Source organism: Tenrec ecaudatus, chromosome 2 (genome assembly GCF_050624435.1).
Source record: "Tenrec ecaudatus isolate mTenEca1 chromosome 2, mTenEca1.hap1, whole genome shotgun sequence".
NCBI classification, from domain to species: domain Eukaryota; kingdom Metazoa; phylum Chordata; class Mammalia; order Afrosoricida; family Tenrecidae; genus Tenrec; species Tenrec ecaudatus.
The window spans coordinates 8834786-8906657 of NC_134531.1; the positions used below are offsets into that span (position 1 = coordinate 8834786).

The window sequence follows — 71872 nt, forward strand, 5'->3', positions numbered from 1 at the left end:
GTGACCCGACAAGATGGGTTTGAACTGACCCTGTGGGTTTCCAAGACCTGAAATCTTTACAGGAGTAAACAGCCTCGTCTTTCTAGCTTGAAACCACTGGTGGGTTTGAACCACTGACCAGTGGTTTAGCAGCTCAACTCATAGCCCACTCTGCCACCAGAGTTCCTTTGGTAAAGCGAAGGGCCAGCATGAAAGGAGAAGATAGTTGATGAGGTGGACGGAGCCAGTGGCTGCATCAATGTGCTCAAACTTGGCGACAGTTGTGAGGATGGCGCAGGGCTGGGTGGTGTTTCCTTCTGTGCCTTACTTGCATTGGTGCGGCGCCTTTGGCACAATGGATGAAGTAATATTGAGATATTATTATCCACGGTTTATAGTTTACATTGGTGTTGGCTCTCTGTTGTACAGTCCCATGGCTTCTGACAAAAGTCTAATATCGTGTGCCCATCCTGTCAGTATCGTGTGTTTGTAAGGGCCAGGGAGTTGATTCTGACTCATGGTGACCCCATAAGACAGCGTGGAACTGCATCGAGGGTCTCCTGAGCTGTCTTGGAAGAAATGTAGTCACAAACCTCCCTGGAGGCAAGGATGGCGACACCTCATCTCACGTCCTTTGGACATGTCATCACGAGAGACCAGTCCCTGGAGAAGGACATCATGCTTGGTAGAGGGCCAGCAAAGAAGAGGAAAGCTCTCAACGAGATGGATGGACACAGTGGCTGTATCCATGGGCGCTAACATACGCACAATTGTGAGAATGGCACAGGATCTGGTGCGGTTTCGTTCTGTTGTGCCGCGGGCCGCAGTGGGTCAGGACTCATCAATAGCACCAAACAGCAGCAGTAACACTCTTCACGAAGCAGGTCACTGCCGAGCCACGGGGGAGCGTCCAGCTCCCGGTATTTTCCAAGCACCAATCTTTGGGTTCGAAGCTGCCGCCTGCCGTGGCATCCGAACTCCCTCACTCAGAGTCGACCTGCCCCATCCATTTCTGAGACTCTAATTTTGATTTGATTTGTTTACGTGATGGTTCACAGGACAGACTATCAGCTCAGCATTCAACAATTCCTAGGCAAGATGCTTCATAGCATTCATTGTGGTCCACTTCCCTCTGGCGTTTCCTGTTTGTCGTCTTCCTTCTCCCTGCCCCTTCTGCTCTATGTCCTGGAGTCCACGCTGCCCTTTGGAGCTCCGACAGGCTGATTATTCTAAGGCGGTGTGGAACAAACCTCAAAATCCTGAGCTAGAGCAGGCTGGTGGGAGCCCGGAGACTCTGGGCCGTAGTTTCCTTTCAGGCTTGGAACTGAGCTCCCCTCCTGTGACCCCATTCTCAGCCACACAGGAGCCCGGTCTTTCAGGGGAACACACGCCTTTGGGGCATCAACTATTTGAAGCTGGAAGTCTTTATGGAAAGCAGACGGCCTCATCTTTCTCGCACTGAGTGACTGGTGGATTTGAACTACCAACCATTTGGTTCGCAGCCCAACGATCAACCCACTGAGCCGCAAGGGCTCCTTCGCATAGGGTGATACAGAATAGCTTTACACTGCCGGAAGAATGCCCTCTGCATCACCCCCTTTTTCCATCCCCACTCACCCCACCCCTTCTGAAACAAGTACATAGGGCCCATCTCTTTTCATGAGGCAGTTTCCTAAGAGAGCTTCCCTCCCCACCACCCCCAACCGAGATCAACAATACGAGATTCGCACCTGTCAGAACGTTAGTGATGACAGGAGCACTCCACCTTGACAGATGTTTTGGAAGTATGGGAAGAAAGAATAGGAGAGCGGGGGCGGGGGGGCGCATTTGTAATTTCACACTGCAGGGAGGGGAGGGTTCAACTCTTCATTGGTCTCTTTCTTGCGATGTACCCGTCCATTTTCCTGTGTTGTGGCTGCCAAGCCACGACGGGGCATCACGCAGCCTGACTTGGCACCACCAATCACTAGCCCCATGGCTAGTGGCAGATCAGACTGTGGAGACTCCCAGGGTGGCAGAGTGGATTAAGCATTGACTGGGCTGCTAACCAGGAGGTCAGCACTTTGTAGGCACCAGCCACTCCGTGGGAGAAAGACAGGCTTTCTTACCCTGCAAAGATTCAGGGCACTTCTGCTCTGTCCAAGAGAGTCACTTTGAGAGGAATCAATCAATGGCAAGGAGTTGGGTTTTTTTTCGGGGGGGAGGTGGTGGGGTGGAGGGAGGTTGGGCTTTTGGGGATACAGATGTGTTCTGAATCTGTCTAAGTCTGGAAGCTCCCCTGAAACCATTCCCTGTCACAGCAACATGCAAACCTGCTCAGGCAGATGGCAGGGGCTAAGCCTGAGCTGCATTGGCTGGGACTGGAACCCAGGACTCCAGGAAGGATGGAAACGGTTCTACTGCAGACGCACCAATGTATGTAAGCAGGGACTTCAAAGAGCTTGTGGGGAAAGCAGGATGGAAGGACCATGGGATTTCCCCATGAATTGCTGAAACCCCCTTGCATGTTTCACCCATATGAGTGAGCCTGCATTGACTCGATGCACCTAACCACAACATATGTTCATATACATACTCATAATTTGTATCGTTCTGTACACTCATAGTCTGTGTCATTCTGCATTGCCTCAGTTTACACTGTTGGAGGGGACAGACTTCACTGCCTGTGAAGGCGCTCTGACTCGTAACACAGGGTGGAGCTGTCATGGGTGTTTTCTGAGACTGTCACTCTTTATGGTCCCGTAGAAAACCTCCTCTTTGTTCCTGTGGAGTGGCTGGTGGTTTCGAACGACTGAATTTGTGGTGAGCAGCCCACCTGGAGAATCTGCTATACCAGGGGACTCCGGAGGGGACAAATGAGACCCCCAAATCCAAACATAACTTTGAGAGTCACCTTTATTCAGTCTTAAGGCCATGTCTCCTCTGGGTCGCAGCCTGCACTGGTTGGGGACCTGGTTCCCACTCCCTGGAGTGGGCACCGTGCTGTCAGGCTCTGGGGCCATCTCTCTCCTTCCTGTGCACCCCACCTCCCAGAACACCCAACTGCAGCCCATGCCATTTGGGGAGAACTCTTTTCCTGAGGCAACCTTGTGATTTGATTAGCAACCCACCCAGAAAGTTAACCAGGAAACCTCCGCTCCCCTCAGCTGTCAGCAACCCGGGTGCTGAGATTTCTCTGGGGTCCCCTGATTCCGCTGCAGGGTCCCTTGTCTTAAAGGAAGGTTTGGGGTCTTCCACAGTGGAGGAGGGGGAGGAGGAACAGGAGAAGGAGGGATGGGGAGGGGCGGGAAAAGGGGGAGAGCAAGGAGGAAAAGGAGAAGGGGGAAGGGAAGGCTGGGAGGAGGAGGGATGAGATGGGTGCAGGAGGGGGAACTGAGTGAGAAGGAAGAGGAATGAGGAGGGGAAGGGAGAGGGGGAGGAGGATAGGCAGGTGGGGGAGATTGGGAAGGAGGGGCCAGCAAGGGGCTAGTGATGGGAGGAGGAGGAGGAGGAGGAGGAGGGCAGGCCCAGGGAGGTGACACTCCAGCTGAGGACACGTGGGGACTTCTGTAGGAGGGACAGCACCGGAAGACTCAGAGCCAGCCTAGGCACAGAGCACTCAATCCCAGTAGCCACTGATCTCCTGGCTCCACCTGGCTATTTTTAGAAACTTGTAGAATTGTTTTTAAGTGAAGGTCATTGATTAATCATCCACTCTACTAAACCGATTGTTATGCGGCACCCTCCTGTCCGTGGGCGTGGGCCCGTGGGCCCCGAGGGCACCTGGCCCTGGTGACAACCCAGATACTCTTTGTCCCTAGGGCCTCTCTGTCCGGACCCTGTCAGAGGACCAGGGGGCTCTGAAGACCTTCCATGCCAGGCCCTTCGCCCAATTCCCACTGTCCCTCTACCAAGAGCTCTCCTCTGCAGACCCCTCCCTCCGCCCCATCCTCTGTATCCCAAATGCCCTCCTTTCCACAATCCAGTAATACTGGATACACACACACACACACACACACACAAACACACACACACACACACACACACACACACACCAACTTCACAAAGCAAATCCCACCTCTCAGCAGCCTCAGCCCTGGAGACCTGCCAGAGCCACTCGCTGCTCCCCCACCCCCACCCTCCTCCTCTGTCCTAGACTCAGGTGTCTCTATGTGACCACAGTCTGTCCATTCAAGTTGCCTTAGGTGGACATGGATTAGACCAAGCAAAACTACTTCTCTGACCTCCCCCCCATTTCTCCCACCCCCATTAATCCCCCTCTGAGTTCTTTTCTCCTCCTACACCCCACCACCCCCCAAGGCCCTCTTTATTAAGCCCTGGCCTTCCAGTTTTCCATCTGCAAACCTTAGGGCTCTTAGGGGGACTGATGGGGTGGAGTGCAGGGGGGGCCAGATGGAGACTCTGGGCCTGCCCACTGCCTGGGCTCCCCAGGAGGGTCATGCACCCTGTGGGGTTCTCACGCCCAACACCCTGTGTACTTGCACCTGGGGTCCTGGCCTCAGCTCAGGGCTGACCAGCTGCACCAGCCTGGTAAGGACAACATCCCAACCATGACCTTGTCCTAAGGGAGTCTAAGTGGTGATTAGGGCCAGAGTTGCCCCGCCCCCCGCCCCCGGCACGCGCGCTGGCACCATCAAAAAAAGGGTATCTAGCTGCGCCCTGCGTTTTAGCTGCGTGCGCGCGCCCTGGGACGGGCAGGTGACTTCCTGAAGCCCAGCTCAAGCTGTGAACGCCCGGGGCCACAGTCTCGGTCCCTCCAGCCAGAGAGCCCCCCGGGGACCCTGGGACCGACCCCGCGGATGCCGGCCCAACCCTTCGCCCCCACGGCGGGCGTAATCGCGCACATTAAACACTAATCCTCAGTGATTTTCTTTCCTGGGCAGCACGCGGCGGGACAAAGGTTAGTGACTGTGGTCCTCTGGCCTGGCGTAGCCCGCTCCTTGGCCGGCGGGGCCTCCCCCACCCACCGAAGGTGCTGACCTGGGCAGGCCCGGACAACAAGAAGACGAGTTCGCTGACGCCCCCGCCGCGCCCCGGGAGGTTTCCTAGAAACTGGAGGTGAACGACAACCAACCCCCTGTGTCCTTGGACGGTGCCGAGCGCCTGGGAGGGGCTTGCAGGAGGACAGAAAATGTGTCTTTGCATTTCTTTGTTGTTGTGTCTGTTTTACGATTAAACTTTTTTTTTTTAACTTCACCAGTTTTTTTTTTTGTGAGTGTGACTTTTCATTATGACCTAGGTGTGGGGTGTGGGGGTGGGATTTACATTTCATACCATCAACTCTCCAGGCAAGGATTCACACCACTCATTCATTGACCTCTCCCCCATTCTCTCACCCCCAGGAGCATCCAATCCCCTCCCTCTCCCCCCCCCCACCCTGCCGGTTTTTCTTCTCCCTCTTCTGGAAATACCCAAGCCACGTGATTCTCAACTGCCTTGTACGCCTGTGAGAGTTGGACATTGATTAAGGAAGAAAGAAGCACACCAGCCTGGGCAATCACGAGGTGTCAAAGGGATCAGGTATCAGGCATCAAAGAACAAAAAATCATATCATTGTGAATGAGGGGGAGTGTAGATTGGGGACACAAGACCCATCTGTAGGCAACTTGACATCCCCTTACAGAAGGGTCTGGGGAGGAGATGAGCCAATCAGGGTTCAGTGTAGCAGTGATGAAACATACAACCTTCCTCTAGTTCCTAAATGTTTCCTCCTCCCCCGATATCATGATCCCAATTCTACCTTACTGGACAGACCAGAGGACGTACACTGGTACACATAGGAACTGGAAACACTGGGAATCCAGGACAGATGATCCCTTCAGGACCAGTGCTGAGAGTGGCGATACCAGGAGGGTGGGGTGGGAAGGGAGAACCAATTACAAGGATCTACATGTGACCTCCTCCCTGGGGGATGGACACCAGAAAAGTGAGTGAAGGGAGACGTCGGACAGTGTAAGATATGACACAGGCTCAGCTAGTGGAAGATGGGCGGTTTGAATCTAGCCAGAGGTACCTCGGAAGAAAGGACAGCAGATTCACTTGGGAGAAATCAGCCACTGCAAACCATTTGGAGTCTAGCTCCTATCTGACATTTGCACACACGCACATACACACAACACATACATAGATACACACATAAACAAATACACATGCACACACACATATGAGGTTGCCATGAGTTGGTGACCATGGGTGTGGCTTAGAGGTCAGCTTGGCTCTGGGCGGGGCAGGGTGGAGGGAAGGACCCCGAGTTCTAGGGAGTTGGGGGGTGGGAGAGGGAGGGCGTGTTTGGGACTAACGGATTCACCATTGACCCATGGAGCCGGGTGTACCCACTCTGGACTCTGAGCCGGGCACAGGAAGTGAAGACGAGGGTAGGGTGGGGGTGCAGGAGGAGTGCCACTCCCAGGTGTGCAGGCGGCTTGCTTCAAGGATCTGAAGAAGATGCTGCTGGGTAGTGACAAGGTCCAGGTCTAGGGTGACAGGAAAGCTCCTAGAGGCCAAGAGCCCAAGCGGGCAGGAGGGGGTGGGGGCTGGGTGCTCTGTGGGGATGAGTCACCTCTGGGGGTTCCTGGAGCCTCGGGGGCTGTGGGGGAGTGATGGGTCCAGGGTTAAAGTTCATGGTGGCAGAGGGAGTGGCCTTGGGTCCACACCTGAGGGCAGCAGGGCAGGGAGGAGGCCCGGCAGAGATGGGAAAGAGGGAGGCGGTAGCTGCCAGGAGAGGAGCAGCAGAGTGGACACCAGCCTGGCCTGGCCTGGTCCTCAGCCCCTGGGGGGTGGGAGGGAGGCTGCTCCCAGGTCCCAGGTCTCGGGCACTTGTATGGGAACTGGGCCTCTCTCCCTGTGCAAGTAGGACACTTTCTTGCTGGAAGACACACCAGACAGCTGCCTCCCATCTCCCCTCCCACACTTCTTTATCCCCCTTCTTCTTCTCCCCCTTCCACATCCCTCCCCTGCTTCTCCTCCTCTGACCTGCACTCCAGGGCCCAGTGGCTGGCCCTAGGTTGGGCCCTCAGAGTTGACCACTCCCAGCTCACCTTGGCCCCAGGTGAGAATCCATCCCCCCTGGACATCTGTCCCATCTTGCACTCCTGGCTAGCTCCATGGATGTGACCGACCTTGGGCAGCATCTGCCTCTGGCCCTCCTAGGTCTTTGGATGGTCCTGGGTGTGGGCCCTCTCTGCAGTGTCCTTATCCTGGCCACCCAGCTGGACAAGGACAGCCATCGGTGGTGCTGTAGGACAAGCCCCCTCCAGGTGCCTCCTATAAGGTGGCCCTCAACCCAGAGCAAGCAGGGACTCTGCGTGGCCCCAGCAGACAAGCAGGGGGTTGTCCCCACGCTGAGGCGGGGGTGCTGGGGAATGTCGAGGAGACTCCTGCTTGGCAACTCTGGCTCCTTGGGATCCTTCAAATGTGGGAGTCCCCGCAGCTTCCAACCAGCACCCCCAGGTCCCCAAGCCAGGAAAACCTGCCCCTCCTCTCAGAACTGGGCACACCCGGAACATTTGTTCAGTGCGGAGTATGAGCACCCCAGGTTTTGAGGGGCTGTGGTGGGGAGCAGGGAAGTATTGGATGCCTTTCCCAGACTCAGGTGGCAGGCAGGAGGTGTGGTCACCACACCGGGGAAAGGATATGTCCCTTCTGTTGCATCCTCAATGCTCTGGGCCATTGTCCCTGCTGGTTGGTGACCATGGAGGCCGGCCTCTCTGGGACCCTGGACCAGGCCGGAGCCAGAGGTGGGGTGGGAGGAAGCTTGGCCATTCGTCTGAGGGTCACCCACTCTCCCTCCACCTTTGGTTGCTGCTGACCTAGCTGGTCCTCACAGTCTCAATCAGTGGCCCCAGGTGAGGCCCCTGCTCCCAGCCCCACGCATGACCACAGCTCTCTGTCCTCAGTGTCCAGGCTCCCAACACAAGGCCTTGGATGGATCTGCACTGCCCCTGCCTGCCATCCTTCCCCCAGGGGCCAGGTGTCTCCATACCCTGGTGTGGACAGGAAGGGTGCCTTAGGGCAGTCCAGGAAAGAAGTGCTTCCCACTGGGGGCCCTCCCGCCAGTTTAATGGTCCAGGCCCTCATTTCTCCGGACTCTCTTTTCCTCAGTCGTTAGAGGGGGCAGTTGCTGAGAGCCAGTAGGCAGCTGGGTGGGGGTGGGGGAGTTCCAGTTCAATGGCCTCCTGGGGCATGTGGGACCCAGCCTCACATCCAGATGGGGCCTGAGGGGCGGTTGTGTAATTGAAGGGAAGAAATTAAGGGACAGACATTAAAGTCTTGGCTTCAGGAACCAGGTGCACACACAGAGAGAGAATGTAGTCCCAACATCAGCTTATATACTCTCAGGCCATACAAGTCCCTTAATTACAGGTAACCATGAAAGTGACAATGTGGGCTGTACCCTAACCCTAAAGGTCCCTGAGTCCATAGGAGGAGTAACCCAACACCAGTGCTGGGGCCAGGTAAGGGGGAGTGACTGTCCCCTGATAGATAAAGCTGCTGGCGACCAGATTTTAACGTTGGTAAAGCGGGACACCATTGATAAAACTCATATCCTGGAGAAATAGCCACACGGCAGCCGAAAACCGTATACCCTAGCTTGTCGTGCATTCTTTCCAAAAATTGGGACTTTTTAAAAAAATGCCGCAGGACTCGGGAAAACTTGTTTGAAGTCGGGACTGTCCCGCCCAAAGCAGGACGTCTGGTCACGTCATCATGTGCTCATAGGGGTAACTTAAAGGCAGCTCTATTATGGGAGGACATATTACTAATTATGAGAATGTAATTGGGATTTGTCTACCTCACAGTGTTTAGGCCTCCCTCCACCCCAGAATCCTGGCCTGTCAGGCTTCTTAAAATATGAAGATAACCAAGTGGCCATCTAGCTGAGAAGCAACAAAGTCCACATGGAAGAAGCATACCAGCCTGTGTGATCATGAGGTGTTGCTGGGATCAGGTATCAGGCATCAAAGGCCCAGAACAAAAAATCATATCGATGTGAATGAGGGGGAGGGCAGGAATGGAGCCCCAAAGCCCATCTGTAGACCATTGGACATCCCCTTACAGAAGGGTCACAAGGAAGAGAAGAGCCAGTCAGGGTGCAGTGTAGCACCGATGAAACATACAGCTTTCCTCTAGTTCTTTAGTGCTTTCCCATCCCCCACTATCATGACCCCAATTCTACCTTACAAATCTGGCTAGACGTACAAGGTCCAGATAAGAGTTGGTAACACAGGACAGAGAACCCCCTCCGGACCAATAATGAGAATAGCAATACTAGAAGGGGAAGGGGAAGGTGGCGGGGGATAAAGGAGGAACCGATCACAATGATCTATATATAACCCCCTCCCAGGGGGCATGGTCAACAGAAAAGTGGGTGAAGGGAGACAGTAGTTAGTGCAAGACATGAAAAAAATAATAATTTATAAATTATTAAGGGTTCATGAGGGAGGGAGGGAAAAATGAGAAGCCGATACCAAGGGCTCAAGTAGAAAGAAAATGTTTTGAAAATAATGATGGCAACAATGTACAAATATGCTTAAAACAATGGATGGATGGATTGTGATAAGAGCTGTAAGAGCCCCCAATAAAGTGAGTTTTAAAAATCAGAATAAAGAATTCATCCATATTCACTCTTCCCAGTCCTCTGTCCCCCACAGGGGCAGATCCCAACTTCGAGGGGTTCAGGCCCTTTGGAAGGTCATCTCCACCAGGGCTCCCAGCTCAGCTGGGTCAGGGCTCAGTAAGGGGTCCTGGATCAGGGAAACCTAGCCCTTGAGGGTCCTTACTCAGTGGGGGGAAGGGGGGGCCTTCCTTAGCAGGAAGTCTCTGTTCCATGCTCATTGCTCAATAGGGTTTCCTCTGTTGGGGTCTGAACTCAGCGAGGCCCCAACTCTTGACCTTGCTGCATGGGGGACCCTGTCTTCCTGTCTTTGTGGCTCCTCACCACCCTCCAACCGACCCCCAGAGCTCCCAGATCAGCCCTATACCCCCATGGGAGGGAGCTTGGTGAGTTTCTGGCTGTCCATCTGCTCCACCCACCACTGACCTCCCTCAGGTTAACTTGCCCCCACCATGCCCCGGACAATGGTGTTAGCATGGGGAGATGCTGGACTCCTTGTGGATGGACAGTGCCCACCAGTGTGGTACCCACATTTCTTGTGGTCTCACCTACTACCCTTCCATTGTCATTGTTTTCTTGGGGAGGTGAGGGATAGGGTGGGGTGGTACTTCCTGGATCCGTCAGACTTCGGCTGCTGACCTCTCCCCCTGCCATTCCTTCACACAAAGCCAGCCTGGCCACTGTGCCTTCCACCCCTGGCCGTGGGTGCCTCCAGCAACCCTGAGCTCTCCGGCCTGTGGTCAGCAGGCTCCCAGTCATGTGTCAGTGTCCTTCCGCTGCTTCCTGTGGAGGTGGCCAGCCCTCACTCTCCAGGGCTGGCTCCCTTGGAAGCAGAAGCTATGCAGGGCCCCGAGCTCGAAGCCTAGCTTCCCTCCTACCGAGAATGAGAGAGGAGTGACTGGACCTTCCACCTACCACTGCCCAGGGAGCCCTAGGGGCCCTTTTGAGCAGGGCCAGGGTATGGTGTGTCCCCCTTGCTGGGGAAGTTGTTTCTCTTGTCCAGTAAGGCCTGGCTTTCCTCATTTCTGGGCTGTAGAGTCAGCCCCTTTGTGTGCTGTTCCCAGTGTGTGTGCTACAGAATGAACAGAGGAATGAAGAAAGTGATGGATGGATGGATGGATGAAGATAGTTGTATGTATGGTTGACTGAACAGATAGATGGATGAATGGATGAACAAATGGATGGATGGATGGATGGATGGATGAATGAATTGACGGATGATTGAATGGATGGATGAGTAAATGAATGGATGACTGAATGTATGTGCCTAAGAATGAATGGGTGATTGGATGGATGGATGGATGAGTGCATAGATGGATGACTGAATATATGTGCATAAGAATGGATGGGTGAAAGAGTGACCTGCTCATGCATGCATGGAATCAGTAGGAACCACCTGGTTGACACCATCAGGTTTGGACAGGAAAGTCTAGCACCTCATGACACTGGGGGATGGAGAGGCTGGTGTCCGAGACCTGCTTCCATAGGGTAGCCAGTGCCTTCACCCCGCTGGGAGAAGTCCTTCTGGACCTGCCCAGTGGGAGGGGCTTCACCTTCTAGGGGACACAGTAGCCCAGATCCAGGTGTGTATGTGTGTGTGTAGCAGGTCTCTTGGGGTACACCTGGTATTCCAGGAACCTGGGGAGACCTTCTTGTAGTGCATGATACCCGGGCCTTCACTCCAACACCTGCACCAGGCAGGTCACCGGGAACCTCTGCAATATGGGGCCAGGTTCCTGGACTAGCCCTGAGGTGGAGCCGGGGGTAGGTAAGTAGGCAGGACTTTCATCACCACTGTGCCCCCATGGTCATGTCTCTGGTCCAGGGACATAAGTAGACTTGATTTCTGGTGACTCACCAAAAAACCTCGCTGCCATCAAGTCAATTCTGACTTATAGCCTTATAGGACAGAGTAGAACTGCTCCTACTGCTTCTGAGAGTTTCCGAGACGGTAGCTCCTGATAGGAGTAGAAAGCATCCTCTTCCTTTCACAGGGCAGGGGGTAGTTTGGAACTGCGGACCTTGGGACCAACAGCCTGACACATAACCTATTGCACTCCCGGGGCTCCTTTGGTTCCTGATAGGAAGGTTGCAAGGGTGCAGCTTGAGGTACCGGGACCTGACTCAGAGACCTAGGCACCCAGAAGGTGAGGCCCAGCCCCTACAGTCTGACAGTACTGATGGGGGATGGGGAGGAAGGTGGCAAAGACCCCATGGATGCCCTCGACCAGCAGGTGGCTGCCAGCCCAGTGCAGTCAGGTGGGTCAGGACCCTGGGGGGAGGGGGAGAGTTCCTCTGCAGTTCCTTCCTCTTCTTCATCCTCCTGGGGCACCTCCTGGCGAACCATGCACACCCCCCTTCAAGCAAAGAGGAGCCCAGGGATGGCTGCCAGGAGCTCACACTCGATTGCAGGCAGAGGGTGCCCCCGCTGCCCTGACAACAACAGAGAAACCACAGGGTGAGAAGTATTGCCCTGAGACCTTCTCAAAGCCTTAGGCCAAGAAATCCACCCCCTGCGAGTCTTCTTAAACCCAGACGAACGGAGCTTCATACATCAAAGGCACCAGCCTTGAGTGCTGTCTGGGGTGAAGCTATCTCTGTGGGATCCAGTTGACTGTGGCAACCTGGAGGTTAGAGGGGAGCCTTAGGGGTGCGCGAGTCTGCGGTGCGGGAGAATGGTCGCACAACCCAGAGAATGCCGTCAGGGTTGCCCAGGTGTGTGGGGAGAGCTGCTGAATTGGTCTAAGTTCACAACAACAATGACACAAGGAAATGAATTACACACGCACGCTCACACTCGCACCAAACCCACTGCCGTTGATTCCTACTGGGGGTGCCCCCAAGCGTTTACAGAGCAGAGCTGCACCTGGGGAGGGGGGAATTTGGTAGCCAAGCCTTTCCTGCGTGGTGCCACTGAGTGGATCTGCATCTTCAGGACCGCTGACGGCAAGGTTGGCAGTTTGAAACCACCAGCCACTCTGAGGGAGGAAGATGAGACTTTCTGCCCTTGCAGAGAGTAACAGTGCATGGTTGCATTGAGTGAATCTGCCGCACACAAGAACTCTTTAAATTGTTGGAAAACAACGATGTGACTTTGAGGACTAAGGTGCCCCTGGCCCAAGTCTTTGTACTTTCAATGGCCTTGCTGTTGTTGGTAGGTGCCACTGAGTTGTCTCAGACCCATAGGGACCCTATGCCCAACAGAACAAAACACTGCCCTGTCCTGCGCCATCCTCACACTTATTCCCACGTCTGAACCGTGGATGCGGCCAGTGTGCCAACCAGCCCCTTGAGAGCCTTCTTCTTTTTCGCTGCCCCTCCACTTTGCCAAGCAGGACGTCTTTCTCTAGGGACTGGGCTCTCCTGACATATGTCCACAGTATGTAAGATGAAGTCTTGCCATCCTTGCCTCTAAGGAGCACTCTGGTCCTCCTTCTTCCAAGACAGCTTGGCTTGTCCTTTTGGCAGTCCATGGTGCTTTCAATATTCTTCTCCAGCGCCACGATTCAAATGCATCGATTCTTCTACGGGCTTCCTTACTTCCAACTGGAGTTGTCCGAGAGGTGGGCCTCGGTGAGATGGATGGACACAGCGGCTGCAGCAGTGGGCTCACATATAAGAACAATTGTGAGGATGGTGCAGGACCAGGCCGGGGTTAGTGCTATTGTCCACTGCCTGGGTGGCCAGGCATCGGAATGGATCTGACGGCATGTCACAACAGCAGTCACCGTCTCAGAGAGCCACAGGAGCAGTTCTACCCTGTCCTATATGGTCGCTAGGAGTCAGCATAGACTCGATGGCAGGGACTTTGGTTTGGGGGAGTGAGTCAAGAGCAAGTAGTCTTATTTCTTGTAACTGTCAGGTCAGGCTCGATCCCGTGGCTGACAGAATGACAACCACAGGGGGTGTTGCCCTCCACACAGGGCCGAAGTGGATGTTGAGCAGTGGGTGGTTTATGTGCTAACTCTAGGACGTGTGCTAACACTTGCGTCGCCTACAGACACTTTCCCCACCCCCCTGGCTATAGCCTATAGCCCCTACCCTGCTGAGTCCTAGGTTGCAGGGGGAAAGGGCCAGCCCCCACAACTAATCACGGGATCAGGAGGCACAATTGTATGGCGATAATAAGTAAAGATTATAATGAAGTCATAGAGAGCATGAGAGATAGAGGAGAGAGTCAAATAAAGAAGTCAGACACATTTCATGGTAGCATGCTCACCTCCTGGATGGCCATGATCTTACCAGCCAGGTCTGTGCACAGCGTGGGCCAAGGTGAGGTGGGACAAAGACCTGGCAGGAGGCTGGAGGACCCGGTTTATTGCTAACCAAGGGTTATATCTACTTCAGGAGGTGTGATTACAGGTAAGCACACATCACAGGTAGGGGCAGTACAATAGGCATACACATTATAGGAAGGGGATTACAATAGGCATAAGTGTGACAGGAAGTGGATGAGCTAGGGGTGGTTACATCAGGGTAGGCCCATGTGGCTTCTCCAGCTTCCAGGAGAAGCCATGGGTCTTGTCAGTAGAGCATCTCTCAGGAAGTGAGCAGAGAGTCTCTTCTGTCTCCAAGAAGGAAATCCAGAAATTCCCATAATTCTCAGGAGAAGGCCATGCCCACACAGAGGCCTCATTGGCTATGGCCCGATTGATGGGCTAGACTCCACCCCTTCACTCTTAATCCTCTCTAGTCCCAAACTGACACCAGATGATGTAACTGCCACAAGAGGGGTGAAGAGACGCACGATCTCCTCAGAGAGGGCAGCATGCCCAGCCAAAAGGGGCAAGAGGACTCTGATGGGAGGAGATTGCACCCGCGTGCAGAGTGGAACCTCAGTGACCAGAGGACTGACTCGGTTTGCTCTCCCATCAAAACCGAGGATTATGAGTGGTGACCAGGGGTGGGGAGGAAGGACAGGAGGTGGGTTTTGCATGGGGGTGGGCACTGAGGTGATGGGAAGCGTGAGGGGATGCTTTGAGAAAGGCTGAGCACAGCTGGTCCACATGAAGGACCCCACGCGTGTGATCATTGAAGCCCACAAGCAGAGAGGACTCTGGGATGTTTTTCTCTTGGGGGAAATTCCTTGACTGAAGCACCCACAGAAGCCTGTTGTCCATTGAATCGATTCCAATGCTTAGCGACCTTATGGGAGAGCCTACAGCTGCCCCATAGATTTCTAAGGTGACACTTTTTCCAGAAGAGATTGCCACACCATCCCCCACCCCACCCCAAGGAGGGCTGGTGGGTTTGAACCACAGACATTTAGATTGGGTGCCAGATGCTGTTCATAGTGCCACCAGGTTCCTTGTACCCACAGAACAACAACAACAAAACCCAAACTCACTGCCATTGCATCTACTCTGACTCAAGTGACATGTAGGACAGGGTACGCCTGCCCTTGTGGGTGTCCGAAGCTATAACTCTTAACAGGGGCACACAGCCTCCTCTTTCTCCCGAGAAGCAACTGGTGGTTTGAAACTGCTGACCTTGAGGTTAGCAGGTCAGCAGTACATACTTGTGTTCACTTGGACGATGGCCACCGAAGGACCATTATATGAAAGCCAGGTAGGCCTGTAACAGCTGCACATCCTCAGATGCAACCCAAGTGTCAAACCAGGAGAAAGGGACACAGGGGGAGAACCTGGCCAGGTGTCCCCTCCTCAGCTCCTCATCCCTGATGTGGGCAGGGCAGGTTTGCCTAGAACCAAGAGAGAGAGGAAGAGGGGCTGGGCTGAGACCCTCTCTGGGCCTGTGGGCACCTTGCCTGGACTTGGAGGTGCTCTCTGGGTGCCCCTGTGTTAGTCCGGGTGGACTAGAGAAACAAATCCAGACATACTCATGTGTGTGAGAGAGAGCTTTAGATCAAAGAGCAATTGTAAACTGAGAAAACATTCAAGCCCAGTCCAGATCAAGCCCCTATGTCTGATACTATTTCATAAATTCCTCTCAGACTCACGCAGCACATGCAATGATGCCAAATGCAGGAAGATCGGAGGCCAGTGGGTGGAAAGTTCTGTGGATCTGGTGGCAGTGGAAGCCTCTCAGCGCTGGCGAGGGTCTCCACGTGGCTCCTCATTTGGAAGGTGAAGCAGAGAGTGTGTGGTCCACCTTGGGGAGAGAGAAAGCCCCCAGAATCCATATGAGAAAGCCACATCCACAAGGAGGCAACATTGGGCCTGATTGACAGACTAGACTCCACCCCCATTATCTATCTATCTATCTATCTATCTATCTATCTATCTATCTATCTATCAAGTTGACATGAGCCAAGGGTCTGTACTTCACCATTCTCTCTCCCTGAGTCCCCTCGACCTTGCTCTAGCCTAAGTGGACAAGCGACTCCTGAATGGGGCCTCTTGGGAGGGGCAGGGACTGACTCTCCCCCCTACTAGATCCCCAGCCTCCTCTCCTCTGGGCTTACACAGCATCCCTATAGAAACCTAATGTAGGAGTGCAGAGGGCAGCCTGAGGGTTCTTGGACCTCAGTATACCTGAGGCGGGGGGGCCCAATCAGATCCCAGTCCCGGACAGGCTCTCCAGCCCTCCCTGAGAATGGTGATGCTGTCCCGCACAGGGCATGACCCGGATGGAAAACAGGCCCTGCCCACGCAGCTTCTGAGTGATTGACACAGGGTCAGGTACGCAGGACCGTCTGCACCACCTGGCCGTTCTTGCGTCCTTCTGGGGGTACAACCCGCTAGAGCAGCATTAGAGCTCTTTGGAGGCTGGGGTGAACCGGGGGAGGGCCCAACCATGGCCATGCAGCCTGGTCACAGGGCAGGACACAGGGCACTAGTGCTCAGGCTCCATAATCCTTGTCTTTCATCTGTCCATCAGCACCTCTCTCCTCCAGATTCCAAGCATAAACCAAGCATGCTGCGTGCCCCCACCCCGGGGGGTGGAGAGCCAGGTCTCAGGGGGCCACAGAGGTCAGGACCACCTGGAAGGGGGCCCACAGGGGAGTCAAAACCACCCCCTCCCCCAGAGTGGGCCCCAACTGAGAAGTCGGTATGTCAAACCAGCGGGGATCCGTTCCTGGTTACTAGTCCCGACTCCCTCAGAGCCTGCAGACCAATTTGTCCCTCTTGGGTACCCCAGACTTTGAGGGGCTTCTTGGGGACTGCTGTGGTGGGCTCGAGCTTTCACTAGAAAGGAGTGCCCGTCCTGCTCCTTAGTTGCGGCGTGGTTATGTGCACGGGACCAGCAGTTGGAAAGCACCAACCGGTCTTTGGGAGAAAAATAAGGCTTTGGACTCAAGCAAAGAGTTAGTCAGCAGTCTGGGAAACCTACGGGGCTGTTTGTTCTACCCTGCCCAGTAGGGTCGCCATGAGTCAGAACTGACTCCATGACAGTTTGGTGAGGTTTCGCTGCGCCAGGCTGCCTCTCCACTAGCAAGTTTCAGGGCACGTGGGCCCACACGTCCCCGCAAGCTCTCAGACGTGACCTCTCTGAAAGACAGGTCAACAGGAGGGGTCCGGTCCCCTGGGAGCCGGGAGCCCGGTGGCTTGGCAGGAGGCCGTCTGGCGCAGTGGCAGGAGTCCCAGGACCACGGTGGTTCTCTTACAGACCCCCACCCAGGGGACGCGAGAGCTCAGCTTTGCAAAAGTGCTATGGGGGGAGACACTGGATGGAGCAAGACATGGAAAAGTAATAATAATTTATAAATTATCAGGGGTTCATGAGGGAGGAGGAGGGGGACATGAGCTGATACCAAGGGCTCAAGTAGAAAGCAAATGTTTTGAGAATGATGATGGCAACATATGTACAAATGTGCTTGACGCAATGGATGGATGGTGATGAGTTGTACGAGCCCCCAATAAAATGATTAAAAAAAAAAGAAGTGTAGGCCCTCTTCAGCTGCCAAGCTGCTAGTGTGGCGCCACCCAGGCACGTGGGGGCTGGACCTGTTGGTAAATAGGTGCCGCCCACCCCCTTACTGGCTCTTTGTATCCCTTTGCCACACACTGAACCCACACAAGGCGCGGTCAGGAGCTGGGCTTCCCATCCTGTGAAAGCCATGCAGCAAAGGAGACCCAGGCCAGGACGCTCCTCTGTCAGGTGGGTGGGATATGTGAGGGCTTCAGGGTCCGTGGGGCGGGCGCCTGTGTCGTGGTGTCAGCTGGCGCCCCAATCCGCAGACTCAACTGCCCTGGATCCACGTCTTGGGAATATGTCTGCAGCCCAGCAGGGCTCTCAGGGACCAAAGGGGACACCTAGCAGGACAGGCTGCTGTGACATCCCAGCAGGGTCCAAGGCCTGGGGCAGAAGACAGGACACAACATCCCTGAGCACAAGCACGAAGGGGGGTAGGGCTTTCAGGGATCTCCGCGGCCTTAGGGTGCAGGAGCAGCAGCCCCAAAACCAACATGGCCCGAGGCTCAGGTGACCTGGGTGGGTGGGTGGGTGGAGCAGCCGCTCCCAGGCACAGTGGTCTCAGGATGTCCTGGCAGGTGAGGCTAAGGCTGGGCATCCATCCCAGGCATCATCCTTCAAAAACAGCAAGCCTCATGAATGTCCCCTCCCTGGGGGGCCGTCAGAGGCCGAGGCCCCCCACTCCTCCCCAGGCCCCAGTGTGAAGGCGCTGCAGATAAAAGTCCCAGAGCCCTCCCTTCAGATCTTTCTGGGGACCCTTGCCTGGCCTGCCCATGCAGCTCTCGCTCCACCCACGGTGAGTAGGATGATCAGCTGGGGACCGCGGGACTGAGAGTGCCGGGGTCCCGAGATGCTCCGTGCTGGAACTTGAGGTGCGGGGAGGCCCCACGAGGAGACAAACGCCCATCACGTCCACTCACGCCTGGACCCATTGAGCAGCCCTGGAGGGCAGGGCGGCCTCCTGGCCTAGCCAGGCTTCCCTGCCAGTTCCCGGGAGCTGAGGGACCTCGGTCCCCTCCTTCAGGCGCCTACCTGGGAGGAGCTGCAGACCCTCCCCCACGGCCTCTGGGTGGGCTCTGCTCGCCTGGTGGACCAGGCGCATGCCACCCCCGCCCCCTTCTCAGAGGCCGAGCAAGGATTGTGGGAAAAGATGGCGGAAGAGCAGGGGTCCCAGGACCGCCTCCCCCACCGGAACAGCTACTGAACTGGCCGGAACGGTTGGAACCAACACTCTTATTAAGGAACTCTGGAGCCCAGCGGACCACGTGAGCATCCCGGCAGGAACCCCTCCAGGAAGAAGCTGGTAAATTTCTGTACCTTGGCCTTTCCTGTAGCGGTCACCCACCCCACCCCCACCCCACGACCAGGCAGCCATGGAGACAGGGCCTTGTACCTTCCTGGGGGCTCACTGCTGCCAGGCCGGGCCATCAGGACACTTCGTCCTTGAGAAATGGAGAAATCCAGATGGTCTTGTTTTGATCGCTGAGAGCGGAGGGGGCTCGGCACAGAGGCCAGCTCTGATTTCTTGCCCAGGGCCCTGAAGGTTTTCCCTTCTCTTGGGCATTTAGAGATGGCATTTAGAGACGCTGTTCCCTCCCTTTCTTCTTCCTTCCTGTGGGCAATCTTTGTCAAATTAACAGGTGACGCAAAGATAAGGAAGAAAAACTTCACTGCTCACACACAACAAGGAGTATACAGGTACAAAAATAACTTGGAAACTTCGAAAACATGTAGCTCCAGCCCTACCAAGCCAAAAAAAAAAAAAAAAGAGAGAGAGAGAGGAATCTCTGAGGAATGGGAGCATTACGCTTTGGTAGTGACCTCAGCATAATTACTAATGCAAAGTTGACCAACAACAAGGTGGGTCCTGGGCCAATCCCTCCCCACAAGGGCCTGTACTTCACCAAACACTATGTCTTCCTCTGCACTGTTGACCTCTTCCCATGTGCAAAGCCAGTCTCTCAGACAGTGCTCTGCTGTGGTGCATACGGCTATTGTAGACTGGTTTTTGAAAGTGAATACCAGACCTTTTATTCTTAATGTTCTCCTTTGGAATCTCTATAGAAACCCATCCTGCTGGTATTTTAATAATAGTAGCCTCGTTTAAAGCATGAGAACAACATGTAAACTACCTTAGATTGGCAAACTGACAGATGGGTGGAAGCGAACATGCAATGGAAACAGGAAGGTAACACCTATTCAAAGGGTTAAACAGACTTATGTCACAGAAGTCACTCCTGAGAGAGCTCAGGTCTTAGAGTGATTTGTCAAAAGCATTAAATCAACTCTCCAAATTTTCAGTGACCCAAAGGAACCATAACAAAGAACTGAAGGAAATCAGGCAAACCATGTCTAAACTAAATGCAAATACTAGCATAGATCGATGGAAATTATAAAAGAGATCAAAACATAAACTCTGGTGCTGAACATACAATGGCTGAAATGAAAATATTACAGGGATTCAATAGCAGATACAAATGGGCAGAAGGAAAAATCAGCTAAGTTAGAACAATGGTAACTAATCCAGTCTAAGGACCTGAAGGAACAAACCATTATAATAAACAGATGCTGAGTGCCCTGCCAAATGCCATCTGATTTACCAGCATCTGCATATGGGATACCCAGACGATGTGAGAAAGGAGCAGAAACATATTAGAAGGCATGAACCTTCACATCCAAGAAGCCCCAAACTCTACACTCTAAGCAAGATAGACCCAAAGAGATAGATCCACACCGAGACATGGCATGGTTATATTGTCAAAATCCAAAGAGAGAATTTGGAAAGCATCTAAAAAGAATGACTTGTCACATACCCAAGAAACTCAGTAAGATTATTAGCTGATTTCTTCTCAGAAACCATGGAGGTTAGAAGGCTGTAGGAAGATAGATAGATAGATAGATAGATAGATAGATAGATAGATAGATAATATCTTTAAAGTCTTGGAGAGGGGCTATCTCCATTAAGAATTTTATGTTCTGCAAAAATATCAAGAATGAAGACAAGAGTAGGGCTTTCCAGATGACCCAATGCTGAGGGTGTTGGTAACCAGGAGAGCTAACTATTCTACAAGCTCCTTACAAGAATTGCTGAAGGGAGTTAGTTCTTCAGGCTACAATGAAAAGACAAAATCACTTCTACAGACTCATCAAGTTAACTTTATGGGTAAACAAAAAGGCCAGTGATATGCTGGGTCACTTCCCTATTTTCAATGATGGCACTGAAATGAAATCACTTACTGTGGCTGGCTCATCATCCTACCCCTGCAGTTCTTTGGACTTGAGCCAGTGGTCCGCTTGCTGCATTGCTGCCTGATCCCGGGGGTCATCTGACCTGCCTGACCTTGGAGTCATTCCCCCTTGCAGTCACAAGCCTGCTGTCTGACCTGCCAATCTTGGAAGTCCTCAGCAACTTGCCTTCTATTTGTTTCTGCAGCCAGAAGCCTGTCATCTGACCTGTTGTGTTGGGTTCAGCAACCCCAATAGTTACTTAATCCAGAGGAAGTCTTCAGCCCGACACCTGACATTCGCCTGCTTCTACAACTGTGAGCCATTTAAACCTTTCTCTCGAGATATACATGTGCAAGCTTCACCTGTTTTGCTTCTCTAGAGAACCCAGCCTGAGATATTTGGTACCAATAGTGGTTCTAGAGAAACAAAATCATACAGATGAGTTCTCGAATTGGTCCTTAAGTCTGATTAGTCTTAAAGGCACTGATAAATCCATCTCCATTAATGCTGACAATTTTTATGACAATGAGTTTTTCGTTTTTGTCACTGTTAAGCAATGGTGTGAGGCGGTAATATTAATATGCACAATATCACCACCAATAGACAAAGTAGTGATATTAAGTGTGACTCTAGGTTATGGCATGTTTGATAGTTTCTGAAATTTCATCAGGATGAAAAGCATAGGGAAGCTAGTAGTTTGCCCCAAAGAGATGAGCTCAGCACTTTTGTGTCACAGCTCAAGGCTCACATAAATGACATCAACGTTTCCACTTGTGCCCTGAAATAAAGCCTTATTTTTTTTTTGTAGTAAGAGTTGATATACTGAACACCAAACCAGGGTCTTGTCTAAAAGTGACTGAATTATAGCGCTAACTGATTCCTCCACCTCAAATAGTGTCTGAAGCTACAGTGAGAGAATTGACTGGGATGAAATGGGATCCTGAAACTTGATATGGGGACATAGGGGCAGATAATCCAGATTATTAGGCCACTAAATTTCATTGAATCTCTCTTGCCAACATCACCACATCTCCCATCTGAAGAGATGATTCCATATTTGTCTGCTACATTATTAGCAGTAAAACCATGATATTTTTCTGTGCATGTGTGATGAGACTAACTTCACCCTACCTGCTGATAAGGAAACACCTTCTCATCCTATAACTAGCCCCAGCAAGTCCCCAAAGGGAAAGTGAAAATGGTGACTGACTCAGGAAGAGGTGCTCTATAATCTTAAAGAATCACTAGTTTCCTAATATGTACAAGCAGAGACCTGGAGAAAATGGATGTGTAGGCATGGCTTTTAAGGGCATGGAACGATGGTGCAGGGAACATAAGCTTGGAGCAGCCTGGGCTAAATGATATGGGCCCACTAAGCACAGATTCTTCATTCAATGCTTTAACCGAGATGTGAGAAAGGAAATTAAAAGCTCATTTGGTTGGTTCACTGAAGTATGGACTGTTCTGTGGCCTACAATAAATCAAGTTGAAATGCTAGACTCGCCCAGGTCTACTGCAGAAGCAGACGCCCAAAGACCTAGGGAGATTAGCATATTTGAGTGGATACAGAATACTCTCTGGACACCCACACAGAGTACGCAGAGGACATGTCTTCTACCAAATGATAGAAACAGATTTTTGGAGGGAGCCCCAACACCCGTGAAGACGGCTGTTATTGCTATTTTATGTAAGTCAGTGTGGACAATGGGAATTGTCTTAATAAAATTACAACACCTAGCGCTCCCCATGTACAAAGATAAGGCATAGAAACTTCACTGATCACACACTACAAGGCGTATACAAGGTACAAAAATAATTTGGAAACTTCGAAAACACATAGTTCCAGCCCCCCACCAAGCAAAAAAAACAAAAAACCCTTAGGGATCTCTAAGGAATGGGAGCATTGCGCTTCAGTGGTGACCTCATGGGTCACTAGTGATTGGACCCCATGGTGCTATGTGCCAAATGGCAGCACTTAATCAGTGAAGACAAGTGGGCACAGTTACCATAATGGACAGCAGAGTCGAGGTAGTAATCAGAATAGTTTGATTCATGGATTGATGGTGTTGGCTTAGGGATGACATTGACAGGAAACCTACTAAATATTTATTTGATCTGTACACGAAGAAGGATTCTAAGTCAAGTGAGTAGCAAGTAACTTGAATCACCAAAAGAGAAAGTCATAGCCACTCCATTAGCTTCTGGACTTCGGCGAGTTTACAGACCCACAAAACCCTTGAATTAAGGAGCGGCCAGGGGCCCTTGAGGAGGAGGGCCCACTATAGCACCAAAAAATGTATTCTGTAGTCTTTTTCCTAACCTTCCCCAAAGAGATGTATGACCTTTCTAAGAGGGATTACACCACTGTTCATTGGGAAAATGAAATAATCAGATTGGGTAGGGGGTGGCTAGTAGATATTGGCTCTGAATTGACACTCATTCCAGGAAACCGCAAATGTCATTGGAACCCATCAGAATAGAGGCATATGGGAGCCACGTTATTAGTGGAGCCTTGACTCAGTTGCATCATACAGCGGGTTCAGTGGGCCCCTGAAACCATCCTGCAGTTATTTCTGAGTTCCATATGCGTGGTTGGGGTCTAGAATACTTAACAACAACGGAACTCCAAGACATGAATCCTTGACAAGAGGATTAAGAGCTATTGTATAGGATAAACCAAGTGAAAGCCAAATATCTTCACCTAGGAAAAGAGTAAATCAAGCGATACTACCATCCTGGCTGGAGTGCAGAGATTAGTGTCACCATCAAAGATGTGAAGGATGCAGGGGTGGTGATTCCCAGCATATCCCCACTTAACTTGACTATCTGGCTTGTGCAAAAAACCCCAAAAAACCAAACAAATGATCTTAGAGGATGACAGCAAATTATTGTAAATTTATACAGATGAGTCCAATTGCAGCTGCTGTTCCAGATGTAGTTTCATTGTTTGAGCAAATTAACATATCTCCTGGTACCTGGTTTGCAGCAATTTATCCAGCCATTGCCTTTTGATTAATTCCATTCTCATAAGATCACCAGCAGCACTTGCCTTTAACTGGCAATGGAAACAATACACATGCACAGTTCTACTTCATGATTTGTCAACTCCATTGGGCCTCCACTCAAGTACTCCCATAAAAACACTGTGTTCTAATAACCCGGCACTCTGTGATGCTCACTTTCCCTGACATGATCGATGAAGACAAAATGGGTGCATAAGCAAATGTGGTAAAGAAAGCTGATGGTGCCTGACTATCAAAGCACCTGGGGTCGTAAAGGCTTGAAGATAAATAAGTGGCCATCTAGCTGAGAAGCAACAAAGACCGCATGAAAGAAACACACCAGCCTGTGTGATCAAGAGTTGTCCATGGGACCAGTTATCAGGCATCAAAGATCTCAAACAATTATATCGATGTGAATGAGGGGGCGGGCAGAGTGGAGATCCAGAGCCTATCTGTAGTCAATTAGACAACCCCTTTCAGAAGGGTCACGAGGAAGAGATGAGCCAGCCAGGGTTCAGAACAGCACCAATGAAACACACAACTTTCCTCTAGTTCTTTAATGCTTCCCCCCAACGACCACCATCATGACCCCAATTCTGCCTTACAGATCTGGCTAGGCCAGAGCATGTGCACTGGTGCAGGTAAGAGCTCACAGCACAGGGAATCCAGGACAGATAAACCCCTCAGGACCAATACTGAGAGTAGCAGTGCCAAGAGGGGAAGGGGAAGGTGTGGGGAGTAAGGAGGAACTGATCACAACGATCGACATATAATCCCCTCCCAGGGGGACGGACAGCAGAAAAGTGGGTGAAGGGAGACAGTGGTCGATATAAGATATAAAAAAATTATAAATGATCAAAAGTTCGTGAGGGAGGGGAGGTGGGAAAGGGAGGGGAAAATATTAGGATCTGATACCAAGGACTTAGGGAGAAAGAAAATGTTTTGAAAATGATGATGGCAACATATGTACAAATGTGCTTAACACAATGGATATATGTATGGATTGTGATGAGAGTTTCCAATAGATTGATTTTTTAAAAAGATATATCAGTTCTTTAACATTATATCATTATTTAGTCGGCAGGGAACTTGAGCGCTTTTTTCTTCCACAAGATGTCACAGTACATTGTCCATTTCATTGATGACATTATGTTGATTGGACCTAATAAGGAAGAAATATCAATGACTTTAGATTTATTGTTAAAACATCTGCATGCGTGGGTAAGGTGAGAAATTAACTTGAAGCACCTTCCACCCAAGTGAAACATGCACGCAAACATCATGAGAAATTAACTTGAAATACCTTTCACCCAAGTGAAAATTTCAAGTGGGGTAGCCTGTAAAAATATTCCTTCTAAAAGAAGGATAAGTTAGTGCACCTGGCCCCTTCCATAACTGAAAAAGAGACACAACACCGGGCCCTTAGATTTTGGAAGTAGTAGATCCCTCATGCCCACCACTTGTCTGTCTGTCTGTTGTGCTGTGGTGGCTTCTGTGTTGGGTTGGCCAGCTGAAGTTTGTTGAAGTCTGTTGCTGAGGAGTGAGCTGATTGTCACTGGGGAACCCCGAGATTCCTGAATTCTTACTGAGTTGGTGAAGATTCCCCATACAGACTTTTTTGAAGTTAGCCTCATTGATCTATTTCCATAAAGCTATCAGGAGAAATACTTACACCCAGTGGATCACTAAGCATGTTCACAACCACAAGGAGATGTGTGGGCTGATATCCTCAGGCTGAAAAGACTGGTCTTGGAAAGGGCCACAAATCCCACCACAATTATTGGTGGTCCTTTCTGTACCCCTGGAAGAAGGCATCACACTCTCCGACTCCACCATCACACTAATATACATAATGTTTATAAAATTCAAGCCTAATACACCGTTTAGGACAATCAGGTTTACTTAAAATATATATATTTTTAAAAGCAGCAAAGAAAGAAAAGATTGAAATGGATGTCAGAAGAGACTCTGAAACTTGCTCTTAATCACAGAGCAGCAATGGCGAATGGAAGAAAGGATGAAATCAAAGAGCTCAACAGGAAATTTCATACGGCAGCCAGAGAAGGCAAAGTAAAATATTATAATGATATGTTCATAGACCTAGAATTAGAAAACCAAAAAGGAAGAGCATGCTCAGTATATCTTAAACGGAAAGAACTAAAAAATTCAAGCCTTGAGTTGCAATATTGAAATATTCTAAGGACAATATATTGAATGATGCAGGAAGCAGCAAAAGAAGATGGAAATAATTCAGAGTCACTACACCAAAAAGAATCTGTTGCCGTTCGACCGTTTCATGAGGTCGCATATGATAAAGAACCAATGGCGCTGAAAGAAAAATTTTAAGCTGCACGGAATCTCCAGGAATTATTGGCATATGAATGGAAATGTTTCAACAATCTGACCAAGCACTGGAAATTCTCGATATTCTGTGGTAGGAAAGTTGGAAGACGGCCATCTGGCTGGAAGAGATCCATATGTGTGCCCTTTCCAAAGAATGCTCGAATTATAGAACAATATGATTAATGTCAGGAGTCCAAGGTCAGTAGTTCCAAACCACGAGCCGCTCCATGGAGAAAAACAAGACTTTCTGCTCCTGTAAAACATTACAGTCTCAGAAACCCATAGAAAGAGTTCTTCCATGTCCTGTGGATGGCTATGAATCGGTAGTGACTCTAAGTAACATAGTTGAGTTGCTTGAGATATTAATGTCACACGCAGGTAAAAATTTGCTGAAGATCAACAATAGCTGACGGGGAACTGTCAGAGGTTCAGGCCAGATTCAGAAGAGGAAAAGTGAACAAGGGATATCATCGCTGATGGCAAATGGACCTTGGCTGAAAGCAGAGAATGCCAGAAAGATGTTTACTTGTGTTTTATTGATCGTGCTAAGGCATTTGAATGGGTGGATCATAACGAACTATGGGTATCCGTGAGAAGCATGGGAATTCCAGACGGCTTCATGGTGCTCGTGATTTTACATGAGTCAAGAGGCAGTAAGTAGTGCGATCAGAACGAAGGGATGGTGCATGGATGAAAATCAGGAAAGATGTGTGTTAGGGCTATATCCTCTCACCATTTGTGTTAGGCCAGGTTGACTAGAGCAGCACATCCAGTGACATTCATACTTGTTTAAGAAAGCTTTATATCAAGAAGTAATTTTTTAAAAGAGGAAAATAAAAAGTAATTGTATATCAAGAGGGCATCCCAGCCCAGTCCAACTCAAGTCCCTACATCTACATGCATAGTCGCTATTTGGGTGGTTCTCGCAAAACCACACAAAGTTCTAACATTCGATACCCAGCTTCGTTTCTAACATCAAGACCGTATTTTCCAAATGCTGTTCCGTCCTCTTTGTTGGGTTGGAATTTTTGCTTTCCAGTCACCAATCAATGCACCTTGGTTCTGTGTTTGATCAATTTCAGACTGAAGATGTTGGTAGAATTCTTCGGTCTCTTCAGCATTAGCCTTAGTAGCGGGTGCAGACATTTGAATTATAGTTGTATTGATCAGGTGTCCTTATATGGATGGACACGACCCTGTCACAGACAGCATTGTGCTCCAAGGTAGAACGTGGACTGTCCTTTCTGAGGGTGAATGCAACTCCACTCCTCTGGAAGGTGTCATTCCCAGCACAGCAAACTGTAGGATTTTCTGTTTCAAGGAGGCCAATGATAGTCCATTTTTAGCTCTCCACACCCAGGATATAAATATTTATGAGTTCCATTTCATTTTTAATGACTACTAATTTTCCTATATTCATACTTCATACATTCCAAGCTCCAATTATTAACTGATGTTTACAACTGGTTCTTCTCGTTTTGAGTCATGCCCTATCAGTAAATTGACTATTGAAAGTTTCGTGAACTGCCAATAGAATGAAGAAATCTGTCTAGGAAGAAGTACAAACAGAGTGCTCCTTGGAAGCCAGGCTGGTGTGAGTTCCTCTCAAGTATTGGTGGCTTGTTGTCAGAAGAGCTCAGTCCCTGGAGAAGAACATTGTCACCGACACAGCAGTTACTGCTGGGTGCCATCGACACCCCACAGCGTGAAACCCTGCCTGGCCCTGCACCATCCCCATCATCATTCTTAGGTTGGAGCCATTGTGGAAGCCACTGGGTAAATTCATCTTGTCAAGAGTCTGCCTAATTTTTGCTGCCCCCCATTTATCAAACATTGCTTCTCAGGGGGCTGTTCTCTTCTGATAACATGCTCAAAGTACAGGAGATGGGTGTGGGCCACCCCTGCTCCAGGGGCGTACTTCTTCCAGCACAGATTTACTTATTCTCCTGGCAGTCCATGGTACTTCGAGTACTCTTTGTCAACCCCATCATTCACATGCATTCGTTCTTATTAGGTCTCCTTGCCCACCGTCCAGTGTTCGGCTGCCATTCACCCAGTTTTCAGCTAATTCCTCCAAGTTGACAGTCTATTTGTGTGTTTTTTGTTTTGCTGCCCCTCCACTTTACCAAGCATGATGTCCTTCTCCAGGGCACTGTTCTGATAACATGTCTAACATACGTGAGACACAGTCGCCAAGGAACCTCTCTACCAAGCCTCAAAGGAACATTCTAGCTGCACTTCTTCCAAGACACGTTTGTTTAATCTTTTGGCAGTCCACGGTGCTTTCAGGCTTCTTTGCCAACATCATAATCCACATGCATGCTGGAGCTATGGCGCTGGTATTCCAAATGCCATCAGGATCTCCCAATGTGAGCGGGTGTAGGCAGAGCTTCCAGACTATGGAGACGGAATGGGCTGTCCACTTCTGAGGGATTCACCCCTGAGAAACTGTATGGCCTATCTGCAGGCCTTACTAAAGACCGAAAAACCCACCATGGGCCAAGTCACCACATGGCGTGTGCTACCCACCATCAATTGGGTGTTGTCTGAACCAGAACATCCTACAGCTGCATGTGCCCAGCAGCATCCCATAATTAAATGGAAGTAGTATGTGCAAGACCAGGCTTAATCAAGGCTTGAAGGAAAAAATAAGTTTCTCAAAGCAGTGGCCTAAATGTCTATGGCCTCCACTCTTGTCACAGTACCTTCCTCTTTCTAGTCTGCACCTATGGCCTCGTGTGGAGTTCCTTCTGATCCATTGGCCAAGGAAAGGAAAACCCATGCTTACTTTACTGGTGGTTCTGCATGACGCACAGGTACCACAGCAGCGGCGCTATAGCCCTTCCTGGAATGTCCCTGAAGGATGGTGGTGAAGGGAAATCCTCACAACGGGCAGAACTTTGAGCAGTAGATGTAGTTGTTCATTTTGGTCGATGGTAGAAATGGCCAGCTATACATCTGTATGCTGATTCATTGGCTGCAGCCAATGATTTGATAGTATTGTCAGGGTCGTGAAAGAAGCATGCTTGGGAAATTGGAGACATGAAAATGTGGGGAAGAGGTATGTGGTTAGACCTCTTTGAATGGGCAAAAATATAAAATAAAGTGGCTATATCTGTGCCTCATGTTAATGCTTACTAAAGGATTACGTCAGCAGGGGAAGATTTTGAAATCAAGTGGACAGGATGATACAGTGTGTGGAGACCAGTCGTTCTCTTTCCCCAGCCTCTCCTGGTTTTGCCCAGTGGGTGCATTGACAGTGTGGCCTTGGTGGCAGGGATGGCGGTCATGTGTGGGCTCAGCAAGTTGGGCTTTCATTCACCAAGGCTGACTTGGCCACTGCCACTGCTGAGTATCTCGGCAGCAGAGACCAACCCTGAGTCCAAGATACAGGAACATTCCTGGGGAGATCAACAAGCAGCCTGCCGCAGATTGATTACATAGGACCACTTCCATCATGGAAAGGGTAGTGTTGTGTTCTTATTTGAACAGGTACTTTCTCTGGACGTGGGTTTCCCTTTTCTGCACTTGATGCTTCTGCCCAAACGATTTGTGGACTTAAAGAAGGCCTTATCCATCCTTGTGTTATCACAAACAATAGTGTCTTGGATTAACGGGATCACTTCACAGCAAATACAGTATGGCAATGAGCCTATGATCATGTAATTCACTGGTCTTACTATGTCCCCCATTAGCCTGAATAGCTGGCTTCATAGAACAATGGAATGATCTTATAACGACACTATTACAGTGTAGTTAGGGGGTAATACCTTGCAGTGTTGGAGCAATGTTGTCCAGGAGATTGTATGTGCTCTAAACTAGAGGCCAATATATGTGCTCTTTCTCCAATAGCCAGGATTCACAGGCCCCAGAACCAAGTGGTGGAAATGGTGACCGAATTCACTATTATTCCCAGTGAGTCACTCACAACATTTTTGCTTCTTGTCCTTGACTCATTAGTCTCTTTGGGTCTGAAGGCCTTAATTCCAAAGGGAAGTCTATTCCTACCACAAGACACAGCACCGATTCCATTGAACTAGAAATTAAGAATGCCTCCTGACCTGGCTCCTCATGCCTCTAGGTCAACAGCAAAGAAGGGAGTTATTGTATTGGATGGGATGGTTCATCCTGATTACCAAGGGGAAATCAGGTTGATATTACAGTGAAGGCAAAGAAGAATGTGCCTAGAATCCAGGAGATTACTTAGGACATCTCTTAGCACTACCATGCTCTATGGTTAAAGTAAACGACAAATGACAGCAACTATTTACCCAGACCCCCAGGCAAAGAACCACAACAAGCTTAGGTGCTTGCTGAGGGCAAAGGATATATGGATCTGGGAGTGGAACCAGGTAGTTCTAAATACTAGCTGGCACCAAGTGACTGGTTGCGTAAACAAGAAATGTAGTTGGTTTGAGTATACCCTTCTTATATGTAGGCATCGAATCCTTTGAAGTTGCTTACTTCTAAAATGTAAGCTGTAAATGGGCTTAGCATAGTTTTGGTTGTTCCTGTGCAACTTGATTATACTGCATTCAGTGCAAGTGTAACTTTATAGTTACATTTATTTAGATATTGTGTATAGTTTAAGGAGATTAGTACAAGTTCCCAGTTGACAAGGGGTGGACTATGATAGTTGAGGTTATTTGCCAACTTGACTGGACCAGGATTCTCAGTGGTTTGACAGTTAAGATCTAGAAATCGCCCATGATGAGACCTCCTTGGGGACGCAGCCACTTCTGATAGAACCGGGTGTTGTGGGGAACTTATTTGCCTTTCTGCTGGGTCTGGGTCTGGGTCCTGAGCCAGAGCTCATCATCCAGCCAGCACGCTGATATATTGCATGCAGATCCTGGGAGTCAGCAGTAGCCTGCCATCTCCCCTGCTGACCTTGGGTTCATTTGCTTCTGCAGCCAAAGGACTGTTGTCTGACCAGACCCTTTCGGGTCCATCAGCCCCTAAGCTACGTGATTCACCGAGAAGCCTCCAGGCTGACATCTGATCCACGGACTTGGAACGTGCCTGTTTCTACAATTGTGTGAGTCATTTCCTTGATGAAAACCTCTCTGTGTCAATACACAGGGGCTCTGATGGTGTAGCGCTTACATGTTGGACTGTGATCCACAAGGTCCGCAGTTTGAAAACCCCAGTTGCTCCTTGGGGGAAATTGGGGGATTTCTACTCCCTTAAACAGTTACCATCTCAAAACTCACAGGGGGCAGTTCTAGCCTGTGCAGCATCGACTCTGGCAGTGAGCTTGTTTGTTTGTTATTTGTATATATACAAGTGTAAGCCTCACTGGTTCTGCTTCTCTAAATAACCTAGTCTAAGGCACACAGTGAGCCCATGTTTACTTTGATTACAGGGCACTCTGACACTAGTCTGAGTTCTCACAATCCACCTGGGCCATGTGTCCATGTTGTCCTTCTACAGGTGACCCCATAAGACATGACCAAGGGAATGTGACTCAGGTCTCACTGGGTGAGGCTGGGCAACTCTCACAGGAAACATAGAGGATGATGCCTGGGGGTTGCAGGCAGAACCCACAGGGTGGGGCCCCATGAGGACCCCATGAGTGCTCCCTGTTATGATGGCCTTGTCTCTCTCCCCTTTACCCCTTGCAGATGGGCCTCTGTGGCAGGAAACCGCAACAAGTCACCCCCAAAGCTGACGCAGACACCCCGAAAAAGGTCTTAAAGCCACCCCTGTTGTCCAGAGTGAATGGTTGGTCCCTGCCGCTCAACATGTTGCAGGCTGTGGCCTGGACCACATTCCTGGTCCTGACCATCACCAGCTTTGGCATCTTCATTCCCCTGCTGCCAGGTTTCTACAGATACCTGGTCTACAGTGTATCCTTAGTGCTCTGGGTGGGCACAGTGGTCTGTATAAACCGAAGATCGGTGCTGAGGGATAAAGAGAATGGCTTCCAGGGTACACATGGCCCAATGTGTCTGTCTTTGCCCCAAAATGTGTCCCTGCCTCGTGAGATGTGTCCCTGCTTGATGATGGATGGTGGGGAGGCATGGACCAGTGTGTTAGTCCAGGTTGACTAGAGAAGCAAATTCAGTGGCATTCATCTCCATGTGTAAGATAGAGCTTTATAACAAGATGTAATTAATTATATATCAAGAAAACATCCCAGCCCAGCCCAACCCAAGTCCGTAAGTTTGATACTAGTCCGTAAGTCCTTGTTAAGACTCATGTATCCACAGGCTCCCTGTGTTTTGCCTGCACCTGCAGTTTGGTAAGCCTCTGCTTGCTCAGGGCCTCTGGCCCAATCTGCCAAGACACCACCATCCGAGTAAAAAAGTCTCAGCTTCTCCCCACCACCCTCACCCCACCCCCACTTTTATACATTTTCAAGTTGGCATGAAATTATCTATCACAATCAGAAATCAGATTGGGGCATGAGGAGCCCTTAGGACAGCAGACCAACATTCAGGGGAAGTTCACATTGCCAACAAAGAGGACCATCACAGAGAAGACCCAATTTCCAAACTGGTTGTTCCCATAGGGATAGCTGTCATTACTACCTGCTTCTACTGTTGCCAAAACACCACGTGTGAGTGGCTTTAAGAAACAAAATTCATTTGCGCACAATGTAGGAGGCCAGAAATACGGATGCAGGGTCCCAGGCACCAGGGAAGGCTTTTTCTCAGCTTAGGTTCTGTAAGAACCTGCCTAGTCTCTTTTCAGCCTCTGCGCTTATCCCAGAGTCCCCTTTGAGATCTCCGCATGTCTTGACAGCCGTCTTCTCCAGAGTCTAGGAGGTTTCCAGCACAGGACCCCAGGTCCAAAGGATGCACTCTGCCCCTGCTCTTCCTTCTTGGTGGCATTAGGGCCTTCTGAGCTCTGACTGTTGGTTTAATCTCTTTTATATCTCAGAAGAGAGTGATTCAGGATACGCCCTGATCCTGTGACTTGCCACTGGCCTCATGAACGTAACTGCCTCCAATCCTGCCTCTTTAGCATCTTCGTCATCATCATCGTTAGGTGCCTTCCAGTCGGTTCTGACTCATGTTGACCCTATGCAACACGGCCCAGTCCTGAGCTGTTGTTATGCCTGAACCCCTTTCTCGACCCTTCTTGTCAAAGGTCTGACTCCTTATCACTGCCTTTCCTCTTTACCAAGCATGGTGCGCTTTTCCAGGGAATGGGCACCTCTAATAACAAGTCCAAAGCATGTGAGATTGTGTTAGTTTGGGTAGACTAGAAAAACAAATCCAGAGACACTTATATGTGTATAAGAGAGAACTTTATATCAAAGAGCAATTGTATATTGAGAAAACATCCCAGCCCAGTCCAGATCAAGGCCATAAATCTGATATTAGTCCATATATCTGATACACATCCATAAATTCTTCTTTAGACACATAATGCATGTAGTGATGCTCACACAATGCATGCAATGATGCCAGATGCAGGAAGATCACAGGCCAGTGAGTAGAAAGTCTAGTGGATCCAGTGGTGTTAGAAGCATCTTGGCACTAGCTGGGGTCTACATGTGACTCCTCCAGCTCCAGGGCTCTGGCTCCATCAGTGTAGCTCCAAGTGTCTTGTCAGCAGAAAGATGAAGCAGAGAGAGTGGTTCTGGCCTGTGGAACAGGGTAGGACTGCCCTTGTGGGTTTCTGAAACCATAACTCTCTAAAGGAGTAGAAAGCCCAATCTTTCTCCCGAGGAACCACTGATGGTTTCAAACTGCTGAACTCATGGTTAGCAGCCCTAACACATGGCTACTCCCTTCACATGCATAGAGGTGATGGAAAATATCGCTTCATCCTTAAAGTGACATCCTTGCTCTTCAACCTTTTAAAGAGCGCTTGTGCCGCAAATTACCCAATACAATGAACGCATTGTTGGATCTCTTGACTGCTTCTTCCATGAGTGTTGATTGTGAATCCAAGCAAGACTAAATCCTGGACAATTTCAACCTTTTCTCCGTTGATCATGATGTTACCTATTGGTCTACTTGTGAGGATTTGGGGCTTCCTTACATTGAGCTGTGATCCATAGTGAAGGCTGCAGTCCTTGATCTTCATCAGCAAGTGCTTCAAGTCCTCCTCGCTTTCAATAAGCAAGTTTGTTTTATCTGTGTATTGTTGATAAGTTGTTAATAAGTCTTCCTCAAATCTTAATGCCTCGTTCTTTTTCATACAATCCATCTTCTCTGGTTATTTGTTCAATATACAGACTGAAGAAGTATGGTGAGAAGATGCACATCTTTCCTGATTATGAAACCACACCCCTGTACCATTCCCATAACTGCCTCTTGATCCGTGTACAGGTCCTGCATGAGTATATTGAGGCATTCAGAAATTTGTTATGAGCACATGCAGTGTTCTGGAATTCCCTTTCACAGTTTGATACAGTCTACCCCAGGGGTCCTCAAACTTTTTAAACAGGGACCAGTTCACTCTCCCTCAGATCCATTAGAGGGCCAGACTATAGTTAAAAAAAAACTGTGAACAAATTCCTATGCACACTGCACATATCTTATTTTGAAGTTATAAAACAAATGGGACAAAAACACCCAGCAGGCTGGACAAATGTCCTCGGTGGGTCGCATGTGGCCCGCGGGCGGTAATTTGAGGACTCCTGGTCTACACAGTCAATTACCTTGGCATAATCAATAAAATGCACGTAAACATTTTTCTGGTATTCCCTACTTTGAGCCAAGATCCATCTGATGACAGCAATGATACCGCTCACTCTACTTGCTCTACTGAATCTGGCCTGAACCTCTAGCAGCTCCCTATCAATGCACTGATGCAACCAGTGTTCAATGATATTCAGCAAACTCTTACTTGCATGTGAGCTTAATGATATCGTCTAATAATCTGAACTTTGTTGAGTCACGCACACATATGGATCTCTTCCAGCCAGCTGGCTAGGTAGCTCTCTTCCAAATTTCTCACCATAAACAAATGAGTGATTCCCGTGCTTCATCAGCTTGCTTAAACATTTCCATTGGTATTTATAATAGATGATTTCATTTCAACTTGAAGGTGTCTGAAAGTGTACGGGTGGAATCCAATCTGTCAATCAGGTCACAACCTGATGATGCCACCTTGGGGTGTGGCCTTCTTAGAACCGTGGAAAATGGGAACCTCAGTTGGTCTCTGCTCCTTCGCCTTCCTGCTTGCTGGCTTTTGGCCACTGACCCTGAGAGCTACTGGTGTCCTGTCTTGTTTCCACCAACCTTGGATCCACATGACTCTGCACCCACCAGCCTAGGATCTTCCTGCATTCTGCATCGTTGCATGTCATTCCGTGAGTCTGAAGAAGGACTTACAGAGTGGTATCAGACCTAACGACTTGAGTTAGACAGGCTGGGATGCCTTCTTCATATACAACTACTTCTTGAAGTAAAGCTCTGTCCTAAATGGAGATGAGTGTCACTGGATTAGTTTATCTAGACAACCCAGCCTAAACACACTATTCTATCAATTCCTCTGTCTTGTTTTTGGCTAATGGCTTTGTGGTTCTTAATCATATGCTCCCTTCTCAAATGGTGGAGAGTCATCGACTAGTTCTTTTTGGTACAGTGACTGTAGTCCTTCCATATTCTTTTTTATTTGTGGTTGATGATTTTTTTAAATCAGTGATGTCATTGGGAGCTCTTACAGATATGATAACATTCCACAGTTCCATCACCTCAAACAGTATTGTACAGTCGATACCACAATCAGTTTCAAAACATTTTCTTTCTTGAACCCTTTGATATCAGCTTCCACCCCCACCCTACCCACTAGGAACCCCCTTTTTTTGTTAAAATCATTTTATTGGGGACTCTTACAGCTATTATCATGATCCATACATACATCAATTGTGTCAAGCACATTTGCACACTTGTTGCCATCATCATGTTCAAAACATTTTCTTTCCACTTGAACCCTTGGTATCAGCTTCTCATTTTTTTCCTCCCTCCCCCACCCTCCCTCCCTCATGAATCCTTGATGTGTTCAGTAGTTCACTAAGTCAGACCTATTCTTGCGATGCTCTTAGAATCTGGGTGGAACACACTCAAGGTCCCATGTTAGTTTCTGTGGACTTGCTTTAATTTTTTTCACCTTAAAACGTCATCTGTAGCCTCGCTGAGGCTAGGATTTACAACACGCAAGATAGTTACACCAGGTCACAAAATGGGAAGATAATTACAAATAGCGCGAATCTGGACTCGGCCAGGTTGACACGTACTTGAGGTGGAATGCGGGGGACACACAGTTCAATCTCTATCAGGCTTTAACGCATATTGTAGGAGACATGGTTTAACTGGTCACAGCCCTCCCTAATGTGGAGGGTTATGCTCAGCAGATGCTGGGTGAGGCAGCCCCTCTGCTGCAATGTGGACACCCCAGGACTGGGCCAAGGTCAGCTGCCTTTGGTCTGATGTGTCCCCCACTCCCTTTGTCACTCGACCTACTCAAGGGTGTATTCTGTGCAGGCCCTGGAGACCCGTCAGGCATTGATAGCCTGTTTCTGGCCTGACAGCTTGTCCGCAGGGCAGAGTCAGACCTTCCCAGGGGTGTGGGGTGGACACACCAAAGGGGGCCGCTCTTCATCTGCCTGCTTCCTTTTGGGGCCCAAGCCCCTCGGTCATGTGAGGTGCCCTGGCCATGCTTCCTTGACATGCCCCTCAGCTGGCCAGTGGGTTGTTCTTGTTCCACTTTGTGGTCCACATGATCGCCGTGTCCACCGACCCCGCGGAGCCCAACGTGCGGATCAAGAACTACAACAGACCTATGCCCCTCTTTGACCGGACCAAGCATAAGCACGTCATTCAGAACCAGTACTGCCACCTGTGCGAGGTCACCGTGTGAGTCCCCCACCCCGGCCTCAGTCCCCATGCATGGGTGCCCTCCACCCCACCCCGCCAGGATGTCTCGATGTCTGTGAGGTCATCATGGAAGGGGCTCCCCTGCCCTTTGCCCACAGTCCTCATGGGTGCCCTCCACCACATCCTGACCCCTAGGATGTCTCAGGACCAGGCTCCAGGGTCTAGAAGCTATCCCCAGGTCAGGTCTCAAGGTCCTGCTCATTCCCATGCAGGGGCCTGGTGGGGTCAGGGGTGATCATCCAGGGAGCGGTGCTGGGCACCATGTTCTGCATCAGGTAAATCCTCGCAGTCCCTGGTGAAGTGGACACCATGCTGTCCCCATTTCACAAACGCAGGGAGTGAGGCTGGGAAGTCCGGGGCTGGGCCTACGGGCCGGAGCCAGCTCCATGCAGTTGTAGGATCTTCTCCTACAGGCAGACCAGTCCCCACTCTGGTTGGCCCCTGTGTCCAGAGTGAGGGTGGCTTCTTTCCCCAGGGAAGGGGATGCCAGCCTGTGGTCTACCTGGGTCTTGAGTGACCAGATGACCTGGTCAAGGGCTGCACCCCTTCCCTGCCCCCCGCCCCCGGGGCTCCTGTCTGTTCTATTGCCCTGACCATCTTTCCTTGTGTCTCCTCAGAGATGGTCGCCTCTGCCCGACTTAGGCCTATCCCAGAGGGACTCGTGGCTGGGGTGTCAGGGTATAGGCAGCCCCTGGGGGGAGACCCCGGCTCTGACTCACCCGCCTTCTAGGAGCCCCAAAGCCAAGCACTGCAGTGCCTGCAACAAGTGCATCACCGACTTCGACCACCACTGCAAGTGGCTCAATAACTGCGTGGGCAGCAGGAACTACTGGTGAGCCTGGCCAGCGGCCATGCCCTGGGGGTTCCCAGCTCAGCAGGGCACGGCCCTCGTACCCACCCGCCCGCCAGCCATCTGCATGGCCTGGGGAAGCTGCCGGGGGCGCACTCCTGCTTCTGCATGTGCGTGGCTGGTGGTCGTGGGGGCAGGGGTTCGGGGAAGGGGTGCATGCCTCCTGAGGGGGTTCCAGAGAATCTTGACCCATTGGCTCACCTACCTCCTACAACAAGCCTGCCACAGGCATTGAGAGCCCTTCGACACGGACAAGACTCACGCTGGGTCTCCTCTGCAGCGGGAAACACCCCCCCCCCCCTATGAAGGTCATGCTGCTGCAGCAGCCGGGGAGTGGGCAGGAGGCACCAGACCCAGAAAACCACGGGGAGCAGTTGCTTCCATGGTCCTGAGCAGCTGTTGCCGTGGACCGGCACTTGTTGTACACAGGATTGCTAAGAACCAGAAGTGGTTGTACACAGGATTGCTAAGAGCCGGCAGGTGTTGTACACAGGATTGCTAAGAGCAGGCAGGTGTTGTACACAGGATTGCTAAGAGCAGGCAGGTGTTGTACACAGGATTGCTAAGAGCAGGCAGGTGTACACAGGATTGCTGAGAGCCGGCAGTTGTACACAGGATTGCTAAGAGCCGGCAGGTGTACACAGGATTGCTGAGAGGCGGCAGTTGTACACAGGATTGCTGAGAGCTGGCAGTTGTACACAGGATTGCTAAGAGCCGGCAGTTGTTGTACACAGGATTGCTAAGAGCCGGCAGGTGTTGTACACAGGATTGCTAAGAGCCGGCAGTTGTACACAGGATTGCTAAGAGCCGGCAGGTCTACACAGGATTGCTAAGAGCCGGCAGTTGTACACAGGATTGCTAAGAGCCGGCAGTTGTACACAGGATTGCTAAGAGCCAGCAGTTGTTGTACACAGGATTGCTAAGAGCCGGCCGGTGTTGTACACATGGTCACTGTGAGCCGGCAGTTGTACACAGGATTGCTAAGAGCCGGCAGTTGTACAAAGGGTCGCTATGGACTGGCAGTAGTTGTACACAGGGTCCCTATGGACTGGCAGTAGTTGTACACAGGGTCGCTATGGACCGGCAGTAGTTGTACACAGGGTCTCTATGTACCGGCAGTAGTTGTACACAGGGTCGCTATGGACCGGCAGTAGTTGTGCACAGGGTCGCTATGGACCGGCAGTAGTTGTGCACAGGGTCCCTATGGACTGGCAGTAGTTGTGCAAAGGATCGCTATGGACCGGCAGTAGTTGTACACAGGGTTGCTATGGACCGGCAGTAGTTGTACACAGGGTCGCTATGGACCGGCAGTAGTTGTACACAGGGTCGCCGTGAGTCAGTCCCGACCCAATGTCACCTAACAACAACAATCTTTGGCTCCGTGGCATGGATGCAGTAAGTGGCCACAGAGCGGGCAGGTGAGAGAAGGGAGCACGGCTTAGGATGGACACTGAGAGGGGCCCTGGGAGGAAGCCATTCAAACAGGCCTGTGGGCAGAGGGCCATGCTGCATCTCGCCACCTCCACCCCAGCTCGGCTGCGGCTACGGTCCATCATGTGGTGAAGGCAGATTTTGGTAGTGAGGGCTGCGTTTCCCTAAGAGGGCCAGGCACTGTGAAGATCACTGGGGGCATTTGGGGGGGGGGGGAGTGGGGAGCGCTGCCAAAGCAGATACCTGCACTTTATCCTGGATGATGGTGGGTGGGAGCACAAATGTTTTTCATGTTGGGGTGGGCATGGGGGGTTGCTGGGTAATTTTCTTTGCCCGCAGCAAAGGGTGGCCGGACCTGGAGTGGGCGTGCCTCAGAGCTCTGCTCTCTGGCAGGTTTTTTTTCAGTTCCGTGGCTTCCGCAGTGGCCGGGCTGGTCTTCCTGGCGATGATCCTCCTCTACGTCTTCATCCAGTACCTCATGGACCAGGATCAGCTACGGAGTGACCCCCACTTCCGAAGTATGCAAGGGTGGGGCTGCTTCTCTTTGGCATGGCTCTCGGGTTAGCTCCGAGAATAGCACCACGGTCCACTGGCCTGTCCAGGGCCTGCATCTTTAGTTCAGAGCTGGCCGGCCCAACTCACTCCCACCAGACCTGGCCAAAGGGACACGCTGGGGGCCTCATCTGTGATTCCGGCAGGCCCCACCTGGGCCAATGGCAGCAGTGCCCAAATCTCCTTCCAACAGCTTAGCTTCTCTGATGTCTAAGAGATGGCGCGGGCTTGGGGGCTGGGGTTGGAGGTTGTTGGCATGGCTAGCCCGAGGCCAAGCTTCTCAGCATGTGTCTGCTTTGGAAATGGTTCCACTCCAGGCCCATCCCTATTCACTGTGTCCTCAATGTCCTCCCACTCACCTGTCCGTGCCCCATTCCCTTCCTGTCCACCCCCACACAGTCCACCCACTCCCAAACTCAATCACTTCCCATTCCCCACCCCCTCTCTGCCCATCCCCAGATAGCCCACCCACTTCCCCACCCACTCCCCATTCTCTATCCCCTCCCTGCCCACTTCCAGACTGCCCACCCACTCCTCAACTCACTTCCCATCCACTCACCTGCCCAGTCCCCACCCCCTTTCCCACCCTGAGACTCCCCATCTATCGCCCCCTCACTCCCCATTCACTTGCCACTGTTTGCCCATTCCCCCATTTACACCACCTAACACAGTTGTAACATGTCCATTAGGTGCCAACCCCAAGGGGAGAGTCAGGGTGCATCCTGGGGAAGCCTGGGGTGTGGATACAGAACAGTGGGAACTGGGCAGACCCCACTAGTTGATTCTGGCCTGTAGCTAACCACACACAGCTCTGTGACCCGGGCCAGTGGTCCAGCCTCTCTTTGCTGTGGCTTTCAGACTCTTCTGGTAGAGTCATGGTAGCCAGTCTCCCCAGAAATTCCTGTACAGGAACAGCAGGATGCCCCCCCCCCCACCAGGTCTCCCAGGAGGCCTGTGTGGGTGGGGGACAGGTACTGGGCACCGCCCACGGCCACCGCGGTCTCCCTCCCCAACAGAGATTGAAGACAAGGAAACCTGGCTGCTCTTCCTGCCCTTCTTCCCCGTGCAGACCAAGGCCCCCGTGCTCCTCCTCATCGGGGTGGTGGCGCTGATGCTGGACCTCGTGAGCCTTCTGCTGCTGGGGCACCTGCTGCTTTTCCACTTCTACCTCCGTGCGTGCCCGCCGTCCCGTGCTGCCGGGGGCTGGGGGGAAGGGGATGGGGAAAGGGGACCACAGCCCCGGGTCTCAGGGAGGGGACACGGGACTGAAGATGCTGCAGGCTCCCCGGGGGGGGACCCCACTCCCCCACGGTAGAGGCTGCCCAGCAGGAACTGGGGGTGATGTCCCCTCCACGGTCTGTGGGAGGGAGCCAGCTACCCATGGAAAATGACCAAACTCACCACATGGAGCTCGGCTGACTCCTGTTACAGTGAGGGGCCATCGGGTCTGCCCCGACCCATAGCGACCGTGTGCACCACAGAACCGAACCCCGGACAGCCCTCTGCCGTCCTCACAGTTGTTTGGGCTCGAAACCATCCCCCCACTTCCAAGGGAGAAGCCGCTGAGAACTGTCTGCTGACTCACAGCAAGCCTAAAGGGCAGGGTAGAACTGGACGAGTAACTCGTTACCAGAGCAAAGAACCTCACTTCTCTCCATCTGAGCAGCTAGTGGTTTCGAACTTCTGACTTTGCAGTTAGCAGCCCAACTCACAGCCACCCTGCCAGCAGGGCCACCGACACCCCCAGCCAGCAAAGCTCCTCTCCTACATGAGGGCTAGCCTGCTAGGGACCCTGGATGCAGGGCCGATGCTTCTAGGATGGGGCTTCCAACACAAAATGAGATGCTGGGGAACGTCGCAGCCCTGGGCTCCCAGCCCTGCTTTCAGACTCTGGTCAGCCAGCTGGGCACAGATTAGTCCCTGGAACAGGGCCTCAGACCACAAGTGGTGGGAGCTGAAAGCCAAGACCACCGCTAATGGCTGTGGGGAACTGTCCCCTCTGCCAAGTGGACACCAGAGACATCTACCCACCACCCAGGGAAGCAGCCCATGCACCATGAAGAACAGTGTTGTGCGGGGGGGTGGGATTGGGTGTTCACCATCACAGCATAGGGAGTCCTAGACCAAGAAACGGGTCAGCTGCTTGAAGCTGGGGAAACTCGGGGTGAGCACAAAACTGCTCCAAGAGATGCCTCCTCCAGCTGGGACTCCCAAGGGAAACAGCCTTTGCAGAAGGAAGACCAGCTCATTGTCCCAGAGAACAAACCACAGGAGGAAAAGGAACACCATAATGACCAGAAACCGAACTCACGTCCCCAGACCCTCGGGAATAAACCAACACCAAGGAATCTCAACATTCGTAAGCTTGAGACGGGCGATTCAGGATTAGACTTTGGGAGGCAAGAACAGGACTTGTGAAAAAAGAACAGAACCTTGTGGGTGGAGGCGGATTTTGAAAGCACAAGGAGAAAGTCCACCGATGAAACATAAAACTTAATGGACAATATAAGGTGCGGAAGCCATATCTGACTTCTGGCTACTGCAGGAAGAAGAACCCAAGGCTGGTTGCCACAAGGCAGAGACCAGACTTGCCTCCACCCTCTGTCCTTGGTTCGCTATCCTGACATCAATTGCTCCTCCCAGGATGCACTACTTTTCTTTTGGGTTCGATAATCAGTTACAAGGGCCACACAGAACTGACAGATAATACTCATGATTATGGGGGCTTATTAGGGAGGTTTTGTTTAGGCTTTCAGTATTTGAAAATGCTTTGGGATCACTCCCTGAGAGACATGCTGTTGACAAGGCGCATGGAAAGAGGCTGATGCAGCCAGAGCCCGAAGCTGGAGGAGGACTCACATGGAGACTGAGATGCTTCCACTGCCAATGGATCCACAAGACTTCCCACCCACTGGCCTGTGATCTTCCTGCATTTGGTGTCATTGCATGTGTTTCGTGAGTCTGAAGAGGACTTTATAGATTGTTATCAGATATATGGACTAATATCAGACCGAAGGACTTGATTGGGACTGGCCTGCGATGTTTTCTCAATATTTGATTGTTATTGTATACAAAGCTCTTCCTTTTTTAAAATTTATAAATCATTTTATTGGGGGCTCATACAACTCATCACAATTCATACATCCATCCATTATGTCAAGCACATTTGTACATATGTTGCCATTATCATTTTCAAAGCATTTTCATCTACTTGAGCCCTTGGTATCAGCTCCTCATTTCCTCCCTCCCTCCCCAACCCTTCCTCCCTCCCTCATGAATCCTTGATAGTTTATAAATTATTATTTTTTCATGTCTTTCACTGTCTGATGCCTCCCTTTGCCCCCTTGTCTGATGCTCGTCCCCCTGGGAGGGGTTTATAGGTAGATCATTGTGATCAGTTCCCCCTTTTTCCTCCCACCTTCCCCTTCCCCTCCTGGTATGGCTACTCTCAATTTTGGTCTCAAGGAGTTTATATGTCCTGTATTTCCTGTGTTTCAGCTCTTATCTGTACCCATGTGCATGCTGTGGTCTAACCAGATTTGTAAGGTAGAATTAGGGTCATGATAGTGGGGAGGAGGAAGCATTAAAGAACCAGAGGAAAGTTGTATGTTTCATCAGTACTATACTGCACCCTGACTGGTCCGTCTTCTCCCATGACCCTTCTGTAAGGGGATGTCCAGTTGCCTACAGATTGGCTCTGGACGTCCACTCCACACTTTTCCCCTCATTCATATTATGAATTTTTTTGCTCTGGGTATTTGATGCCTGATACCTAATCCCATCAACACCTCATGATCACACAGGCTGGTGTGCTTCTTCCATGGGGGTTTGCTGCTTCTCAGCTAGATGGCTGCTTATTTATCTTCAAGCCTTTAAGACCCTAGATGTTATATATTTTGATAGCTGGGCACCATCAGCTTTCCTCATCACATTTGCTTGTACACCCACTTTGTCTTCAGCGATCATGTTGGGAAGGTGTAAAGCTCTTTCTTACACACACACACACACACACACACACAGAAAAGAAAATGGTTTGAAGCTGTGCATAAAGTTTCCAAAAGCTGAAGAAGAAGAACTGTAAGCACTAACTCATCTATATCAGGAAATCTGGAAGACAGCTACTTGACTAATTGACTGGAAGAGTTCCATATCTGTGCCCATTCCAAAGAAAGGTGACCTAACAGAATGCTCAAACTGTAGAACAATGTCACTGATATCTCACACAAGTAAAATGTTTCGGAATATCACCCAACAGTTGGAGTAGTACATTGATGGGGAACTGCCAGAATTTCAGGCCAGGTTCAGAAGAGGATGTGAAACAAGGGATATCATTGCTGATATCAGATGGGTCTTGGCTCAAAGCACAGAATACTAGAAAGGTGTTTACTTATTGTGGTGGTTACATAATTTCAAGTCAACTTGAAGATATGTAAAAATGAAGGGGTGGAGTGTAGCCTGCCAGTCAGGTCACAGTCTGATGGTGACTCCTTGTGGACATGGCCTTCTCATAAGGAGATCCTGGGAACACCCACCCACCCCACCACCTTCATCTTCCTGCTGATGAGCCACTCTGAGACCTGCCAGAGCCCTGGAGGCGCATCTACTGCCATTGGACATCTAATGCCGAAAGACTTGGCATCCACTGGCCTGTGATCTTCCTGAATTATGCATCATTGCATGTGACTGCATGAGTCCAAAAATGGACTTATGGACTAGTATGGCACTTACGTACTTGAATTGGACTGGGCCGGGATGTTTTCCTGGTATATAACTACTTCTTGATATAAAGCTTTTCCTTACACATATATAAGTGTCACTGGATTTGTTTCTCTAGTCAACCTGGCCTAACACAGTTATGTTTCATTGATTATGCAAAGGCATTTGACTGTGTGGACCATAATAACCCATACAAAACATTGAGAAGAACGGGAATTCCAGAACACTTCATTGCGCTCATTTGGAACTTGTATATGGCTCGATACTATGAAGAATGGACACGGAAACCACAGAGCACAACAGTAAAAGGAAATAGAGGAAAGAACTAGGATGCAAGGGGCATTTATAGAGGTCTAAATACAGTCATGCACATATGGAAATAGATCTATGTGCATATATGTATAGGTTTAGTATTAAGGTAGCAGATGGACATTGGAACCCCCAATCAAGTACCCCCTCACTGCAAGAATATTTTGTGCTATTAAACTGGCATTCTATGATGCTCACCTTCCCGACACAATCGCTGAAGACGAAGTTAGTGCATAAGCAAATGTGCTGAAGAAAGCTGATAGTGCCAGGCTATCTAGGGTCTTAAAGGCTTGAAGGTAAACAAGCGGCCATCTAGCTGAGAAGCAACAAAGCCCACATGGAAGAAGCACACCAGCCTGTGCGATCACGAGGTGTTGAAGGGATCAGTTATCAGGCATCATCAGAACAAAAAGACATATCATTTTGAATAAGAGGGAGTGCGGAGTGGAGACCCAAAGCCCATTTCTAGGCAATTGGATATCCCCTTACAGAAGGGTCACGGGGAGAAGACGAACCAGTCAGGGTGCAGTTTAGCAACAATGAAACATACAACTTTCCTCTAGTTCCTAAATGCTTCCTCCTCCCCCACTATCATGATCCCAATTCTAACTTAAAAATTTGGCCATACCAGAGGATGGACACTGGTTCAGATAACAACTGGAACACAAGGTATCTAGGGTGGATGATCCCTTCAGGACCGGTGGTGTGAGTGGCCATACTGGGAGGGTGGGTTGGAAAGGAGGAACCGATTACAAGGATCTACATATAACCTCCTCCCTGGGGCACGGAGAACAAAAAAGTGAGTGGAGGGAGACATCAGACAGTGCAAGATATGACAAAGTAATTATTTATAAATGATCAAGGGTTCATGAGGGAGAGGGGAGCGGGCAAGGAGGGGGAAAATGAGAAGCTGATGCCAGGGACTTAGGTGGAGAACAAATGTTTTGAGAATGATGAGGGCAATGATTGTACAAATCTGCTTTACACAATTGATGTATGTATGGATTGTGATAAGAGTTGAATGAGCCCCTAATAAAATGATTTTAAAAAGAAGAATCCAAATCATTAAGATGCAATGGCCAACGACTGTCTTGGAAGCAGTACAGCCGGAATGCTCCTTAAAGACTCTTTACAGACCCCATCTCACATACCTAGGACATGTCAGGAGACACCAGTCCCTGGAGAAGGACATCATGCTAGTGGAAGGCCCTCTGTCAGTAGCTGGATTGATACAGTGGTTGCAACAGTGGGCTCAAACACAAGAGCAACTCTGAGGGCGATGCAGGACTGGGCTGAGTTTCGTTCTGTTGGGTCTAGGGTCGCTATGGGCCAGAACTGACTCGACGACACCTCACCACAACAACAGGCAGCAAGTGAGGACAGTGGCACACAAGGGAGGAGCCACTCTGAGGCAGAGAAAACCTACTGGACTTAGGACTGAGCATGTCCATTTTAGGGTCTTTGGGCATGAGAGTCTAGGTTTCCAGGAGGAATTGGGTTTGTAATTAGTGAATGCTACATAACAAATTGCCCCCCAGATATAGCTCATTAAACAGCACACATTGATGATCTCACAGTCTCTGCAGTTTGGGAGTCCAGAGTGGCTTACAGGTACTCAGGTATGGAATTTCCCATGAGGATTCAATCAAGAGGTCAGCAGGGACTGAACTTTCATCTCAAGGCTCAACATAGGGTGGATCCACTTTCAGGCCCATTCAAGGTTGTTGGAGGGTCCAGGGAAGGTTGGCCCCCTGTTAAATTGCTGAGTTGACGCTGTGTCCAGTTGATGTAGGCTGGTGGCTCTTGGCCCTTTTCCACCCATCTCCTTTCTAGTAATCAGAAGGTTGAGCACCTTTGATTACATGACTCGAGGACGACAACCGGTTTGGAAAAACTCAGAGAAGAAGAAAGAGACATCCATCCAAATGACAGAAGGAAGCCTGCAGGTAACACATTTCTGCACTTCACTGTTCACAGTCTTTGTGAGCTGGGGATGTTGCCTCGGGCGGCAGTGCTGCGAGGACCTCTTTCCACTCCATGGCTTCCAGGGGACATGCACCTTTGGCTCCATGTGTGCTCTGTGGTTTCCATGTCCATCCTTCATAGCATTGAGCCTGAAGGTGTGTGTGTGTGTGTGTGTTTTCATTCATTCAGAGCCACATGTTCATTCCCTGAGGAAAGCTCCATTGATCCCTTACAAGGTCCAAAGGGAGGGACAAGATTCCATCTACGAAAGGGACATGCCTGGTCCAGTCATGTTAATCTGGGTTATCCAGAGCGGAGCCCAGTGGGAGAGTTCATTGTTGGAGATACTGGGCATGATGGACCAAGCTTAAACCATGGCCAATCTGATTCTGTTGTGACCCCTCCCTCACAGACTTCCCCCAACACCTGGGTTGGCCTCTTTTTGGGGAGTGAAATAGCTTCATAAACTGAGCAACCACCCAGACCCAGCTCCCAAGGGCACTCTGCCCTTGGGCCATAGATGGTAGCCATGGCAGACTGAGCATGTCTGAGCATCATTGCAAACAGCAGACACGAGACAGAAAGTGTGGCCTTGATCATACCAGACACAATGGATGTGAGGAAAGGGGTTTACTAGAAAAAAGAATGTTCCTAATTATGAAAATATCATTTATAATTATACATTGGACCACAGGACAGGGAGTCATGATAGCTGTAAGTGTATACACCCCTAGCAACCCAAACAAACAAACAAAACAAAAACCACCCGAAAACAAAAATCTCACTGCCATTGAGTTGATGTCAACTCAGAGAGCCTATAGAGCAGGGTAGAATGGCTTCTGTGAGTTTCAGAGACTGTATCTCTTTACACAATAGAAGGCTCTGTCTTTCTCCCAGGGAGTGGCTGGTAGTGTCGAACTGCTGACCTTGCAGATTACAACACAGTTCCTAAGCACTACACCATCAGGGTTCCTTCAGTCCCCTCATGTCAAATCCACCTAACCACAGAGCCTCAAAATACATGACGTAAACACTGACCTAGCTGAACTAATAGCTACAGCTGGACATTTCAGCACTTGTCTTTTAGTAAAGGATAGGGGGTGGGGGTGGGGAAAGAAACACAACAGCTGAGAAAAGAAGCAAAGGAATAAACAACACAGTTGACAAAATTGATGTAAATACATAAATCGAATGCTTCACCCCATAAATACAAAGTAAACATTCTTCTCAAGCATGCATAGCACATTCTCTAGAATGGAGCATATGCAGAGCCATCAAACAGGTCTCACTAACTTTAAGTAGATGCAAACTAGGCAAAGAACATTCTCTAATACAAAATATCAAGTTAGTTATCAATAGCAAAAGATAAAACAAGCTTGGACATGCCTAAATATTTAGAAATTAAGTAGCAAACACATTTGTAAATAGCTCATGATCAATTAAAACATCACAAGGGAGGTTTAAAACTGCTTCCTGGGTTGAATGAAAATGAAGACCCGACGCAGAAAAATTCACAGGATGCATTTAATACATTTAATACAGTAGTTGGAGGGAACTTTACAGCTTTCAAGGCTTCTGTTTAAAAAGAGGACCAATCTGAGCTCAGTGCAGTAAGGTTCCATCTGACCTTTGTCTCTGAGGGTGTCCCACATGAGGGTGTTGAAGAAGCACATGGACAGGTCCCCAACATCAACTTTCTCATTCCAGTCACCAGTAGTTATCGATGCATTCTTTTTTTAAAAAACATTTTATTAGGGGCTCATACAACTCTTATCATAATCCATACATCAATTGTATAAAGCACATCTGTACATTCTTTGCCCTAATCATTTTCAAAGCATTTGCTCTCCACTTAAGCCATTTGCATCAGGTCCTCTTTTTTTTCCCTCCCTCCCTGCTACCCCCTCCCTCTTGAGCCCTTGATAATTTGTTTATAGATTATTATTTTGTCATATCTTGCCCTATCCGGCATCTCCCTTCACCCCCTATTCTGTTGTCCATACCCCAGGGAGGAGGCCACATGTAGATCCTTGTAATCAGTTCCCCCTTTCCAACCCACTCTCCCTCTACTCTCCCACTATCGCCCCTCACACTCCTGGTCCTGAAGGTATCATCCACCCTGGATTCCCTGTGCCTCCAGCTCCTATATGCACCAGTGTACAACCTCTGCTCTATCCAGACTTGCAAGGTAGAATTTGGATCATGGTAGTTGAGGGGGAGGAAGCATCCAGGATCTGGGGGAAAGCTGTATTCTTCATCGGTGCTACATCGCACCCTGACTGACTCATCTCCTCCCCTAGACTCCTCTGTGAGGGGATTTCCAGTGGCCGACGAATGGGCTTTGGGTCTCCACTCTACAATTCCCCCTTCATTCACTATGGTAAGATTTTTTTTTTGATGATGCCTTATACCTGATCCCTTTGGCACCTCGTGATCGCACAGGCTGGTGTGCTTCCTCCATGTGGACCCTGCTGCTTCCGAGCCAGATGGCTGCCTGTTCACCTTCAAGCCTTTAAGACCCCAGACACTATCTTTTTTGATAGCCGGGCATCATCAGCTTTCTTTGCCACATTTGCTTATGCACCCGTTTGTCCTCTGCAATCGTATCATGGAGGTGTGCAGCCAATGATATGATTTTTTTGTTCTTTGATGCCTGATAACTGATCCCTTCGGGACCACGTGATCACACAGGCTGGTGTGCTTCTTCCATGTGGGCTTTGTTGCTTCTGAGCTAGATGGCCGCTTGTTTATCTTCAAGCTTTTAAGACCCCAGACGCTATCTCCTTTGAGATGCATTCTGATAGGATGTTTGATCCATTGCAGACTGAAGAAATTGGTAGATATCTTCCATGTCTTCATCCTTGGCTTTAGTGGTCAGAGTATAAATTTGAAATATAGTTGTACAAATCGGTCTTCTTGTAGGCATGTGGATTTTATCCTATCACAGGCAACATTAAACTTAAAGGTGGATCTTGAAATGTTCTTTTTGACAGTGAGTGACACACCATTCTTCTTGACATTCTCAGCAGAGTAAGCTTTATGATCATCTGGCTCAAAATCACCAGCCAGTCCATTTCAGGTCACTAATGCCTAGGATGTCCATCTTTATGCCACCCATCTCATTTTTGGTGACCTCTGTTTTTGTAGATTATTACTTCATGTGTTGCATGACCCAATTATCAGTGGATGTTTGCAGCTGTTACTTCTCATTTGTAGCTGTACCCCATCACCTGCCAAAACCCAGCTTCCTGCATGCCATTAAGATGATTGACTTCACTTTGAGGAGGCAGCTCTTCCTCAGTTCGTAGTTTGAGTGCCTTCCAACCTGGGGGACTCTTCTTCCGGCAATATATCAGACAGTGCTTTGCTGTTATTTCTAAGGTTTTCGGTGGCGAATTCTTTGGAAGTGGGCTATTACTTCCTCCAACTCTGTCCTTAGCCCAGAAGACCCACTGAAACCTGTTCACAATGGTTGACCCCGCTGGTATTTGAAATATCAATGGCATCGGTTCTACTATCACATCACACAAGACACCAACTGTATGACAAACTGAGAGACAAGTTGGAATAACTATCATATGACCTAGCAATCCCATTCCTGGGTTCTAACTCAGGAGAAATGAAAACACATGTGCATCAAGGGCTGGGCGTGAGGGAGGTATCCCACCACTGGGGGCCTGTCCTGAGACCCAGGAGTCCCCGAGGCACCATGACTCAAAATGGACTACATACGGACTTGAACATGTTGCGTGTGTAACACCAAGGTCAACCGCTCCTTCCTTTTTCGTTTTGCACAGGAAGTTCAAGAGAGTCTAAGCCTGCCTGCACATACGTAAGTTTGTAAGTTTGCTTGAACTCTTCTTTCATTTATCTGAAAAATAGCTATATTCCCTTCATAAAGCACTTAGGGAATTATTTCATCGATGATGGCGTATTTTAAAATCATACGATAATATGATGCGTAGAAAATGTAATTGTCTCAGCGCACATCATTAACCTCTAGAGCTATTCATTTATCTTAAAGTGTACTTAGCTTATTTATAAAAACAGATCATTCTTCCCTCACTTCTTTAAAACTAGTATATCTGAATGTGTGCCCAAAATAACAAACCTGTGCCTTTCTTGTCTGCATCTCACTGTGAAGGGTAGGAACACCTGTTCATGGTCCACAGTAGTTGCGTAGTAACGAGTATCTATATGTTCACATACATACGTGTTTTTACATATTACTTTGGTGATTAAAGCTGCTTTCGTAAACACTGTATATGTTTTCAGCACTTGGCTATTACACCCCTACCATCTAACCTGAATAACTTCACCCAGATCACCAACACAAAGTTGATTCAGACTCATAGCAACCCTACAGGACAGAGTAGAATTGCCCAAAGGGTTTCTATGACTAAATAGTTTTGGACCAGACCGCCTCATCTGTCTCCCATGGGGTGTGGCTGGTGGTTTGAACTGCAGATGTTTTGATTAGCAGTCCCACACTTAACCCACTGTGCCACGACGGGACTTCCGACTTACTGTCTAGGGCCATTTAAATACAATGACTTCAACTTCCCTGGACACACACACACACACACACACACACACGTGCATGTACCTTTACCCTTCCTCTTTTTCACACTCTTTTCACCCCGAGATAAGGTCTCCTTCCCCACCCCTCCTGCCACCACCCCATCGCCCTGCAGGGAATCTGAGCTGCACCTGAGGATTAGAGGAGGCTGCTATGTGTCTGGAGTGAGGTGCCCCTGCCCTGCAGTCCTGTCTTATACCCTCCCACACACACCCCATGACCCCTCAGGCTGTGTAATTACCTGGCCAAGATGCCAGGGGACCTCCCAGGTAAAAACTAACCAAGCGGCTCACAACCTCTGCCTTTGACCCATACCATGCCTACACCAGGGCACTTTTAGTCTGTCACAAACAGCCCTCGAGAGAAACCCCAAGAACAATCCAGATGCCAGCTTGCCAGCTGCCAACATGAGCTCCCTTTCTTCCCCAAACCAGTATCCTTCTTTGCGGACATGTGCATTTTTCTGTTTCCCCAAACCCAGCGCGAGCAGAACGAAACCCACAGAGCCACAGCTTTCACCCCGCAGATACCCGCACGAGTGCCCCAGCTGCCCCACCCACCCAAGGGGCGCATCTAAGCCAACAACAAACCCAAAGCGGGACACCATGGATCCACACCAGGTGAGTGCCACCTGGAGGTTGAACAAAGTCCCCCAGCCAACCAAAGGTCACCACAGGTTCCGAATGGCTGTTTGCTGCTTATCAGCACTTAGAGGGGGCTCTGGAATGGAACAATGGTGTGTGCGGGCTGAAGGAGAAAACACAGGGAGGGCTGGAAGCCCTCTTAGTTGTTGTGCATGTATGTGCGTGCAAAGGAACCAGAGGTCTGCCGCTTCAGAATGCATCGAGTGACAGGGACGCGACGTGATGGACACAGAGGAAAATGATTCCAAGTCAAGAGGCAGGTGTGGGCATTTTGGTGCTTTCTGTGCAAGTTTTCCAGTTCCGCTGAACGTTTGAAAAGGTTTGCAGGAAAGCACTGGGGAGTAACTGTATGTGTCGGGAGCAGGTGAAGGGTGAGGACGGTGTGTGTGTGTGTGTGTGTGTGTGTGTGTGTGTGTGTGTGTGTGTGTGTGTGTATGTGAGCTTATGTGTATGGGTGTCTGCGTGTGTTTCAGTGTGCGGGTGAGCATGTGTACCGGGGGTGTGTGTGTGTGTGTGTGTGTGTGTGTGTGTCAAGGTGGGTGGAGCATGTACTTGTGTTGGTGAGAAGCATTAAAGACAGGTGGAGGGCAAGCATTTTGAATGAGACAGGGTGGTAAGATAGACACATCAGTAGCACACGAGTGAGCCTGGACTACTCACAGAAGAGGTGCCCATGGAAGGACCCTCCCCTTCACAGACAGCTGGTTGCAGTGGGACAGAGGAAGGACAGGTGAGTGGGGGAGCCCCTGAGGACAGGACTAAAAGGGTCACCCAGGTCTTTTGGGGTGCTCGTTTTTGGAGAAGCGACTGCAGGCAAGGGGAGGCCGTACCACTAGATCTCAGTCTTCCTGGTCGAACCAAGGGACCCAGCTGAACTTCTCTTGAGCAGGGGCCTCAGCAGGGTGCCCTGAAGGCTAGCTTTGTCCTTTAAAACACTTGCTGCCATCACGAGTGGACATTAACTCCATAGAAACTGGAGCTTTTGTGTGTGTATATATATATATATATATATATACACACACACACACACATATCCTCATTTTCTGCAGTCTCTAACTCTGACCCCTTCTCTTTCAGGATCTTCTCTTTCATTCCCCTCTTGCTCAGGTATCGCCCAGTCCACGTTCCCTTTGCCGCAGTTTCTCCCCACTGTAGAGCTAGTTCGGGACAGAAGTCCAGCTGGGAGTTCTGAGCGCTGGACTGCTTGAGCACCTGCAGGCTCTACGTCAGGCACACACCCCTTGGACACATCCAGAACTTGAATATGAAAACTCTGCCCTGTGTCGCCCTCTGTTCGGAAATCGGCCCCACACCCTCAGTGCCTTAGCAATTCGAGGGTTCACCCGCTCTCTCTGGGCTATCGGAAGTCCCCTCGCATCTCTTCCAGATGTGGACTCATAGCTGTCCAGGTGTCTCTCTGTCCCCTGGTGTTTTTTGTGGGTCCCACAGAGGGTAATTTGTCATTTGACTTATTTGTAGATACTGGTGTGTAGGTTTCTGGATTTGCAATTCTAGTCCTATTTCTGCAATGTTGGGTGGGGAGGACTGGGTAAAAATATATAGTTTTTCAAGTTTAAAATTTACTTTTTATTTACTTTCTATCTTTTTATATCCAGCCTATTATCAATATATTCCCTACTGGTGGCTTCTTGAAACTCATGTTCCCTTTCACTCTGTGACTGCACGTGTGCTCATAATTTAAGTCTTTTAAAAAATACTTTTATTGGGGCTCTTACATCTCTTATCACAATCCATACATTCATCCAGTGTGTCAAGCACATTTGCACACATGCCACCATCATCGTTTTCAAAGCATTCTCTTCCCACTTGAGCCCCTGATATCAGCTCCCCCTTTCTTCTCCCTCCCCCAACTACTCTTCCTCACAAACCCTTGATAAATTATAGATTATTTAGACATCATGTTCTGTTGCCCCTTCTCAACTTTTCCATTATTTGACCTCGTGGGAGGGGGTTTTAGATTGATCCTTGAAAAAAAAAATTGGGGTGGCGGGGGGTGGGGGGGAATCTTAACCTGTGCTGCCACTACAGTCTTTCCAGAGTCTAGTCTTCCTAAGAACATGAATGAGAGGTTTTGAATTTAAGTCTTCTGCCAATCCCTGCTCGGCCTGCTTCGCCCATGCTCTTTTGTAATTGGACTGCTGGTAGGTGGTTGGAGGCCCTTTTTGTCATCCTGAAAAGCTCTTCTCATGCCTGGAAGTCTTTGGCTCTTGAATTCTAGATAGTCCTTTGGCCCTTGGAAGCTGGTAGGGAATTCTGTGACAGAAGGTGGCTGACTTAATGATAGGAGGCTCCACTAGATGACAAATGACCTGACTGCTCTGTTGTAGGACCTTCAAGGATGGTACGCCTCTTATCTGGTGCTGTCCAGATTCCCTAGGGATGTCTGGGGCTCAGAGAGGTGACGTGGATCCTCCGTGCCAGAGGCAACCATAGGAGAGCTGGATCGAGGCCCCTCTGGAATGCACTGTGTTCCAACCTCATGTCCTCGTGGCAGCCTGACAGACTCAGTGTAGCTCCCTGTTCTCTTTCTGCAGCATAAAGACATCCAGCATGAAGAAACCACCAAGTGTGAGGTAGAAAAGGATGCAGGAAAACAGAGTCTCATCCATAGGTGAGAGACCTCGCAGCTTGAGTCATGCTGAGAACTAAGGTGATTCTTCAGAGAGCAAAATTTCTTCTAGATACGAAAGGCAGAAAGTCAAGGGTGAGCATACTGCCCAGGACTGGTCTCCTGATGCCAGCACTCATCCTACAGACGCACCCACACAAGCATGCGAAGACATGGGTTCACATCTTTTATTTCCCTGGACTCGCGGGCCAAACTCACTGCTCTCGAGTCAATGCCGACTCATAGCAACCCTATAGGACAACGTAGAAATGCCCACCCACCCATCCCCTTTGAGTTTCCAAGACTGTAACTATTGATGGGTCAAGAAAGCCCAGTCTTTTCCCAAGAAGTGGCTAGTGGTTTCCAACCACAAGCATTGATGATTGCAGCCCACCAAGTTGCCGCCAGGACTCCTTGGGTTATTTCAATAACTCATTTCCCCAATCTGACACATCTAGGATATATATTTTTTTAATGATGAACATCTGCAGTTTAAGACAGCTCTGAGCAAAAGCCCCTGACCTTGTCTATCTTAAAACAAAGTCCTCCCACCTGTGAGTTGATTCGGACTCATGGGGACCCTATCGAATGGAGTAGAATCACCCCATGGGGTTTCCCAGGCTGTGAAGATTTGTGGAAGCCGACTGCCACATCTTTCTCCAATAGAGTGGCTAGTGGGTTTGAACCACCGACCTCAGAGCCTAGTCCTTTGCCACTGCACCAGCAGGGCTCCTTTGCCTATCTGAGCCCTCCCACTGAAACATGTAAAGGAATCCACAGAACACAATGGCAACTTTCACACTGAAGGTGACCATGATGTAACTCTAACTCACTGCCATCCAGTCGACTGTGACTCACAGAGACCCTATGGGACTGAGTAGAACTGCCGCTGTGGGTTTCTGAGACCATAACTGCAGAAGTAGAAAGCCTCATGTTTCTCCCACGAAGCAGCTTGTGGTTTTGAACTGCCCATCTTGTGGTTAGTAGCCCAACTCGTAACCACTGTGACACCCAGGCCCCTTCTAGATTCAGGGAGGAGTTAGCCTGTGTGAGGCCAGTGGAATTTGGTGAAGTAGACGGGTAGCGAAAAAGAGGAATGAATGCCCCAATGAGATGGAGCGATGCAATGGCTGCAACAACGGGCTCCAGGCTAAGAGCCTAGGGACAATTGTTAAGTGCTTTTGAACCCGTGCTGACTCGCAGCGAGCGTCGGCACAACAGAAGGAAACACTGCCCAGTCCCGTGCCAGCCTCAGGAATGTGATTGATGCAGCCGCTGTGTCAATCCATCTTGTCAGATGGATTTTTTTTTTCACCGTCCTTCCACTTCACTAAGCGTGATGCCCATTTCCAAGACCGGTCTCTCCGGACAACAGGCCCAAAGTACACGAGATGAAGTCTTGCCAGTCTCACTTCCAAGGAGCATGTTGGCTGTACTTCTTCCAAGACAGAGCTGCTTGTTCTTTTGGCAGCCCACGGTACTCTTGATATTTTTCACTGGCACCATAATTCAACTGCACCAATCCAGAAGCAGTCTTCACAAAAAGATGGACACAAATGAAATGCCCAGTCAACGGAAGAGTAGATAAATCAGCTATAGTGCACACACACACTGGAACCACCGGACACACCTGGAGGACATTATGCCGAGTGAACTGACCCACCACAGAAAGATGACTATTGAATGAGGCCTCTACTGTGAAAAGTCAAGGAAAGTTTTTCACGCTTAAGAGAAAAAGAAGTCTCTGATGGTTACCAGGGGTGGGAGTGGAAAGGGAGGGAAGTCACTGATTTAAGTACAGACGTGTGTTAACTTGGAAAGGCAAATACAACAGTGGCGTTGTTGTTAGGTTCTATAGAGTTGGTTTCAACCCAGAGCGCCTCTGTGCACAACACAAGGAAACACCGCCTGCTTCCGCGCCGTGCTTATCATTGTTCTGGTGCTGGATCCCATTGTGGTAGCCGCGGTGTCCATCCATTTCCTTGAGGGCCTTCCTCTTTTCACTGCCCCTCTCCTTTACGGAGCATGATGTCCTTCTCCAGGGACTGGTCTCTCCTGACAATCCGTCCAAAGTATGTAAGGTGAAGTCTCGCCACCCTTGCCTCTAAAGAGCACCTTGGCTGTACAATAAGAGGGAGGTGGGCAAAAATGATGGAAGAACTTTCTGAAAGGACTATTATCTTAGATCGGTGGTTCTAAACCTTCTTGCTGTGACTCTTGAATACAGTTCCTTGTGTTAAAATTATTTGCATTGCTACTTCTTTTTTTAAAAATCATTTTATTGGGGGCTCGTACAATTCTTATCACAATCCATACACACATCCATTGCTACTCCTTAACTGTAATTTTGCTACTGTGATGAATGAGACGACACCTGTGAAAGGAACATTCAACCGCCCCCAAAGGGGTCATGACCCTCAAGTTGAGAACCGCTGGCTTAGATGAAAGAGAAAACAAAACAGAACACTTCCCCCTTTGAAACAATTGGCTTTGATATGGAAGCCCTTGAGGAGATGGATGTACACCGTGGCTGCATCAATGGCCTCGGACATCGGAACAATGGTGAGGATGGTACAGGACGGCACAGTGTTGTGCACAGGGTTGCTCTGGGTCAGAACCAACTGGAGGGCAGCTAGCACCAACAGCTTGATACTTTAAGGATTTCTTACCAGCACCACAGCTCAACTGCATCGACCACGCTGCTTTCCAGCATTTTGCCCTGGATGGCAGCTCGTGGTGAGCTTTCTCTAAATTGTGGGTTTTGAAGATGTTGTGCAGCAATGTTTTGCTCCCTTCTACATGCTTCTCAATAAGAGGAACATGAATTCACCCATGTGTAACAATACCTAGGGGAGCATTGGTGTGCCCAAGGGCAGCCTGGTTCAGGACTGGGACAGTTCTTGCAGAGACCTGTTATAAATGGGGCTCTCAGTGGACACCCAGGGTTCTTTGCTAGATTCTAGGACACCTGTCTAGGAAACGGAGGGAGCTCCCTCGTGTTTGGCAAAAGCATCAAAAGAAGATGGAAACAACACACAGAGTCGCTGTCCCAGAAAGAGCTGGCCGACAGCCCGCCATTTGAGGAGGTAACCCAGGGGCAATGACCCACAGCACTGCAGGAAGAACTTCAAGCTGCACTGAAAACATTAGCCAAAAACAAGCCTCCAGGAACTGATGGAGTGCCCATTGAAATGTTTCAACAAGCTGATGAAGCACGGAAGCACTCATCTATGCCAAGAAATTCGTAAAATTGCTATTTGGCCAAGTGACTGGAAGAGATCCATCCATATTCATACCTATCCCAAAGAAAGGTGACCTGAGAGAATGCACAAATTATAGAACAATATCATCAATATCACATGAAAATAAAAATCTTGCGAATATCTTCCAACAATGGTCGCAGCAGTGCATTGACATGGAATTGCCAGAGGTTCAGATCACATTTAGAAGAGGGTGTGGACCAAGGGATATCATTGCTGATGTTAGATAGATCTTGGCTGAAAGCAGAGACTCCCAGAAACACGTTTACTTGTGTTCTATTGACTATTGCTAAGGCATTTGACTGGGTGCATTTAACAAGGGATGAATTGTCCTGAGTCGAATGGGAATCCCAGAACACGACATTGAACTTACATGCAACTGTACACAGATCAAGAGGCAGTTGTAGGAACAGAACCAGGGGCTAGTGCATGGTTTAAAACCAGGAAAGGTGTGTGCCAGATTTGCATCCTCTCACCAAATTTATCCAATCTGCTGAACAAATCATCCATGAAGCTGGATTATCGGAAGAAGACTGTGGCATCAGGATTGGAAGAAAGCTTTTTAGAAATCTGTGATATGCAGGTGACACCACCTTACCTGATGAAAGTGAGGAGGTCTTGAAGTACTTGCTGATGAAGATCAGGGATTGCAGCCTTCAATGTGCATTAAAACTCAGTGTAAAGAAAATCAAAATCTTCGCAACTGGACCAGTAGGTAATATCATGATAAATGGAGGAAAGGTTGAAGTGGTCAAGGATTTTGTTGTACTTGGATCCACCATCAATGCTCATGGAAGCAGCAGTCAAGAGATCAAACTAGGCACTGCATTAGGTCAATCTGCCATAGAAGACTTTTTTTTGTAGTTAGTTCAAGGATCGTTTGTTGGCCTTGAGGAGTGTTTTCCTTCTTCAGAGTCTTGAAGAGCAAGGATGTTACATTGAGGACTAACCTGAGCCTGACCGAAACCATAGGAATTTCAATAGCCTCATATGCATGTGAGGGTTGGGTGTTGACGCAGGGAGACTGAAGAATAATTGATGCATATGAATCGATGCACTGAATTATCAAGGAAGAATATTGATTGTCCCACGGACTGCCAAAAGAACAAAAAAATCTGCCTTGAAAAAAGTACGACCAGAATGCTCCTTAGAGGCAAGGATGGTGAGACTTTGTCTTGAGTGTTTGGGACAGGTTGTCTGGAGAGGCCAGTGGGAAGACCTCTAACAAGTGACACAGTGGCTACAAAGATGGCCAAAAACATGAGGACCATTGTGAGGATGGGGTAGCAGTGGGCAGTGTTTTGTTCTGTTGTACAAAGGGTCACTATGAGTTGGAGCCAACTCAGCTGCACCTAACAGCATCGACATCTCATGCTACACGTTGGTCAAAGATGCCCACAAGTGCCTATTGGTCTCTACCTTACCAGGTGGGACCCAGCACCATGTACCCCCTAAGACAGGGTCCCACGTGCACAGCCTCCCATGTTGACAGACCCTTTTCTCTGCAGGAATGGAGTCATGCTCACTGACTGAGTCCTTCAACCTGGAGCTCCCTCCTGGGACGATGGCCATGAACAGCCTCATGCTTCTGTACTCGCTGAACCCCACCCTGACCAATGTACCAGCCCACATGCTCCACAGTTTCCCCCGGAAACACCAGCTTGTGCCAGGCTCCGTGCCCCACCTCACCAACAGCAGCAAGCAGGAGGAGCTGCTGAGCAAGCAGGTCATCCTGGAGCGGTACCTTTCCCAGGACAGGCAATCATCAGATAGCCCCAAGGAAAACACGAGCACTGAGCTCAGTGTGGAACCTTCCGGTCCCCCCAGGGGAGGCCCTCAATCCGGGGCCAGGAACCCTGGACAGCCACGGGCCATCCCAGTAGATGCCGTGGGTCCATTTCAATCTGCAGTGTGTGAGGACCTTCCGACCCAGAGCAGTCCCTGCCAATCACACTAGAGCGGTGGGTCTTGTGTTTCTGCCAATCTGCTGGATGCCGAGTGGAATATCACTGTTGCTTACATTTTAATTCATTGGCTCCTAGGACATTCAGTCATCTCTCTGTTTGGTGACCAATCGGATTTACACTTTTCCTGCTGGAATCCTATTTTAATTTCTTATATTAAGAGCGCCTCCCAGGCCATGACCACCACCCCCCTGCTGACTTATTCCTCAGTAATACAATCGTCTCTCACCCAAAAGCTATCATTTGTCTATTAACTTTATATGCACCTATATGTGTCGGCTTTATTTTGCTTCATGCACGCTTTTAAATTGTGCTATCGCTGTAGCATCTCAAGTTTTCGTTTTTTATGCAGAAAGCTTCTCCAACCCTCCTTTCCCACTCCGATGGCCTTGATGCCCTCCCAAGACCGGCCTTGATGTTTCCTCTTCCACAGACCACCCCGAGGGGCTCCCGCTGCAGTTCTCACGGGACGAGCTGGAGAGGTGAATGTTAGCGTTGACCATTTGAACCTCTGTCATGACCCTTAGCTTTGCCATCCAAGGACATGGTATGTTTTGACTTGTATTCAGACTTTCTTTACCGGATTGTAAACAAGACAGCATTTCCTTTGTGTTGGTGGCTCCCACGCCTGTTAAATTTACCCCTGCATTTTGCGTTTTTGGGTTTTCCCCCCAAATTATTTTTTTATCTCAACCCCAAACAAAATCTCTCCCGTTTCGGTACCTGGATTTTTATGGCCAAAGTAGAGGAAAATGCGATGGATTTGCCAGTTTTCCATCGCATTCAGGCTTCTGAGGAAACAGTCTTCATGATGAGAGTAGTTTCCTGCTAGTGTCAGTTTCCTAAGTATTAAACCACGCGTTTATTCTATGTCAGTATCAGTGCCTTTTTGTTTGATTGCCCCACTCCCTCCCCTTGCATTTTCTCAGACCCACCACACAACCAATAAGAAGGCAGCACGCTTTGCTGCCCAGGCCTCAGTTTCCATTGAAACGGTTTTCTTTTTTTGTTGCTACGAAAAAGAATCTGGCTCTGGGTTTTTGTATCAGAATTCCCCGTCTCGTTCCCTGTCTGTCTGTCCCCTCTGTTTCTGGCGCCCTGGGTGTTTTCCTTAGGAGCGGCTGCGGAGTCCTGGCGTTCCAATGGGAGCATCTTTGGTCACTGTCTCATTTTGCTGAATTCTCCAAATTAACAACTCACCAGATGAAAACTAAACGGACAAGGCCATGACCATCCCTGCCTAGCGTTCAGTCTGAAGGAAGCACGTGCATGGCCCCTTCCTTAGGGCCCCTCAGGCTCTGCCCTCTGGAAGCGGAGGGGGCTCAGCAGGGTGGGACCTAACCCTGCTGAAGGGCCACAGGGCAGCCCCCAAGCCCACCATGGTTCCAGGTGGCGCTGTGAGGAAGAGAGCACCTAGCTGCCGTGGTTTCGTGGGAAGGTTCTGGTCTCCCTGGGGGTTGGAGAATTATTTTCATTACACAGGTTGGGGACCCCAGGGCCTGTCAGGGTTGGAGAGGGAACCCCAGGTCCCTTGAGGGGCTGCATGGTGAGTATTCTAGGTAGGCACGTCAGGGTGTCAGGACCCAATGTCCTCCCTGAGGTCCTGGTCCCACACAGGCACAGACCAAGTCCCCCCAGAGTGGACCCTTCACAGTCTGGCTCGTGAAGTTACTGTGACCACGGGGACTTGGGGGCAGCAGGCTGAGATCCCACCTGCCTGCTCCTGCTGTGGCTCAGGTGGAGACCTTTAGGGACCCTGTCTGTGGGGGATGACCAGCCCACAGCCATGTCCATGTCTGTCCTCCCTGGCCACTCTGCTGGAGCTCTTAGGCACCCGGGGCCTCTTCTTCATCCCACCCTACCCTCCATGTCACATTTTTTGTATCACACCAGGAACTCCCCTAGTACAGGGCCCCCAGCCACAGCCTCCTGAGAAGAGGACCTGTTTCTGGGCTGACGGAAGGGTGGAGGGGGTGGTGGGGGGAGACTCCTGACCACATCACAGCCAGTCCTGATGGTGCCCCAAAGCACCATTGCCTGACACCCTTATGGGGACCCACAGGCTGTCCTTTTCCTCTCTGTAGTTCAGGGTGATGGCTCCCTACTCTGTAGGGCCAGACATCTCTCCAGGAGCCACAGAGGCCACGCCCCTTGGCAGGTCTGGACACTCAGATGTGGACAGAGCCCATACTGTTGGGGAGCACCAGCCAACTCTCCCCCTCACCCCCAGTCCCTGTGGGTACCTCCCACTCCCCACATCCTGGGGGTCCTGACTCTGTATGAGGTCATCATGTGAGAGCCCCCTGGCCCCAACTTCAAGCCCAGTCCTACTGGGCACCCCTCAGGGCTCACCTGCAGGAAGTCCTGACATCTGTGTGTGGGGGGTCATCGTGTGAATCTTCACCCTCCCACCCGACAGTCCCCATGAGTGTCCTCTGTGCCTTGCCCCATGAAGTCACAGGAGTCTTCACGTCTGTGTGAGGTCACCATGTAAGGACTCCCCTGCCCTTTCCCCCAGCCCCGTGTGCCCTCCTCACCCTGGGCCCCAGGATGTCCTGGGACCAGGCTTCAGGGTCCAGATGCTGCACCTGGGACGCTGCAGGGACCCAGTAGGGCCGGGGGTGGGAGCACCTGGCATTTAGGGAGCGCTGCTGGGCACCGTATCCTGTCCCAGGAAAACCCTTTTTACAGACACAGGGAGTGAGGCTGGGGAGTTTGGGGCTGGGCCTGTGGGCTGGACTCTGCTCCACGCAGTCCCAGGAGTCTTCTCCTACAGGCAGACCTGTGAGCTCAGGCACGGTCCGGTCCACACCCTGGTTGGTTTCCGTGTCCGACAGGCTTCCCCTCTACCCGGGGGGGAAGGGGAGGGATCCCCTCGGTCTCTGCCCCCACAGGAGAGGGGACCACCAGGCTGTGATTTGGCTGGGTTTAGGGGTGACCAGATGTCTTGGAGTGTTTGGGACAGTTTGGGGATCTAGGGCTGCTTTGGGCCACAAGGGATGAGGCTAGAATTGAGGATCACTTTCTCCTGCACAGCCTTGCTGGGGGAGCCCAGCTGTGATCCCCACGGACCTGATGTGGGGCTGACAGGGGCTCCCCAGAACCTTCCTTGGAGGCTGTAGCAGAACTGTATCCCAGCAGTGACATGCTGCAGACAGTACCCTGACCAGCGGCCACAGGTGGTGGCCCTTGTCAGCAGCCTCCTCCGGCCCAGACCAGTCCCTCCTGAGCTCCTGACAGACTCTGTGGCTGTAGCCTGCGGCCTCCTGAAGTCTCAGGTCAGTAGCTGGAGATACCAGCTCTGGGGCTGTTGGAGCAGACATCCTGACCTCATGCCCTGCCTGGGCCCACCCTTCTGGGCAAAGGAGATGCCCCAGCAGCCCACTGTGGATGAGGGAGGCAGGTCATGGGTGAGTTCACCTGGAGGCGCTTGCTGGGCTTGGGGGCAGGGAGCCAGGGTTAGGTGTGCACAGGTGAGGCTGCTGTGGCCACACCTCCTACCTGCCTGGTCCTTGCTTGGGTGTGCTGGCTCCTCCTCCCTCACTCCATCGCCTCTCTGCCTGCCCCCCCCCCACCTTTGACACTTCCTCTGCTGGGAGCATCCTCCCTCCGCTGCCAACCCCAGAATCCACCCCCCTCCTTCAGAAAAAAGCCAGATTTGGGGTGGGGGGGTTATTCTGGGTAGACTAGAGGAAAAAAAATCCATAGACACTCATGTGTATAAGAAAGAGGTTTATATAAAAGAGCAATTGTATATTGAGAAAACATCCCAGCCCTGACCAGATCAAGTCCAATATTAGCCCATATGTTCTATACCAATCTATAAAGTCCTCTTCAGACTCACACAGCACGTGCAGTGATGCCGAGTGTAGGAAAGTCCTGTGGGTCCAGTGGCAGTGGATGCAGCTCAGCACTGGCAGGGTCTCCACATGGTTCCTCTGGCTCCAGAGCTCTGGCTGCGTCAGCGTAACTCTGTGAGACTCATCACCCTCCCTCCAGCGAGCTGTTTCTCTCCTTAGCGCCTCCTAATGAGGTCATCAAGCTGAGACCTGATTGACAGGCTAGACTCCACCCTATTCACCCTTAATTCTCAAATTGACAACAGATTCTGTAACTACCAGAGGGCACTTCTCAAATCCCAACCATCTGAAGGGACTGGCAGTGCCAGTGTGAACTGATGTCGTCCAGTTCAGTCCAGGGTCCCCCCGAGGAGAACAGGGAGGTGTGGGGACCGCTGGGCAGGACGACCCCCAAGGCTCCGTGCAGTAACGGGAAAGCCCAGCTTAATTTCACCCCTATGCATGTGAGCTGAGGCTGGGGTGCCTGCTAGAAGGAGAGTCTGAGAGCCAGCGATGGAGAACCAGGGAGGGAGACATGGAGGTAGAGGCAGGGAGAGACAGAGACAGGGAGGTAAGCAAGGAGACGCACATGAATAGAGATAAGGAAACAGAGATAGGGAGACAGAGAGACAGACATTCAGACAGAAGCTGAAAGACAAAAGTGAAGACCCCGAGTTGAACCGCTCACCCTGGTGGCAGTGTTGGGTAAGTGTTGGTCTGCTAACCTGAAGGTCGGAAGTTCAAAACCACCAGCTGCTCCACAGGAGAAAGGTGCGGTTTTCTGCTGCCTTACAGGTTCTCAAAGAAAACAAAACAAAACTCGCTGCCCTTGAGTCGATGCTGACTCATAGCGACCCTGTAGGGCAGGGTGGAATTTCCCCTGTGGGCTCCGGGACCCTAGCACTTTGGGAGTACTGAACCTGTAACCACGGTCCTGCCAGGACTCCTTTCAGCCTCAGAACCCCCACCTGGGGTCACTGCGAGTGGAGATGAGGACCTGTCTGTGATCAACGTGGTGGGGGGTGGGTACAGTGGGGGGGCAGGTGACACGTCCCCTCTGAGACTTCACCTCCCAGGGCTTGGCTCCTCGCTGTTTCTCAGTAGAGCCTGTTTGTCCCGGTGCCCCAAACATTTCACACTCCTTCTCCAGGGACCCCAGACACGCGGGGGTGGGTGGGTGTGGTGGTGGCGTGGGGGGCTTGCTGACTTTAACCTCGGGTGGTGGGGGCTGCGGCGGTGGGTGGTTTGCTGCTTCTGTCTGCGTGTTGGTGCCCTCTGCTGGCTCTTCCAGACATGGCAGTCAGCAGAGAGAATTTGCAGTCACCTTGCAGCTCCTGGCAGGACACAGACTGGGTTTTCAGGACACATACTGGGCGTTCTACTCCAGTCAACAGCTACAGTCTGGGAAACCCACAGGGGTCGCCCAGAGTTGGCACTGACTCCACAGAAGTGAGAGGTTTGTCTTCCTTTGGGTTTGATTCTGCAGATGTCATACCAACCCTGTGAAACGTCCCCTCTTTACTGGAAGCCTTGTCTCTCTCCAGTGGAACAGCTGGTGGTTTTGAACTGCCAGCGCTGTGGTTAGCAGCCCAATGTATAGCCACTAGGCCAGCAGGGCTCCTTACGTCTGTTAAATGGATGTGTATTCATTGCATGCCATGCTTAGGTGGCAGATGGCAATGTGTAGTTTCATGGGCAACAGGGATGAGGCACACCCTAGTTGAGGATGACTCACTGAAAAACATCTTAGGAAAAAAAGCATGCAGCCAGTCCCAGTGGGGAGCTGGAGGGGACCCTAGAAATCACCCTTCTGAACCGGAATGTGGCCCCACGGGGACTGACTGGGCATCCAGGGCAGAGACGACCACCTGCCTGAGGCCATTCTCCAGTCCCAAATCCAGACAGCAGGAGTGCAGCAGGGGCCCCAGTGGCTGGCGGAGTGGGCTGCTCATTACAGGTGAGAAGTTCAAAACCACTAGCCGCTCCGCAGGAGAAAGATGTGGTTGTCTACTCCTGAACGGAATAGTCATCTTGGAAACAGAGTGGCACTTCTACTCTGCCCCACAGAGTTGCTGTGAATCAGAATCCACTCAATGGCAGTGAGTTTTTGTTTTGTTTGTTTCTATCTTTTTGCCCACTGCAGCCCCTGGGGCAGCCTCAGCTAAGTTCACTCACTCACTCACTCACTCACTCACTCACTCACTCACTCACTCACTCACTCACTCACTGGGTTCAAGTCAGTTCTGACTCAGCGTGCTCCTGCAGGATAGAGTAGAACTGCCCCTGCGGGTTTGGGAGTAGAAAGCCTCATCTTTCTCCTGCAGAGCGACTGGTGGTTTTGAAATGCTGGCCTCGTCGTTAGCAGCCCAACGTGTAACCGTGAAGCCTGGTTACTAGGGCCCCATAAGCTAGTAATTGTTGCTCAGATAATGTAGCTAAAATTCCCTCCATAGCCACTGGGTGGCGATCGTGGGCTTTCACTCAAGCACTTGCAAACTGCTCTCCGTGGGTCCTCATTGGAGCCAGGCCTTCTTCCCGGCAGTTTTATGGCTCACACTCACTGCCTTTGAGTCTGTTCTGGCTCCCAGCGAGCCTCGGCAACATTCCCACGCGTGAGAACCCAAATAAACCCTCGAAGCCCTTCCTGCTCGGTCTTCAGGCCAGACAGCGACAGCAATTGGTTCCCTCTGTGGTGGCGCAGGGGATTACACACTGAGCTGCTCACCCCCTGGTCTGAGGTTCGATCCCACCTGCTGCTCCTTGAGAGGAAGATGAGGCTTTCTGCTCCGGTAGAGTTACAGTCTTGGAAACCCAATGGGGCAGTTCTACCCTGTCCTGTAGGGCTCTTCTGAGTTTCTGTTCCCAAACCCATGGGGCAATTCTCATCTGCCGAATGAGGTTCCTAATGAGTCAGAACCGCCAATGGCAATGAGTGGAATGTTGGGGGCGGGGGGGGAGGGGGTTCCTGCCCAGGTCATTTCTAAGACTCTCACCAGTTGGGTGGCCCTTGGATATTTGCTGGGTTCATCAGTTCCCCTCTGCTCATCTGGTGAGTCCACACTGCATCCCTGACCCTATTTGCAAATGAGGAAATGCTGCCCACTAGACATGGCATCCAGCTGTCCCAGTGATTCTCAGGGGACCCTGGGCTCTCTCCAGCCCACTTGTTTCGCCCCTAGGCTGCAGAGCCCTCTCCTGGGCTGGAGGAACAAGCCACCACCCAACGTCGGCCTCCTGTCCTCTGTGTCACTTCTGGTGCCAGGGTCCTAAGGGCAGGGAACAGGCAGGCCCCTTGGGTCCTCTCTGGACATGCCCTCTGCTTTAGTTTGGGTTCTTTTATAGGAGTGGGCTCAGTGGAACAGAGACATGTGTGTGTGTCCACATGATCCAGGTTAATGGCCTGTACTGCTCCACTGGTCATCCAGGGACCCAGCTTCCAGCCACTGTGGAGCCTCACACCGAGGGCAGCAACCTTGTCACATGGTGGGAGCGGAGGATGGGCACCACTGGGCTGCACAAGAACATGGGAGGGGTGGCCTAAGTCACATGAACACTGCAAGGGAGGTCTGTCACTGTAAGGGAGGTCTGGCCAGTTACAGGGGGCGAAGTGTTGCAGGATGCTGACTGGAGGGTCACTCTCAGCTCTACCTGTCCCCCCCCCCCCGCCAACTCCTCCAGCCTCCCCACCATCACAGTGCAAACCCCCACCAACTCCACCATCACAGAGCAGAACCCTGCCATCCCCCGCCCACCACCAACTCCACCATCCTCCCCATGCTCACAGAGCAGCCAAACCAAAGCCAGACTGCGGTGGTTAATTACATTCTGGCCCACTGCAACCCAGCAGGACAGAGCGCCCGGCGGCCTCCCAGGGCTCCCAGACTGTCTTTACCGAAGCAAGTGGCTTCCTGTTTCTCCCGAGGAGCAGCTGGAGGGGGTCAATCACCCACCTATGGGCTAGCCACCGAGCGCTTTAACCACCATGCCACCAGGGGCTCGGGCCACACAAGCCTCAGCCGCCAGCAGTCAGAGGGCAAGAGGAAAGCCTCTCCCCATATGAGAAATCCCTGGCTCAGCACTCGGCCGGTGTGCTTTGGAATCACAGTTCCCCGCAGCGACCAAAATAAGAGTTCTCTTAATGCTAAAAAAGCAAGGAGTGAGCAGATGTGACCCACAAATGTGAATGTTCACTTCTGCTGGGAACGCAGGTTGGACCCTTTGCCTCCCACGGGGCAGAGAGGAGGCCAGCAGGGATTGCAGATGGCTTCGTGGAGACATCCTGGGGGTGCTGGCATCTGGAGCCCCGAGGAAAAGTGGTGTGGTAGTTACTTGAGTAAAACAAGACGGACGGACGGATGGATGCAGTGACTGCAACCATGCGCTCCAATACGATATCCATTGTGAGGACGGCACAGGACCGGGCAGTGTGTCCTTCTGGTGTTCACAGGCGAGAGGAGTCGGAACCGACTTGATGGCACCCAACAACAACAACAACAACTCTTCTGAAGAAGCTGGACCCCCAGGACACAGCAGAGAGCAAGCTGGGGTGCTCACAGTCCGTCGAGGGAACAGAGGAGTAGGTGGCCATGGGGCGGTGGGGTGGAGCGCTCTCCTGGGGGCACACAGGTGGATTGTGTGTGGCTGAGGGCCTGGAAGACACAAGAGCCAGGACGCATCAGGGTAGGGGTCCAGAAAAGCCCCCAAGAGTTTTGAGTGCTGGGGCGGAGGGGACATGGGGGGGGCGGTAATAGAAGACTTGGAAGCAGGAGGGAGGGAGGCCGCTGAACGCCAGAGAGAGTGCTCAATGCTGCCGCTGGGAATCAGTCAGGCATTAAAGGTTCCGAAATAGGAGTGTGGCAGGACTGTTGTGAAGGACAGACAACATGTGTGCACTTGCTCAGCCAGAAAAAGACGTGTTGAGAAGGAAGCCAGGGCAGCGGTTCTCAACCCGTGGGTCACGCACGACCGCTTTGGGGGTCGGATGGTCCTTTTACAGGGTCGCCCAAGACCATCGGAAAACAAATATTCCTGATGGTCTTAGGAACCAAGACACTGCTTCTATCCATGTCCTGGCAGGTCTGCCCACATGCAGAGTCGCCCGGAGTGAAGACTGTTACCCATGTTACACCATGCTTCGAGATAAAATTTCATTGATTTGTCATTAGAAATAAATATTTCACAATCTATCATTACATATTGTTTTTGTGATGAGTCACTGTGCTTTAATGATGTTCGATTTCTAACAATGAAAGTCCATCCTGCTTATCAGATCTTTACATGATGATTCACAACAGTAGCAAAATGACAGTGATGAAGTAGCAACGAAAATAATGTTATGGCTGGGGGTCACCACCACATGAGGAACTGTATGAAAGGGCTGAGGCATTAGGAAGGTTAAGAACCACTGCTCTAGGGAATTGAGAGAATCCTAGTAATTCCTGGACCTCTGGACCCAGCATGGGCTTGGGAACAGAGCCTGGACTCCCTCTTCCATTCTGGCTTCGGTCTGAACTTCTTTGTGCCTGGCGTAATTCCCCCACAGCAGACAGACAGAGCCCCTCGGGGTGGCAGAGAGCCACAGGTAGAGACCTCCCTGTGGGGTACCGACCAGTATCACCTTAACATAGAGATCCCGCAGCACTGCCCCCAGCTCCCAAAGCAGATCCCACTGAGTTGGTGCTGAGTCCTGGCGGCACAGTCATGTCACCAGGGAACTGTGTGGGATCGGCAGTCAGTGGCTGGTTGTTTTGGAAGTTGATCACCAGGCCTTTCTTCTGAGTTGGTGCTGGGTGGGTTTAACGTGTCTATCTTTCCACAGGTAGCCCAGCTCTGAACTGTCTGTACCACCCAGGGGCTTCCCGGAAGACTGAAAGTCAAGCAGAAGTCCACTGCCCTGCCACTGTTCTGACTCGTACCAGTCCTATGGCCCCACGGCACTTCCAGACCTGCTATTTTCACATCTGCCTCCTGGTCCCAGAGCTTTTACATCTTGGGTGATGCAGGAGCCCGGGGAGAGGCCCACAGGAGTAAAAGGTGGGTGTGCAGGAATGATAATTAGTTAGAGAGAAGTTACAGTTCACACCGGGAATTAGAGGCTTGGAAGAGGTAGAGTGAGTCTCCTTAGCAGGTTGATGCCAAAGTCAGAGACCGAATGATGGCCGGTGGTGGGTGTCAGGCACCATCCCATTCTGCTGGCTCCAACCCATCGCAACCCCGTGCACCACAGAAGGAAACCTGTCCGGTCCGGCCCCGTCCTCACAACAGTTGCTTTGCCTGAGCTCATGGTGTCCGTCCCTCTGGTCGAGGGCCTTTCTCTTTTCACCTCGCTCTACGTTACCAAGCATGATGTCCTTCCCTAGGACTAGTGTCTCTGACAACATGTCCAAAGCATGTGACACGAAGTCTCCCCACCCTTGCCTCTGAGGAGCATCTGACTGTACTTCGTCCAAGACGGATTTGTTGTTCTTGAGACAGTCCATGGTACTTTCAATATATTCTTCTCCAGCCCCACAATTCAACTCACCTGTTCTTCAATCTTCTGTATTCAACCTCCCACTGTCACCTGCACAGGAGGCAGTTGAAAAGCCCAGGGCTTGGGTCAGTTGCACTTTAATCCTCAAGGTGACCTTCTTGCTTTTCAACACTCTGATGAGGTCTGGGGTAGCAGACTTGTCCAGGACAGCCACGTGTTGTTTGAGCCGCTGACTGCTGCTTCCGTGAGCATCGACAGTGTATCTGAGCCGGATGACAGTGTATCAGAACTTGTTAGTGACCGAGAGGGAGGAGGTGGTGAAAGAATTAACATTCTGTTGACCAAAATACTAAAAGTGTACCGTAATTTAATATTTAGTTGTTGGAAATCCAACATGTACGAGTCCCCTCCCATGCAGTAAAAACTCCTTTGAAGCTTCATCAGCAGGGATGGGCTTCTAACTCAGGAAGGCAGAGCAAGCTCACGGACCATTAGGGTAGGTAGCCAGCCACAAAGCTTCCCCATTCAGATAAGCTGTGAAGCACAGTGCTTCGGGGGAACAGGGGTCTGGCCTTGGGAAAATGTATGTACAGGTAATTGTTTCCTGTGAACATTACAGGCCTGCTTTTTGTCTCGTGTTTTTAAAAAATCATTTTATTGGGGGCTCGTACAACTCTTAACACCATCCATCCATTGTGTCAAGCACATTTGTACATTTGTTATCATCATTCTCAAAATATTTGCTTTCTACTTGAGCCCTTGGTATGAGCTCCTCATTTTTCCCTCCCTACCTGCTCCCCCTTCCCTCATGAGCCCTTGATAATTTATAAATTATTATTATTTTGTCATATCTTACACTATCCTATGTCTCCCTTCACCCACTTTTCTGTTGTCCATCCCCCAGGGAGGAGGTTATATGTAGATCCTTGTAATCGGTTCTGTCTTTCCACCCCACCCTGCCTCCACCCACCCCGTATCACCACTCTTATCACTGATCCTGAAGGGGTCATCTGTCCTGTATTCCCTGTGTTTCCAGTTCCTATCTGCACCAATGTACATCCTCTGGTCTAGCCAGATTTGTAAGACAGAATTGGGATCATGATGGGGCAGGGGGTGGGGTGAGGAAGCATTTAGGAACTAGAGGAAAGTTGTATGTTTCATCGTTGCTACACTGCACCCTCACTGGCTCGCCTCCTCCCCACGACCCTTCTGTAAGGGATGTCGTTACCTACAGATGGGTCTTGGGTCCCCAATCTGCACTCCCTCATTCACAATGATTTTATTTTTTGTTCTTTGATGCCTGATAAATGAGCCCTTCGACAACTTGTGCTCACACAGGCCGGTGTGCTTCTTCCATGTGGGCGTTGTTGCTTCTGAGCTAGATGGTCGCTTGTTCACCTTGTCTCACGTCTTTGTTTTTAGGTTCAATCCTGTTGACTCTGACCCATAGCGACCCCGTGTAAAATAGAAGGAAACACCGCCCGGTCCTGCGCCATCCTCACACTTGTAGGTGTTTTTCTGGGTGGGCTAGGGAAACAAAATTTATAGGCACTCATATGTGTATAAGAAAGAGCTTTTTAAAAAAAGAAAGAGCTTTATATACAAGAACAATTGAATATTGAGAAAACATCCCAGCCCAGTCCAGATCAAGTCCCTAAGTCCACTATTAACCCATATGTCTGATACCAATCTATAAAGTCCTCTTCAGACTCACAAAACACATGTCATGATGCCAAAAGCATCACAGGCCAGTAGGTGGGATTCTGTGGTGTTATAAGCAGCTA

General features: G+C 50.4%; 1 protein-coding gene across 1 annotated transcript; it reads left to right on the forward strand.

Moving 5' to 3' along the window:
* Window positions 1-11772: 11772 nt before the first annotated feature.
* LOC142439508 (palmitoyltransferase ZDHHC11-like) lies at window positions 11773-59346 on the forward strand. The gene is made up of 10 exons (XM_075541922.1): window positions 11773-11851; window positions 18160-18263; window positions 31665-31889; window positions 36682-36857; window positions 37609-37710; window positions 39553-39677; window positions 40728-40883; window positions 46570-46682; window positions 54480-54556; window positions 59322-59346. The coding sequence occupies exons 1-10, from the start codon at window positions 11773-11775 to the stop codon at window positions 59344-59346; spliced, it is 1182 nt and encodes a 393-aa protein (XP_075398037.1).
* Window positions 59347-71872: the final 12526 nt, after the last annotated feature.

Bases quoted from the DNA above. Each gene is read 5' to 3' on its own strand.
- LOC142439508 (XM_075541922.1), top strand. From the start codon at position 11,773: ATGGGGGATGGGGAGGAAGGTGGCAAAGACCCCATGGATGCCCTCGAC. The intron at 18,264-31,664 runs GTGAGTAGGATG...TACCCCTTGCAG, and splicing joins CAGCTCTCGCTCCACCCACG to ATGGGCCTCTGTGGCAGGAA. The intron at 54,557-59,321 runs GTGAGAGACCTC...TTTTCTCTGCAG, and splicing joins AAACAGAGTCTCATCCATAG to GAATGGAGTCATGCTCACTG.